The sequence below is a fragment of the Notechis scutatus genome, chromosome 1, assembly GCF_049901735.1.
Source record: "Notechis scutatus isolate UNSWTSFEM ecotype Mainland chromosome 1, rNotScu1.2, whole genome shotgun sequence".
Classification (NCBI taxonomy): Eukaryota; Metazoa; Chordata; class Lepidosauria; order Squamata; family Elapidae; genus Notechis; species Notechis scutatus.
This window is the reverse complement of record NC_142009.1, coordinates 229,569,665-229,641,753: the sequence shown is the minus strand read 5'-3', so window position 1 is coordinate 229,641,753 and position 72,089 is coordinate 229,569,665. Positions and strand designations below refer to the sequence as shown.

At 40.8% G+C, this 72,089-nt stretch overlaps 2 protein-coding genes across 3 annotated transcripts; one reads left to right on the top strand and one right to left on the bottom strand.

Moving 5' to 3' along the window:
• The first annotated feature begins 20,668 nt into the window (after nt 1-20,668).
• On the top strand, nt 20,669-23,086 carry MPEG1 (macrophage expressed 1). Its single transcript, XM_026683771.2, has one exon. It carries the CDS (start codon nt 20,746-20,748, stop codon nt 22,921-22,923), a length of 2,178 nt encoding a protein of 725 aa, XP_026539556.2. The 5' UTR covers nt 20,669-20,745; the 3' UTR covers nt 22,924-23,086.
• Nucleotides 23,087-27,079: 3,993 nt separating this feature from the next.
• DTX4 (deltex E3 ubiquitin ligase 4) lies at nt 27,080-71,602 on the bottom strand. 2 transcript variants are annotated; one of them, XM_026683772.2, is made up of 9 exons: nt 70,624-71,602; nt 46,168-46,912; nt 40,552-40,613; nt 39,350-39,511; nt 35,434-35,495; nt 33,883-34,035; nt 31,288-31,449; nt 30,782-30,871; nt 27,080-30,046 (listed from the first exon to the last, which is right to left on the bottom strand). In XM_026683772.2, the coding sequence occupies exons 1-9, from the start codon at nt 70,931-70,933 to the stop codon at nt 29,813-29,815; spliced, it is 1,980 nt and encodes a 659-aa protein (XP_026539557.2). In that variant the 5' UTR covers nt 70,934-71,602; the 3' UTR covers nt 27,080-29,812. The 2 variants fall into 2 exon arrangements, with proteins under 2 accessions (XP_026539557.2, XP_026539558.2); XM_026683773.2 differs by lacking the exon at nt 70,624-71,602 and adding an exon at nt 50,529-50,604.
• Between the last annotated feature and the right edge of the window lie 487 nt (nt 71,603-72,089).

Genomic DNA, 72,089 nt, shown 5'->3' with positions numbered 1-72,089 from the left:
ATGAATTTTGATATGATTGGAAATAAAACTGTCCATCAAAAAGGTGAAAAAACTATTTTGATAAAAACAACAGGACATGAGAAGTCAAGTTTTACAGTGGTACTAGCATGCACAGTTGATGGCAACAAACTGAAACCTATGATTATTTTTAAAAGGAAAACAATGCCAAAACTCAAGTTCCCTGCTGGTTGTTTTGTGCACGTGCATGAAAAAGGCTGGATGGATGAGGAGGGTGTGAAACTATGGCTGGATAATGTATGGAGCAGACGACCAGGTGGTCTACTTCAAAAACGTAGTCTACTTGTGTGGGATATGTTCAGGGCTCATTCAACTCCCACCACCAAGGAAAGGCTTGCGAGAATAAAAACAGATGCAGCAGTTATTCCTGCAGGATTGACATCATTGGTACAGCCCCTGGATGTGTGCCTAAACAAGCCGTTTAAAGATCGCATTCGAGAACAGTGGAATGAATGGATGGTTAGCGGCAAAAAGTCATACACAAAAGGAGGAAACATGCGTGCTCCACAGTTGGATGTTTTGTGCCAATTTGTCATAAAAGCCTGGAATGATATTGATGCACAAACAGTAATCAAGTCTTTCAAGAAGTGTGGCATATCAAATTCATTAGATGGTATGGAGGACGAGTACTTGTGGCAAGGTGAAGAGGAAGCTGAAGCTGAGGCCACATCATCTGACACGGAATTAGATCCATACGATGACTGCCTTGCAACTGTATCCCAAGATGTCATTGATGAACTTTTAATATCAGATGACGAACAGGAGTTTGAAGGCTTTTAAAGGGAAACTGTCATGCCAGCAAACTTGCTAGGGACTTGCCCGGCACTTGCTCTCTCCCTCTATTTGTTATCTTCCTTCTATCATTGACAGTTCCAGTTTGGTTAACAGCTTAGAAAACAAACAGCATGGCAGCTCCCATAGGTTTATTGTTCCATTCAGCTTTAGTGAATTAGCCTCTGGCATTTACTATTGGCTGGTATAATATAGGATGGGGAGGGGTCTTAGCCACCCTCACACTATTTATGAACATTCCTTTGGGAGCTCAGCAAGGTCTGACGAAGGGGGCGTGTCCCCAGAAACATGTTACCTATCCCGTGGTTTTGCTGATCCAGTGTTTATACTCTTGATGTGCCTGTCATACTCCTATGTTTGTGAGTATCATTTTATCTCTGATTTATGGATCTATTAAAAAGGTTTTACACGAGGAGGTGGCGCCCGCTGTTTTTCTTCTTGTCTTCTACAGTGTGTTGCCAGAGTCCCTCTGGGTTGTGGGCTGCCTGCCTGTGTTCCTGAGAAGCATCTACCCGTCCATAGGGTCCACTGGGAGTGTTGCTTGCGCTGAGGAGGAGAGGAGTGTGTTGTCTTTAGTGAATTACGTTTAATAAACTTGCACTGTTTTATGTTTACTGTACATGTTTGATAACATACAGCCTTGTGACAGTTTTCCTGCATGTCATAAGCATTTGAATATAAATTAACATGTTGAAATCAAATCTGATGTTCTTTTACCTTTTATTTGGTGTGTGGAAGGTGTGCGGAAGAGGGGGTAGTCTTATACAGCGAGTATATAACAAACTCTATATTTTGAGTGGAAATGTTGGGGGGTCGTCTTATACGCCCAGTCGTCTTATACGCCGGCAAATACGGTATGCTTCTATGTTTTGTGTTTTGTGTGTTTATGTTTGATTGAGAATTAATAAAACCTTGGAGGAATGTTAGAAGAGAATAATTGTAAACAAGTCAGATGAAAATATAAGTATAATGAATAAAAACATATAAAATAGACAAATATAGAAAAGAAATATAATTGAACAAAAGTAAAGGGAGAAATAACGAGAAATTTGAAAAAGATATGTATGTGTTTATATGGAAATGTGATAATTTAGAACTATGCTGTATAAAACAAATGTTTTATTTGCCTTGTTAAAATTTACAAGTAGCTTTCAGAAAAGAGGTTTTATGTTCTTATGTTTTATGTTTTACAAGTTACAAGTAGCTTTCAGAAAAGAGGTTTTATGTTCTTATGTTTTATGTTTTGTTTGTCTTTAAAAACTAATAAAATTTGTTTTAAAAAAAAGTTAACCAAATAAGCCGTACGCATTGTTTATGGCTTAACAATGTTAACCCGGTGTGCCTTTCTCAAACAGAACCTGAGCTGGAAATGTAGATTAAAATTTATTTATTTGCGTACAGAAGTAAGGAGAGGTATCTCACCCAGAGAAGAGGAGCAATCTAGAAAGGCAAGGCATCATTTTATATACAATTCAAATGTATTGGGTCTGGGATGAGTTCTTTCATAGTTAATGCTGTTTGACACATCTCTGACACAGCACACATGCATACCAACTCTAATATGTAGCAAGTAATGTTCCACAGCATCCCACAATATTCTTAGCATTATTCACATATTCAGGAGGTATGTTTCATAATGAGGTATAAAGAGTTTGCAAGAAACTAAAGTTCAAATCAACATCCTTGACAATTCAACATGTTGAGCCAACTTTTATCAAACTCTACATTCCTTTGAAGAGCTTGCTTTGTTACTTCAAAGATGTATTATGGTAATCTAGTAATATTAATCAGAAAACTTCCTAATTACTAAAGACATTAATCAAAGATGCCCTTCTCTGCTGTTGCCATCAAGTGGAATCCCAACCCACAAACTTTTAAATGTACATTTCATGGCTTCAATTACACAATCACATCTACCATTTTGATTTTTGGAAGCCCTGCCTCCCACTTCATTTGCCTCCCAGTTCCCATTAAAATATAGTCTGAAATCAGGCAAAACCTTCCTTCGCTGGACTTTTCCTTTAATTAAATTTGTTTTAGTTTGCTTTTCCCTTTGCCTTGCTTTTTAAAAAGCAAATGCAAATTTGTTGTCTTTCTGGATTCTGAAGAATATTTGCATTAAAAAGATCTGAAAGCTTTTGGATGCAATAGACAAAAACTATTAGTCACTTTATGCAAGGATAAATTCCCATTCTCTTAAACATGCATAACATTTGCAAAATGCATTGTGGAAAATTCCATCTGGATTTAACAGAGATTCATAGTAATTGACGCCTTTCCCTCATTAGCCTGTTAAATTGAGGGTTACTGTACATGTAAGATTTGATTTCCTGATGTTATTGATGTGCTAGGCAAGAATTCTCGGGTGCAACCTTATGAATGCTATTTATCTGTTAGTTAGAAAATAATGTTTTGCAACAGAGGTGGAGGAATCTGTATTAAAGCCAAATTATCAAAAAGAAAATTTATGCTACATAGACATATCTAAATCTCTTACTTTGGAGTCCTCTGACTGAGAGCTGCAGGGCTTTTCTGATAGTTCTCCTGCACAGCTCACTTTAAGGGCTCGGGTTTCTAGTTTTGAGAAATCTTGTCTCTAACCTTAGCCTCCAAGAACAAATCAGCTTCACAGTTATGGAGGAGAAGAAAACCCAAGGTCCTTCATGGTTTTTATTCTCCCGAAGCACAGAAAAATGAATGATTGGGAATAAATAAGTAATTGAACTTCAGAGTAACTTCAAAGGCAAGGAGAGTTAAAAGGTAGTCTGCACAAATCAATAATCTTAGAACTTTATATAAAAAGACATTAGTCACCAGCCACAGATCATCTGCTGTGAGAAAGGAACTCAGGCACTCTTCCTGATTTTTAATGGAACTATAGTATAGGCATGTAAATCTGTCATGGCTCCATCAGATCCCGGAGGAGGAGGAGGAGTTGGAGTTGGAACAGGGATCATCTCACAGAGATGATCCCTGGGATGTTTGGAGAGGCCAGGGGCTGAGGACAATGCTGTCCCAGGCCCCTCGGGCATTGGGGGAAGGGGGATCGACCTGGTGGGGGAACTACCTGCCCTCACAAACACAGGGGAGGATTGGCTGCAGACAGGCGGTGATGCTGAGAGACAGCAGATCCCCTCTGATGAGGAACAGCTGCCTCCCCCATTCGATTCCCAGGGCACAGAGAGTAGAGTGGAGGCAAGCTCAAAGGAGGTCTACAAGGCTGCTTGGGAGAAGGTTCCCCTGTCCCTGCTCATGAGAAACACCTGGCTAGGTTGACTTAAGCAAAGGCCAAGGGAGGTTGTCTTTGTTGGGAACAATTGTTTTGCTTTGGCATGCACTTCCCTGGCCTTGGAAAAACTCTGCCTTGTTATTGTGTTTCTGCCTGTGGATTTTGACCCTCGCTTGTAGACTCTTGACCTTGCTCTGTGGACCTGGAAGCTTGTACATGACTTACTGACAGACCTTGCTGTGTGGACTTGCACCTTGTTTTTGGATTTCTTCTCTGCCTTTGCAGTTTGGATCTGGTGATTATTGGCTTTGTTTGTGGAACTCTGGGTGGCTGTCTTCAGAGAAGCTTGGGGTGGAGCTTTACCAGACATTGCTGGGCCATTTATTGTGGGAATTAGCAGAACAATAAAGGTCTCTATCGAAGCCTGCTTCTGCCTAGGCAACCTGGGTCATAACAAGACCTTTCATTGGCTGGGCTGCTACTGGGCTGCTTACAGGGCTTAGAGATTGGAGGCAATATGTTGCAATGATTTGCTGTTCCTGGAAAAGGTCATTCAGTGGTTAAGATATGTGCATTGATAACACCTAACTTTACACTGTATCCTTACTCCAGGCTGTGATAGAGATGCAACTGATGCCTCATCTAGGAGGCTGTCATGAGTCTGGATGGAATAGAAGAAGCTGAAGTAAAATGGCAGTGCCATTGTCCATCACTGTTGACACCAGTCTTGTCTCTTGACAGAAGGGCACATATTGAAAGTCACAATATTTCAGTATTATCTAAAGTGTCAAGAGTCATTTTTCTTGTAAGAAAACATGAACCTAACAAATAAATGAACGTATCATTATCACAGAAGGAACACATTACACGGATGTTCCACAATGCCTCCCCCCCCTTTTTTTTTTTGCAGAAAGGAGATTTTCACTTCCGTTGTAACATTTACTGACAGCTCAACAAAATGCAGATGTGTAGTTTCCTGAAAGAATCCTGGCTATGCAAATCTCTTTCAAACTAGTCAGAGGAACATGGAAATCGTGCCACATGATTGTGTTTGGAGGAAGTTACTGTGAGCTACAGAACGCTTGCAGGACTCCTGTGTGAATTTGATACTAGAATTTGCATTTTTCCCCCTTCCATAAAGGGGTCCCTGAAAAAAGAGTAAAGGAGTATCTGGCGAAATTCTCTCTTCTCTACGGCAATTAAGGTAGCCACGTCTTGGGAGTAAGATGTTGCCTGCCATATGGACAAAACATTCCATTGCAAAACACTTTCAATCGTATTTTTATGGCTTCGCAGCAAGCCGGAGTATATCTAGATACTTCCTAATGTTGCCAACAAATGCATTCCTGGTAGGTCTTCCAGGACCACTTTTCTAGGCTGATAGTTGGCGCTACCAGTCTGGCGGATGGCATTGCAATTCCCAGATGGCCTGACCGATGCAACTTTCCTGTTTTTTATGGTTTGAGCATGGCAATGTATGTGTTTTGGGAGATCAGTATTACCAATGGCTGTCAAAAATAAATGTTTCACACGACTTATGGGGTAGCCTTCCTCCCCCATTGTACTGAAGAGCTGGCTTTCATTATTTTCATGCCCTCGGAAGTTGTGGGAGCACCATCACTTGAGACTTTCAAGAAGAGATTGGACTGCCGTTTGTCAGAAATGGTGTAGGGTCTCCCGCTTGGGTGGGGGGGTTCAACTAGATGACCTACAAGGTCCCTTCTAACTCTGATTATCTGTTATCTGCTCATCTCTTCTTCCAGAGTTGAAAATTGCAGCATGTTTCTTTAAAAAAAAAATACTCCAACCAAAAGAATGCCTCTTATAGCTAGAACATTGAAAGTCCATGTCATGTTTTTCCTCTCTGAGAGCAGGATCAGAAATGCTTCAGCTTGGGGGCCAAATGCCCAATGCTGCCTAGATTCTAAAGTTTTCTAAAAGAAGCAGCAGAAGGTGTGAAAAGGTAGGTGGATTGGCCTGTTCGATGAAGACCTGCTGCTAGGAGGTTCCCAGGTTGGTAGCAACTGCAAGCTGAATGGATGGGTGGGGTTAAGCCAGTAAGGCAAGCTGACCAGGTATCCACGGAGACAGGTAGGTCGGCGCCAAAGCAGGCATGAGAAGGAGCAGTAAAGCCCCAAAGCTATTTCTTGGAGGCTTCAATGTGAGAACTAAAAACGACAGGTTATTTTTGTTAAGGGAATATTGATCTCTCCATCTTCCAGGAGATCAATATTCCCAGGGCAATACATAAATAAATAAAATTAATATTGACCCTGAGCTGCCAGAAGAGAAAACAAAACAAAATTGTAAAATACTGCACCTGTTTGGCTTGAGCACAAGGAGACTGGCCCTCAGAGGGCCACTGCCAAGCTCCATGGCATCCAGCATAATTAAGAGGGTAAGGATCATGCAGAGGTCAACAAAGATTTTTAGGAGCAAAGGGCAGAATCTTGGCAACTGCAAGAACCCCCAGCTCATGTTTCACAGAATTAACTAAGGTGGAGTTTCTTTAAATGTTTTGAATCAGTATTTCCTAGACTTTATGCAAATTTCAACCCAGCTGCCATTTATGATATGGAGCAAGGGTGTCCAGCTTTGCCAAATTGATTTGTGGACTTCAGTTCCAAGAATTCCCCAGTCATCATGAATTCAGCATTTTCCTCTCAGCAGAATTCTGGGAGTTGAAGTCCACAGGTTTTAAAGTTGCTAAGGTTGGACACCCCTGATCTAAACAATTCAAGAACTCTTCTCTAACCTTATAGTTCTTTATGATGAACATTCTTCATATTTGCCATATTTCCCTACAATCTCTTGCAGGGGGAAAAGATTCCTGGAGATACTACTACTCCTGCCCTGCCCCATTCCTCCCTTGATACAATCAGGATAGTAATTGGTTTTCAGCTTCCTTTTCATGAAGTGATGCAGGGAGTGGGGGAGGCGGACATGTTTGTTGAGCAAGGGAAGGAGAGGGGGAAACCTATCAGTCACTGCTCTGAAACTATCCTGCACTAAACTATACAATTATTAGCAATCCTGACCAACCTTTTTAATAAGGTGCAGTAAAGGTAGGCCATGGGGCAGTGCTCTTTCTATTTAAATATATTCCTCTTGGCTCATGAATCAGAGAAAAGCACATTCATGTGGCTGTAAGGAAGAGGGCGTGCATAAGCGCACCAACGTGCCTACCGTCCCTGTCCTATTGTTTCTCTTATTCTTTTATTTTTCTTATATGTACCCATTTCATGTATTCACAACTATGTATACACTTATACTTATTATCTTGTAAACAATTGGCAAATCAAATAAATAAATAAATAAATAAATAAAGAGCCCATAGGCTAGTTACTACGTATAACTGCAAGCTATATCCTAATAGCCTTTACACATGCCGAGAACCTAAGGATTATCTCCTAAACAGATAAAACTGGGTAGTTTACAACACACTTTGCAGAGTAACCAACAGAGTAAGCCTGTTTTGTTGTCTGAAGGATAGGGAACACACACACACACACATACACACAAGCTATTGCGTTAGTAATCATGGTATGCTGTGCAACACCAGGTGGCGCATCAGGTCTGAGCTACAAAATAGCTCACCCCTGAAAATATCGTTGCAGCAGAACAATTTGGCTTTGGCTACAGATAGCTTATTCTGTAGAGAAGAATTCAATTTTTGAAGGGCCATCAGATCGAAGTGCATTTGAAAATGAAGAATTATAAGATGGAAGAAAAAGAGCCACGAAGTTAGCCATCACATCATGGAACAGAGAAGCAGAAGTGGATAAGCAAAAAACATTTTCCCCCTTAGGGCCCTCAGAGAAAAAGACTTAGTTAAGCTATGGAAATTGAGTGTGATTTATTCACTGTTGCATTGTCAGAGAAAACCCAAACTCACCGATTTCTTGAACTGATGATTGCCTTCTCCCAAAATAACCACATTTATTGAGAAAATCTAAAGGTCACTGCAGTGTATTTTAAAAATTGTGCGTGCATACCCATGTACACCCAACAACTGGAAGTGTTGGGGGGTTTTTTTGCTGACTTTTCCTCTTGCCTCCACTTTGTATGAATGGCCTTTTAACTTATCCAGGCGATATTTTAAGAAATAATCACTTAGTAAAAATGGAAGTGGGTTTTTTTTTGCTGACTTTTCCTCTTGCCTCCACTTTGTATGAATGGCCTTTTAACTTATCCAGGCGATATTTTAAGAAATAATCACTTAGTAATCCATCTTTAGTGTTATGTGCACTATTTAGAAACATTTCTTACTGTTCCTGATGAAATGGCTGGTTTTAGAGCTATAAATTAGTTCTGATCCTAATGACCAGAGGTCCCTTTCTGAGATGCTTTCTGAAATAACTTATTCATTTAATTTGTTCCACATTTATGCATATTAACATATTTTCTGTAAGATAGAAGAAATAATTGACTATAGGTTTTAAATGGCTGATCTTTCTAAATCTCAGGTAAGGCATTCTCACTCTAAGGTGAAGTCTTTTTTCAAGAACTTTGTTTTCCTCACACAGCAATTCTTAACTGGTTGCATTCTGGGTGTTTTCTGAGCTTGGTTGTTTTTCTGAAGACTAAATAGAATGGTTTTAACATCCCATTTGTTTCCTTGCAGCGTCCCATCCAAATATTAGCCAGGTCTGACTCTGGATAGTTTTTGAGATCTGCTAATCTCAAGATTTGCTAGGTGTTGCCCCAAATTAGGCATGGTGAGATGTATATAGAAAAGTTGCAGTAATGAAATATAACTTAATCCATGCAATTTAGTACTATATTTTATCCTCTTTTCTGATGATTCTAACAATAGTAGATAATACTAGTAGCTAAAATCTGGGGTCAACCCATAAAACTGAACATGGGAGGATAGATCAAAACTAAGAAGTCACAGTACACATTAAGGATGACATTTCTTCCCATGGAATATGGTAAGCAAGTGGGATGGCCATTCATTGAGGAAATCACTGTGATGAACCAATAGCATTTCTTAAATATTTTTGAAGGAACCAAAGCAGGCCAGTTTCCAGATTTTTGTCTTGAATCACAGGCACCAAATTAAACCAGCTCTGATCAGAGTTAAGTTTGAACCTTGAATATGGGCCACAGATATATTCAAGCACTGATGCTGGAAAAGGAATAATTGGATCAATGTCAGAGGTGAACAGAGATTTAAACCAAGATCTCTCGCTCTAGTTTTTAAGATCAATGTACCACATCTGCAATAGCCAAGGTCCTGGCCTCCAGATACAGTGGACTTCAAGTCCCATAATCTCTAAATCCTATAATTCTGAGAACGGCCAATGTCATCTGAGCACTAAAGAAAGTGGCCTGATAATTCTGAAGAAAACAGTTGGGAAAAGCTAACTTGAGGATCAAAACTTCTTTTCTTTGAATTGCCAAATTGGAAAAAGGATTGTTTTCAGTTGAAACACACTGCCACTTCCAGGCAGGAATTTGCTCAGTTAGAAACTGAGGGGTGGGAGGACCAGAGACAGAAGAGGGAAGAGGGAGCGTTGCAACCAAACAATGCTACCACCTGAATGACATGGGAACAATGCCTGGAAGTCCATGGCAAGGTAGCAGAACTCATCTGTAGCTATATCCTTATTGTGATTCCCCTTTTTGTGGCAGGTCAGGAGGTAACCCCCATTAGCCCCCACTTCTCTAAACCTTTAAAGTCCTCAGCTGTTTCTTTTCACAAGCCCAACACCTGTTTCCTGTAGCTGAAGGATCCTCTCTCTACTGCAGAATGGCTTGGGGTAATGACCCAAGCAGCTGTAGCCCTCCTGGGCAGAGGATGATATTTTGCAGGGGAAATGGATGTTCTTGTTTTCCTCTCTGTTTTAGAAACTGCCCAGCATCAAATGCATCAGAGATAGTTTGCTTAGAGAAAAAGTCACCAGAGAGCTCACCAGAAGTAGCTTTAGGTCCATGCAGGAAGCACGTTAAACCTGTCACCCCTTCAAGATAGTCCAGGCAAGAACCAGAAACCATAAGCGCCAACACCACCATCATTGTAAGATTGCAGAATCTTTGCAAGTCTGAAATCCTTCCTCTCCTCCCTTCCTCTTGCTCTTCAGAAAACCAGGGATGGTACCTTTCTGAAATCCCAACTTTGCTTTTCAAAAGGCAACTGGGCTTTTTTGTTTTTCCCTTGAAAATGTTTTGCTTCTCATCCAAGAAGCTTCTTCAGTTCTGGACTGAAAAACTGGACTGAGAAGCAAAAAGACAAAAAAAACAAAACAAAACAAGAAAGTCCAGCTGCCTTTTGGAAAAGCACTTTTGGAACGACCAAGATTTGGATGATTGAGAATCTCCATAGACATCCTTTCTAAGATGCTTTGTCTATCCCATCTCTCCTTTGGATTCAGATCTTTTTTTATCAGACTGCTGTCTGGACTGTGGCTCTCACTCCTATCTCCCAAGGCTGTTCCCACCACCAATTACCAAACCTTCTGCCAATTAGATGATGGCCTAAAAGGGATTTCCAAACTCCAGCTTGGGTGGGGTGGTCCTTTCTTTAGAAACTGGTCTTTAGGACTAAGTTCAAATTCATTTCTAAGTTGTACAGGGTGAAAAATAGGGTGTTGCTTTGTTGGAAGAAATATCCTTCTGGGTTCAGTTCCAAGTGGAGAAAAAGACACTGGATTCATGGAGGTTGCTTGGAAAGATGGTTTATTGATAGACAGGATTACATGCCTTCGAGCTCTTGGGTGAAGAAAAAGGGAAGGAATGCTGAGAGTCCCTTGGTTTTATGCCCTCTGTTGGGATTTGAGCTTGTATTCTGATTGATTGTCAGACTCCCATGCAGCCATGCAGGGGCAACTTTGTAGGCTGTCCTGAGTCCCAGGCTTGGTTGAGTCTTGCTGGATGATGATGTAAAGAAAGGGCTTTGGGAAATTTCTATAGCTCTACCTGGAGATCTTTGTTATGTAAAATAGGCTGGCCTGGGCCAGAGTAATGGCCCATTAACAAAATTGTGCATGTACTGTCCAAATTCTGCTAATGTAGCTTTACAATAAGTTAGAATTAGTTCATTTTGTGTTTCCTACCTGATCTATTTGGGAAGCTGGCAATATCACTGCTACCATAGAATGGCAGCAACGCTGATACAGATTAATTTAGGTTTATCCATTTATAAAAAGCTTGTTTATAAACATGGCCTTTCCCCACATGAGAAAGCTGACGAAGGATGAGGCTAAGGAAATCTAAAGACAAAAGACTCTCATAGAGGCTCTGGTGTCCCAAATTCAACCACTAGGAATTCAGTGTTAGAAAACATGCCAATCAGCCAAGAGTTATATGCAATTTTCTAGTAACTCTTGAGGTCACAACACAGGGCCAGTGAGAGAGCAATGGAAGATAGAGTTTAACTGGTTCATTTGTGTGATTCATTGTTTTCCTCAACTTGAAAACTTCCAGATTAGACTCAAATGAAAAGTCCCAGAATTTCAAGCCTGCATAACTAAGGGATGGGTTCTTTGGATGATGCCCAAAGAGGTTTAGCCAGTCCTGCCCCCTCCAAGTAATTGTTGTGTCAGATGTTTAGAACAACAGCATGACCTCTAATCCTAAGGAAACGCTAGAGAACATGAGAGTTTTTAAATAATTTAAGTCAGTGTTTCTCAACCTTGGCTACTTTAAGATCTGTGGACTTCAACTCCCAGGATTCCCTAGCCATCAGGGTTGACTGGGGAATTCTGGGAGTTGAAGTCCACCCATCTTAAAGTGGCCAACATTGAGAAACACTGATCTAAGTGCTAGATTGGGTGTAACTGAGAACAGAATCTCTTGCCTAGTTGTAACTTCTGGGGAGGAGGAAATAAGTGGTTTTTTTCAGGTTACATTAAGAAGGTGTAAAAATATGAATAAGCCTTTCCTAAAGTGGAAAATGTGGCTCATGAAAAGCATTATGAATATTTTATCAGATTTCCAACCATTTTTGTAAATATAACATCTGTGGCATGCACATATTCTTTCACGCTGCTATGGAAGTTAGGTCTTAATCTTTTAAGTTCCCTTTGAAGTTTCTTAAGAGGATTAAATCATATTTAATAAAGGATATTCTATTTTCTGCCTTGCTTCCAATATAAAGGTGTTACTCTTTTAATTTCCAGTTGCTAATTAGAACTTACCTGGTGCCTGTTTTTATCTTGGGAACTATAGGAAACAAACTATAAATTGCAGACTTCATTACAACAGTGGCTTACTTTTTTCATCCCTCATCCATTTTCTTCTTTTTCATTGATCGGCTTGGCTCAATATCTGTGTCTGTACTTGGGTGAGAGAATGTATTGATCAATCAGCAAGATATTCATTTTAACACTGACTTGTTGATATATGCTATTTGTCAATATTTCAATCTGTGTTCAACAAGACTGTGCTCAAAGGGACTTTTGAGCAATTTGGTCAGTTTGTTTAAGACAGATTTTTTTTCTTTCATTACCTTTTAATATTATATCATTGTTGATACTCTTAAATGTAGATGTTTGCATGTGGTTCTACTGGAGACAATAAAATATTTTTAAAATACCAAAATAATAGAGAAAATAGACCAAAATAGTTTTTGTTTAACTTAGTAAACTACATACATAAAGTCTCATGGCTGAAACTCAGAACTGGAAGTGGAATACAAACTCAACACAGCTTCCTGAAAGGGATTTGGATGAAGTCTACTGCAGCAAAAATAAGAAATTTCATGACACTTTAAAATTGAATCAAAACATTGGACTACAAAAAGCCTACAAAAGCCTATACTACAAAGGATTGTTTTAAATATTGATCCTGAGAATCCTTCCATGCAAATTGTTTAAAGACACCACTGGACTTCAGTGTCACCCCAACCTTCTGCAGAGTTTGAGAACTAAATTGAGTAACTACACAATCAACTGTGATAGGTTAAAAACTATACTAAAAACAAAGATTGAAATGGATTTTTCAAAGGATTCTGCACTTCCATTCCTCAACATGGGAAACTGTTACCTCAGTCTTCCTGGATCCTCAGAACAGGTCAGGGAGAGGTTACTGTGAATATTTCTTACTTCTCCTTCAGAAAAAAACAACAGGGAGGGGGTGAAATTAACTAGGTTTTGTCAGTTTCCTCCATCTTTTCAACATCTCTTTTAGCAGATGGGGAAGGCAATTTTCCTCCTTTTTTGAGGGGAGGACAGGGTGAGGGAATTTGTGTTACTGTAGGACCTGCAGCAAGACAGGTAGATCAAGTTATTTTTGTTCTCAAATATTTGCAGTACACAAAAATGAAGGTCAGAAGTGGAGATCACAAATCACCATTAGATTCTACAAGATTACTACACCCTCTATTAGAAAGGTAATTTGGTGTAGAAATTAAGGCCAGGAGACTGGGAAATTGAGTCTCACTTTTGCCAAAAAACTAGCTATATGATGTTGGAGCAGTCAGTCCTCCTCTCTCTCAGTGCTAGGAAGAAGGCAAACCGCTTCTGAAATCTTGCCAAGAAAACTGTAGCATCTAAAGAGATGCATCAGGAGTCAGAATTGATTTGAAGGCACAAAATACACACAAATAAATCCACCATCTCTCTGTTGGAAAACAAATTGGGGAGAATTGTCTGTTGAAGCTAAGCATCTCTTGAACCCAAGAATTTACTGATTCATACAGAGCAATGCCCTCTTCCACTCAGGAGACCTGGTCTTTCCTCTCCAAAAACATCTCAGGATTGTTAGTCAGGGCTTATTTAATCACATAAGACTGGTGTGTATTTGTCTCCAAAGAGACAGATGCAGACAAGAGGCCACTCCTGCCATGTTGCTGTATTTGAGTTATCAAATATCATAACTACTCTTTGTTTCTAGCAATTGTCAAATCCAGGCATTATTAGATCTCAAGTGCACTATTCCAAGATCTGTTAAAGTACTAAGAGTTTGTGGTTAGAAAATTATGATGGACAGGTGCTGTAAATTAGCTATCCATAATACGCATTACAGATTATTAAGAGTCCATATGGGAGGATTCTGGAGGGCCTAGTCCAAGCAGCCACCAGAAGTCAACAGTGATTAGAAGGCGCCAAAAAGAAGGGGAGAAAGACTCATTGATACTGGTGATGTCATGACTAACTTGTTCTACTGATTTTAATGAAACCTACATGTTTTTCTTTCTTTTCTATTTTCTTTTTCTTTCTTTCTTACACTTTTAGTTTTCGCTGTGGCTTCTTTTTCCTACTTTATATTAATTTGTATTAGTTTTTATCTTCCCTTTAAAACAAGATTTAATAAAAAATATACATGTAATTAAAACTGTTCATGTATAAATAAATATATATAAATAAAAATCAATACATAAATATATCATAAGTCATATACGATATACATAAATATACATAAATGATTTTATACACACATACATGCACACAACAAATAAATTTATATCTATAAAATCTATATCTATAAAATCTATATCTATAAAATCTATAAAATTTAATCTGGAAGTAATGCTTATGCTTTCAAAGTGTTTCCTCATCTGAAATGTAAATGCACTGTTAGAAAAAAAAAAATATACAGTTCTTCAGTTCAGTATACCTAATATTTTAGTGGAAGGATATGGAAAAAAAAACCCAACCAAGATTTTAGCGGGTGACACATTTTTTTCTTATTTGCTTCCACTCTCCCTTACAGGAATTTAAAATAAAACTTAAATAGTGACAGAGAATCTGTTGGTTTTAAATCCCATTTCACTGCTTTTGCTATGATTTTGCTTTGATTTAAACACATTGCATGAAAGACCAGCCTTCTGGATAGGACGGGGACTTTCTGAGTCATCAAAAAAAGTATGTACTCAAACTTCAGATTCCATATTAAGATACATTATTAATATACAGGATCAAAGTGAACAAACAATCCCATAGATGTCATGAAAAGAAATCAAAGAGTTACCTTAGATTACAGGAACCAAAATTTAGGGACTTTTTCCACTTGTAGCTAATTGTGGCAAAAACAAGCCCTGACAAAATATTGTTCTGCTGTGATCATGTTACTTCTATCTGTTCCCAACACATGAATGCGGTTTAAGTTAAGTTAACTTAAAACTTAGCTGTATTGGTGTTTTCCTTCTTTATTTGAATATCATTCAAAGACAGCTGCATACTGTGTAAAATCTATACATTTTGTCGCCCATCACTTTGGAAGAGATTCAAATGAATTGACACAGACAGAGGCAATACATTTCTTGGAATAAGTAGTCATGTTCCTTCACTCTTGGTGACAGCAGTAATAAAATAAGGCCATTTGACGTAGTGGTTAAGGCACCAGGCTAGAAAGCAAGAAACCACGAGTTCAAGTCCTGCCTTAGCCATGAAAGCCAGCTGGGTGACTTTGGGCCAGGAATTCTCTCTCAGTTCAACTCACATCAAAGAGTTGTTGTTGTGGGAAAAATAGGAGGAAGAGTGTGTGTTGATATGTGACTTGAGTTATTTGTAAAAATAATAAAGATGGGATATAAATTACCAAATAAATAAAAACATCTACTTTCAAAAAAATAAATTCCTATGTATACTCTTGTTGCCAACCCAATAGACATTTCCAGTATATACTGGAATTTTCCACCTAACGATTCATTTCTATTAAAAATTGTAATGGAGATTTATGAAAATAAGCCCAAGACTAGACCTCCTTCAGGACAAAAATAAACATTTGCTTCTCCAGGAGATGTCATTACCATAAAAACATAGAAGTTCTACTAAGGAACAGAACATTTTGTTTTGTTTGAGAATTCCCTTTGATAAATGAACTGAAATAACAATGTTATTTTTCTCATTAATGAACTAAAGAAACAAAGGGGACGTTAAATACAAATGATGTTTATCAGGACACATCAGAATTTAACTTTCATTTGAAGAATATCTTTTAAAAAGCAAGAGCTGCTGCTGTTTAAAGGGCATATACAGCAGACTGACTAGATTATCCTTCTCCAGTTCAAAGGGCGCAAATGGACTAGGCTGCACTCCCAGCGACCGAGCATTTATTGCTGATTGGGATGTTCTACACATCAGGCTGCTATGTCGGGAAAATCTGAGTCATGTTATTTCCAGTTGCTAAAAAACTTAGGAATGCAGATCAAAAGTTAAATGAGGATGGTGCTCTGTTCTGTTATCAGAAGACTTTTATTGTGTCTGGCAAACCCTCTGCATCTCCACTAAAGTTCATAAAACATCCCTGCTTAGTTCGGCAAGGTAAATGGGTTTATATGCTTCCCCAAGGTTCCTAGGTTCTATTTCACAAAATCCAAATTTTGCCATTTGTCTTGTGTGTCTGTGTTAATTATGCTTGACCTGTGTTTCTAACTCTTTAAGTCGCCAGCTGTGAGGACTGACCTGCCACTCAGAATTTCCTTTTAGAATCTTTCTCAGCTGAATCTGTTCTGAAAAAAAGAAGTTAGGAACAAGGAAGTCACAAAAGACACCTGAGAAAAACAAAAGCATTGTTCTTTGTGAAATTAATGTGACAAGTTCGGTGAGTAATGCTGAAAGCCTGTGACAACTTTTTCTTTTCTAAGAATCTGAGCAGATGTCATGTTTAACCATCCCACCCCACACCCTAAATGCCCCATCCAATTAGGGATTAAGTGGCAACACAAAGACCATTTATGGAACAGTTCATTCTCCCACCCCACCTATTTCCTCCCACTGAACACTCCATCCACTGTACATATTTCGGCTATGAACTGAAATTCACTTAGCCAGGATGCTTGTAATTTCATTTCTGCCTTCACTTCCACCTTTGTACACAGCTTCCTCTGTGCACTCAGATCATGTGCAAACACAGATGGAGAACTGAAATCCGGAGATAATTTATGACATTAAGCCAAAGTATTTTTCACTCTCTCATAAGTGACTTGATATATTTTGTGGGTGGAAAGCAGGTGACTGCATAAGGATTATTAAAAACTGTGGGGTCCTTGGTGGTTTTCTTGCAGACATTTCATTACCAAATTAGGTAACATCATCAGTGCTAGAAGGGAATAGCATTTGCTCTTTTTTCCTTCTCTTTTTAAAGTCTTAATATTAAAAAGATTAATATTAAAATATTAAAAATATTAGTGACTATAGGACACTATATAAAGCTGTGAGTAGCACTTTATTTTAAATGGGAAAACAAAATGGGCTTTGTTAGGCCTCCCATTGCCTCAGACTTCAGGTCATGGAAAGAGTCAGTCCATAAGTGACCGCATAGCCATGTTTCTCACATTGATTGTTCTAATGCAGGAATCTAACCTAGGACCTACTATTGGAGATCCACAAATTCAGAGCCATTGCAAACTTGGATTAAAATAAAATTACTTTATCTTCACTAACTTTTTTGTGTGAATTTCACTAACTGATTTAATGGTTTTACAAAGAACTACTTTTAGAAGAGCTACCAAATGTCTACCTATAATTAAAGCAAAGTTTCAATATGAGATATATATATCATATTGAAACTTTGTTCTAATTATATATATATTTCTGTGCATTTAAAGGCATGCTTCTGAGAAGGGGTTTATGCAGTGATGGAATTCAATTTTTTTTACTACCGGTTCTGTGGGCGTAGCTTGGTGGGCGTGGCAGGGGAAGGATGCCTTAAAATCTCCAGTCAGAGGTGGTATTTGCCAGTTCTCCGAACTATTCAAAATTTCCACTACCGGTTCTCCAGAACTGGTCAGAACCTACTGAATACCACCTCTGGGTCTATGGCACAAAGAGATTAAGAACCTTTGCTGCACTGTATATGCCTGTGAATCTGTTTGCTGCAAGCACAGATTACATCACACAAGGATAATATAGTAACAAAGGGTTGATGTCAATACCCTTAAATCTATGGGCTCCAAGCGCCATCGATTTAAGACTGCATTAAAAATTGGGCCGTTATGTAAAGCAACCCTGGCCCTTGAAAATCTATGTGGTAAGGAAGAAGAACATTCAGCCTCTCAAAATTCTTGTTAATGCTGAGATAGAAGTCACCAAAAGTTCAGGGGAGGAGATGCCTTTTTAAAAAAAATCAAAACAGGATCTGGCAATCTCATTATGTTACAATTCATTGTTTGCCAAGCCATTTAATTCAAGTTTCCCTTGTGCACAGGATTCTCTCCATCTCACTCAAAGCACATGATTCTCCTCCCTCATTCCATCCCATTTTGCTGCCAGCACACATTGGGAGGAAGATGCTCAGATAGATGTTGTTTATGATCCAAGAGTCTGATGACCTGAGATGTGTTTGTTTCCAGCTGATTGTGGATTTTCTCTTCTATCTGAGTTTACATCTATCAAAATAGCATTTTCTCTAACTGAACAGGGAGTGGAATAGAAAGTTCTTTCGTGCTGGGACTGCCAATAGTTTGCAAGCAATCAAAGCGAAGCAAACATTTGGGCTAGCATCCGCGTGTGTCTTACTTCTTCTTCTAGATCAGGGGTGTCAAACTCAAGGCCTGCGGGCTGGATCCAGACCATGGGGTGCTTAAATCCGGCCCATGGGGCCGGGCTGGAAATATCAAGGGACCAGCCCGCAGTGCCTCTGGCAGCTAAAACGGGCTGCGTGCAGGGCCTCAGTGCCTTGTTTTCACCCACCATGGCCTCCTGCAGCACTCTGCTGGCCGAAACCAGGACAACAACCAGGCCAAAATCAGGCTGAAAAACGGGCCCCAAACAGGCAGAATACAGGCCAAAAACAGGATGAAAAAGCGTCCCGAAAATGGCTCGAAAATGGGCCACAAGGCGTTTTAGGAGGCCATGGAGGGCAAAAACAAGGTGCGGGGGGGGCATTTTGGCTGGCAGAGTGCTGTAGGAGGCATCTGTCCTGCCACCATGCCAACCCTCCACTGGCCTACAGAGGAGAACTACAATGCTGATCTGGCCCTCAAAGAAATCCAATTTGACAAACCTGTTGTAGATGTATATCACCAGCTTACTAATACAGGACAAATATCCTAGTACTTATAGTACTTATAGCCTTACTGATCATTGTAGTAGAGAGTGGGAGTAATCAGCCATCTTGATCTAGATTAAGACATCTCCAGCCCTTGTTTCAAATATATAAATTTGGCAGGATGTAAGTGAAGCTAAGATGCCAAACTAAAGTTTCTTGCTATGGCATCTTTTCCAAATTCCATGATATTTCCTTGATTTTCCTAACTTTTGGAGTTGAACAGTCTGTAAAGATTAACAACACACCATTCTTTATGAAGAGGAAACCAGCGGTTACCACCAGGGGTGGGTTTCTACCGGTTGTGTCCACCTCTGTAGAACCGGTAGCTCTGAAGAGCAGCAGACATAGAACCGGTTCTATGTCTGATGATGTTTTTGCCCACCCGCACACCTGGGCTCTTACCTGATCTTTATTTCCTGATTTTTCAACTTCAGCTGCCGAATGAGGCACAGCTGCAGTTAAAAAAGCAGGAAAAGAGGGCTGTTTCAAAGGCTGCTTCTCTGAACCCAGCGTGCTGATGATGATTTACAGGCGTGCGGATCCCAGAGTGCAGGGAAGCTCGTAAATCCCAAACCGGTAGTTAACCCTGTCGTATCCCACCCCTGGTTATCACTCAAGTTCTCAAAAATATGTTTATGCCAGAAGAACAAATTATTCACTCACTTAATGAGTGATCTGAGTTACTTTGTGACACAAGGTGGAAGTCATATACAATAGAATCTTGTCCACAATCTATCCTTACTGACTTCATAGTTCCTTTGAAAAATCTATCTGCTTAGTTTCTAATTTTTTTCAGTCGTCAGTTAATTTCTTATCATAATTTGTGAATTTTTAAAAAAGTATTGTGCACCAAGAAATGTATGCAAATCTATGCAAATGTTTTTGCAATCAATTTAATCTATGTAGCATTTTTATATGCTATTTTCACTAGCGTGCTTGTAGGACTGGAGAATTGCACTGTAAATCCTGACTAGTAAAAATGGAAATATAATTGTGCTTTGGTAAAAGGCACAATTCAAGAGTTTTATTCAGATGTGAAGTAATTAGTTTTCTCTATCCTATGGCCTTTTGATTGTTGTATTAACAGTTTGTATTATCATGCCTTTGTGACAATAAGAAATGGCAACTATGCATCCTTTTGTGGTGGAAGGAAGGAGGCGGGAAAGACATGGTCTCTTTCTCAATTCCCCACAATCCTATGTTCTCTCATTACTATGACTTCCTCTATCCTGGATTTCAAATCCTGCTGTTAGTATTGCCATGTGCTGGGAATAGAAATAATGGAATGGCCATGAATTTGGATTTCAGTTCTCATGTGGTTAGAGGTTGTGAAAATAAGTTACTTAGCATATGGGATATAGGGCCAAGAAATGAGAAACAAAACAGCTTGCATTGGAAATCTGTTAAAAGAACTCTTGTTCAGAAAGCTTCAGGAAATGTAAAATATTAAGTTTCAGAGGTATTGAGGCTACCTGGTATCAAATAGAATTCGCTTGTGTTTTTTTTAATATCTATGTTAGTAATAGTTTATCTAACGATTTGACAAGGATACCTAAACTTCCATTTGCTGCCTTTTTTTTCATTAGGGAAGTGAAGGTATTATCAGCTGCCTGTGAGCTGGGTAGAGGGAATTAATTCCAAAGAGGCATCATCTGTTTCATGTTTCAATTCCTAATCTTAGCATAAGAAGGAAGTCCCTGCTAGGGTAGCCACAGCCGAAAAGGCAGATTAAACCATTCAAATGATTAGTCCTCTCCACTGCTGCACCCATGAGTCTTTCTACGGCAATCTCTCTCTCCTTGATGTTCATAACATGGACATGCTGTGCACGAGAACCACCAGAGTGGCATCCTCCTGCTACTGGGTTTCAGAAGTGCCAAGAAGCCTTGAACCGTCCTGTGTTGGGAGTTCTTCCTGGAGGCGGCTGGGATAACCTGAGGAACTTGGATATGGGTAGAGTGGTGAACCTCAATTACTCTTTGTGTAAAATTACAAAAGATGGGGCTTACATCATCCCCAATGACTTCTTCACCGTTGCTCTTAAACAAAGCTTGCTGGAGATGAACTCGGAGATCACTGAGTCTTGGATGGATTATCAATGTACCACTGCTGTTTCCATCAATGCAGGGCTGTCTTTTTCCCATATCAATGGCAGGTTCTCCAGTGATTTCCGCAGGGCGAAAACTCACCAAGTGAGAGATAAGTCTGTGTCCACAAAAGTTCAGATCAGGAATTTGATGTACTCTGTAAAAATGGACCTGACCACAAAGTTAGATGAAGGCTTCCATCAACAGCTTGTCACCATTGCTAACCAGCTGGAGAAAAACAAGACTCAAATGGCTAACTACTTGGCAGAAATCTTAGTGTTGAACTATGGCACTCATGTTCTCACTGGAGTAGATGTTGGAGCCAGCCTTGTTCAGGAAGACTTTATCAAAGCTACCTTTGTGAAAGATGGTCAATCCATGAGAAGTGCTATCACTGCTGCAGCTGGTATCTCTTTCCACAACATCATCAACTTTAATGTGGGTGTTTCAGTGGGCACAGAAGACAATTTAACCAAACAATACCAAGGCAACCGTACTAGCTCTAGAGTGGAGAGCTTTGGGGGTTTGCCTTTTTACCCTGGGATTACCCTGAAAACCTGGCAAGAAAGCATCACCAATCAGCTGGTGGCTCTTGACCGTTCAGGCTTGCCTTTACCATTCTTCATCACCCCAGATAATTTGCCAGGACTTCCCAGCCCTATTCTGAAGAAATTGTCCAAGACCATAGAATCTGCCATTGACCGCTATTATACATTCAACACTTATCCCGGCTGCATAAATCCAGCTTCACCCAATTTCAACTTCTATGCCAATGTGGATGATGGCACCTGTGAAGGGACGGCAACCAATTTTACCTTTGGAGGAGTCTACCAAGTGTGTGCTCGACTAGAAGGCCCTGATGCTGATGTGCTCTGCCAAGCCCTCGAGCAGAAGAACCCCCTCACTGGAGACTTCTCCTGTCCTGTGGGTTACACCTCCATCAAACTGCAATCTCAACAACATGAGGAAGGATTCAGCCACTTAGATTGCCATCAAGACTGCTTTCTTTGGAAACTTTTCTGCAAGTGGATTTGCAACGACATTTTCACTCTCTCCAAAGTGCAGTTTAGCTCCCACTGGTGTGCAGCGAGAGGCCCGGTCTCTGAAACCTCCACATTTCTCTTTGGAGGACTCTTCAGTGCCAAGAGTACCAATCCTGTCACTAATGCTCAGTCCTGTCCATCCAGGTACTACCCGCTGAAGCTTTTTGACCAGCTCAAAGTTTGTGTGAGTAGTGATGAGAGGGGAAGGCGACATTCGGTGCCATTTGGGGGGTTCTTTAGTTGCCAAATTGGAAACCCACTGTCCGGATTGCTTAATGGGACAGAAAATGACTCATACCTCAAAAGGTGTCCGGCAGGATTCAGCCAGCACCTGGCTCTGATCAGCGATGGGTGTCAAGTGGAATATTGTGTCCAAGCTGGCCGTTTTACAGATAAGCCTTTACCTCAAGCCCGGCTGCCCCCCTTCACTCGCAAGCCAGCCATCAGCTTCCTTGCTACCGATATCATCCTTGTTACAAGCAGCAATAGGGATCAGACCTGGGTCAAGGATCCACAGACTCAGCAATGGAAGTTGGCCAACTTGGAGGAGGTGCTCCACTACCTGAAGAGTGGTGGGGATGCTGGTAGGGGTCTGTCAAAGGGAAAAGCAGCAGGGATCGCCATTGCAGCCACTGCTGGCTTGGCCACTTTAATCGGACTAGTTGTCCATGTATGTAAGAGGTACAAGAAAAGGGAGTTTAGCAAGACAGAGGGAGAGAAGACATGTCTGATGTCGAATAATCCTGTTTATGGCCTCCTGCCTGAAATGGAGGAGGAGGATACACTCCAGCCAGAGCAGGAAAAACAACCAGTTTAGTGGCTTATTAACTTCATGCCTTTTACCTATAAGTACCAAAATTCTGGTATGGCCATTAGTCATACTGACTGGATCCAAGGTTTGAGATTTCTGTATCCCAACAAGCTTTGCTGTGTGCTTTGACTCATCTCTTTATTACAAGCAATTTATAACCCTAAACAAATGTCTACTGTCTTTCTCTCTACTCAGGAGTTAGATGCAAAATCAGGGACAAAAAATATGTGCTTTCCATTTGATTAGGAATATTGGCAGTTGCCCTACCTGGGCCAGATCACTGGTCTCTCTGGATGGCTGCTTTGACATCAAGTGGCAACAGCAGCTCTGGAATTTAAGAGCGATGGTCCCATGCAGATTGGCTCAAGGGCACCCGTCACCCAAAATAATTCCACATGTGTCCTACTGTTGCATGTAGTTAGCTTGGATGTTACAGGTTAAAAAATGTGTGGATTAGGGGGATTACTTTGGGCACACAGAAGAAAGTAGTCATTGAATGCTGTTTAAAAAGCTGGAGAAAGATTGTAACATCACTATGAGCAATCTAATTCACGCTGAAAGTTTGATAAATGTATTTGGTTAAAGCTATTTTGACAACCTTTGAGAATATGTGCAAATCCCAGGTTGGCAACATGAAGACGCTATAAATAAGACTTGTAAATAAGCATTTGTGTCATCTTTTTTGTTCTGTGTCTTTTGTGTCTTATACTGCCACACCATGCCCAAATCAGTAATGTAAGAATAAATCAGAAATGATCCTGCTGGCATGGTATGTGGATTGACCTTCTTTCTTGTGACAGGTCATTAAAAAGCACAGAAGTTGCAATGGCATCCAAGGTGCACTTCTTCAGGAAGTCACTGCAATCAGAAATGTGGAGGGGCAAGCACTGCCTGACAGATGTAAGCTTTTGCTATCTCCCAGCATCTGCTCTTTTGGGTTTATCACCTGTGGGACAACCTTCTTCAACGAGGATGCCCTCTGGATATGCAGAGTTCAACTCCCAGAATGTTTCACCTTGCCATGGTCATTGCTGAGAATTATAGGAGCTGAAGTCCACTGTTTGGAGAGCTTCACAATTTAGGGAAACTGCTGTAGAACATGGCCTATGAGATATAAATGTGGAAAGCTTATGCAAATCTGTTTTAGCCTTCAGGTGTGACAAGATCTATTATCTCACTATAGCCAATTGCAAAAACTGGAAAACCTTTCATTTTAAATCAAGAGGAGTATCCCTTCTGTCTTCAAAAGAACATGGGGAAGCTATTGTTTAGCCTGTGTTTAAAGTCCTTAATAACATTTAGACTTGTATACCACTTCATAGTGCTTTTCAGCACTCTCTAAGCAGAGTCAGAATATTGCCTCCAATAATCTGGGTCCTCGTTTTACTGATCTCAGAGGATAGAAGGTTGAGTCAAGCTTGAGCCGGTCAGGATCAAACTCCTGGCAGTAGACATAGTTAGTCTGTAATTCTGCATTCTAACCACTGCGCCACCATGGCTCCTTAATAATTAGTGGTTAGTGAGCCATTTTGAAAACAGCAATGTTTGGCATTAGTAAGATGCAACACACTCAAGCCAAACTGTTATTTAGTCTTACTTTCAGATTTAGTGACAATCTACATTTTTATTTTGCCTTTAGATTATTAGTCAAGTGGGGAAAGAGCTCTACAGCAATTTATAGGAAGTAACTGTTTCTAGAATCCAATGGCTACTCACAGATGATTGATGAATGTCTAGGTTGAACTCAGCTCTGGGTGACTTTGTAACATACTTCTTTCTTTTGGTAATAATGCTGGGAAGGTTTGTCACTGTTTTCTACTAAGGTGCCTTTTACAATCTCTAGACTAGCATTTACCCTTGGGATTTCTTAATAGTCTCCCATCCCAATATTTCTCAAGCCAGATCTTGTTTTGTTTTTTAAGTTGAGACAAGGTTAACAAGATCTTAGTTGGGTTGATCTCATCATTATTACTGATGGTAAAGATCTTTACCTTACACAATCATCTTCTTTCTTCTTGCATCCCACCACTGACTAAAATCCACTTGTTGTAACCCACATTTCTCTGTGCTTAGCAATTCTAGACTTTGGAACAATTTCTGCTAATTTTCTTGTCCTTCTCTCCTGCGTTTATTTTAGTTCTGGCAACATGAGAACATTGGAAAAGTTGACTGCCATGCTCTCTTGTAGTTTAAAAGTACCTGGATAGTGCGACTTAGCTAAAATATACTTGCTATATTTTCCCCATCCCCTAATTGTAAACTTAAAATGGATAATATGAGGATTTAACAAAATTATACTCTAGATTTTTACAAGCAGTACTGTAGAGCCAAGTTAAGTAATAATAAAGGTAAGTCGCAATTTCTCTTTTCAAGAGATAGGTATAGTTTGCCTAGAATGTCAGGCATGGTTGGCATTTCTCTTCTTTTTGGTGAACAGGGACATTCTGAAATATTGTTGGATGGATGGATGGATGGATGGATGGATGGATGGAAGAAGGAAATGGGGAGAAGACACAAGAACAGAATTCAAAGCAACTTCACATGTTAGATCTTATTCAGTGATATAAAGTGTGGATGAAGAACAGTAGAGAGGGCTTTTATCTTCCAACAAGACAGGTTTCTTTCTCTTTTCCTCCTCCCTCCCATGAGCTCACCCCACAAGTAAAATACAAGTCTGGTGCATTAGCACCATTTATTCCCTTGAGAATAGGACCTCTGTGCTCAGTTCTTTATATGAATGTATATCCTCGTGGGAAGGGTGTTAGAAAAAGGAAATTTTCCACAATGTTTCAGTGAGTTACTCCCCCTATTCCTGGAAGGAAAGTCCAGCCTTTGGACATGGGCTTTTGTGGTGCCCTTGTTGGGCTTCTACACAATAACCTATTTTTACCTGCACTTGAGATACTTTCATTCTTGATTCTTTTTCCCCTTAAATCACAGTGCTTGTCCTCCTGTTATATGAATTGTCCCCCTTATTTGCCTGAAAATCACAGCAGGCCACTTAGAAAATCACATGTATTTGGTTTATTTGATCCAACAAAGAAATCTGCATGAATAATAATGCATTAAAATATAGTCTAAATTGCAAAAATATATAAATTGTGCTCTTTGTAAAAACACAAATTGAACAGCAATACACTTTAGGAAACAGCATTTTGTATAAAGGAGCCTTAGGGAGCAGTCAAAGAACCACATCAACCTTCTGAAAGCTTGTTTCTATTTTATTTCATTGTCCTGGTTATAGCTTAATGTTCTGAGCAGTAAGGAATCCCTCTTAAAGGAGACAGAAGATGCAAAAAGATTGCACTCAAGTTATATATAAAAAAACTAAAACATGCAAAGGTAGAAATTCAGTGAGAAAACATTTTGACAGCTAAAATAATATCTAGTGCTTTTGCATAAGAATATCTTTGGATTCAGAAAACCAGTGCCATATTTTGAAATGTGATAATTAAAGCTAATGTAGTAAGAACAGCAACTGTGTGGCTGCCTGGCATATTGTGTTCTCGTCAAGGAAACAAATAGAACAGAATATAATTCCAAGTTGTATGAAATGCCTTAAAAGTTATTGAAAAAGCAAAAAAGAAACCAAAAAAAATCAAAATTCTTTCAATCTGGTGCCTGAGTTGGATTTTGTTTCTATCTGACCCAGTTCTGACCAACATTTGATTCTGTAATCACTGCACAAGAGGCAACACTCTGCAAGCCCAGATTTTTCCAGCATTACGACTTTAGCTTGAGGAGAAAGAGACGCTTTGATTTCTGCTAATTGTGCAGTCACGGAAACCCTCAGGAAAGCTTTATACAGTCCTTGACAATTAGCCTCTCTATAAATATGTTCCAAGTTTATTTATAACTCAGTTGGTTTTTGTTTTTCCGCATTCACATCATTTTCTTACATTGAAGAGGGACATTTTGATTTGTCTCCCAATGATTATATACTACTACATAATTTAGGACTACTCCGTTGTAGTGAACAAATTCTGTTCATTTCTGTTGAACTGATTCTCCAACATTTATTGTGATTGAAAAAATACTCCCCTCAGCCCTCTCCCCTTACCGGTTCTCCAGGTAAGTAAACTGTACACGATCACTTTTGAAACAAAAATATATAAGCAACAGACAGAAGCACAGACTTAGAAAAGACAAACACAACACATGATTCAAACTGGCAGTGGAATTTTCCTTTTATTGTTACACCCCAAGGGTGCCATCCTCAAGCAAGGCAACGAACTAAGAGACGGGCAAAACGCACCGTTCACAAACAACAAACAATATACAATATGGCTCCCATATCCCACCCTCCCGCTCCCTATCCCACTACCAGCGCCCACACAATCTGCTTTCGGACCCAAAATTCAGAAACCAAAAACTATCATTCCTGATAAGACTCTTTCATCAAGTTGCTTATACTCTACAATGCAATTTAAAGAAAATCTGGAGAGTTGAAAGAAGAAACCAATCCGCCCAAACAATACAAAAGAAAAAAGCAAATTGACCCCCTTCCATTGGGAGATGCTGATGGCAAGAAAATGATCTTCCCAGCCCTTTCCCTTATCTTGGAGATTAAGTTGCATATGAGGGAATGCCATGGTTATAGAGGAAATATGGTACAAGGGAGAGGTGGCATTAAGAAAACCTTGAAAGGGAAATTTGTTATTCTTGTCTACTACGACAAGATGTTTGAAACCGCAAACCCAGCTGGGAAATGCTCTATTCATTTATTCACTGCAAAAGGGATTTCAGTTTTACGATGGACACTTCAGAACCATTGATAGCCCTTTTTTACTATTACTATGGTGAAGATTTAAGAATTTAATGTTAGGAGAAGAGAACTAGGAAAAGAGCAAGCAGGATATTGTTTTAACTTCTATATTAGGGTATCCAAAAAGAAGAGACTGATACATAGTTTAACTTTTCTAAAGAAATCAAGCCTATGAGCATGTTTCCATCTTCTTGGAAAGAAATACCAATAAAAATGAGAACTTTGGGAGCTCCTGAATATTTACACGCTGCAGTCTTAGCCTTGTGTGACCTCTGTGCTCTTCCTCTTACGTGTGTGTGTGTGTGTGTGTGTGTGTGTATCTACTGTTACCCATGTGGATAAGCATATGGTCAGCTCCACAAAAATGCTCATTTCTTTTATGCTCTCACCTGAACCTACTTCACTTGTTGAGATCTTTATAGTGCCTCAAGACTAATGGAAATGAAAGAGGTGAGGATAACAGATAACAGATAATTAGAGTTGGAAGGGACCTTGTAGGTCATCTAGTCCAACCCCCCGCCTAAGCAGGAGACCCTACACCATTTCTGACAAATGGCAGTCCAATCTCTTCTTGAAAGTCTCAAGTGATGAGTGAGGAATATGCAAATCAAATATACGTAGGTGTACAACATAGATCTATTGATAATTGTATTCATATCCTGTCTGCCCCAATCACCAGACTCATGGTTTTAATCCTGGCCTAGCCCTTTCAAAATGGTGTGTGTATGTGTGTGGGGAAATCTTATTTTAATACCATGGCAATCAATGGCAGTTCTTAGCCTCCAGGTCTAACTTTAAGTACCATTGTGTTACACATTCTACCCTCAAAGTCTCTTTCTCATTCATTACAAATACATACATACGTACACCCACACACAATATATGTGACAAATCCCCCAAACAAGAGGTAAATAAATTCAAATCGGTTTCCGGGGACTCCCCCATACAGAAAGTTCAAAGAACCCACCATGAACTGTGGGGACGAAGACAGGAAGTGTCTTTCCCTCACCGTCCCCCTGATCCCTGTTGATTCTAACCCCCAACAGAAACAGATTAGACGTAGAGCAGCCTCCCCAATGATGCAATTCATAAACAAAACTGGGACACACCGCTCAGCATTGATCTGGCAAGTCAGTTGATGTGATCTAACCCAGAGGGCTAGTCTGCACTTCAACCAAAGCCCAACTTGATCCGGCACACCCCCAGCTACAAGAGCAAAAACAGGGCTTGGCTTTGGAGACAGGCACGTCCAAAGAGATTTATGGCCCCTATTTCACATTCAGTTCAAATACGAGCCGCAATTAATTCATTCTGCTCTCATCCACCCTAAGTGGGCCGCAGAGATTTGGCATGCATTGACCCAGTTTGGAATGCATTCAAGAGAACAAATTTCCAATCTACTTCCCTAAGGAGCAATAAGCAGGCCTCCTGCTCAACTACCTTGGGTGGGAACTACAGATGCAGCCTCTCAAAAAAAGGAAGCTGGCAGGGAGTGAAGTACCAGACCGGTAGACAGCGTATATCATGACTCACATTGAGCCCATGACACAAAAGCAGCAGGGACATGACAACATGGAACCAGGCACCTAGCTGGGTAAGAAAGAAAGGGGGGAGGGAACGACAACGAGAGGGCTGGTTTCAATCTTCTGTACCTCTGAAACAAAGCCATATTTTTTGACTTGCACATGATTCTGCCATTCCAAGCTGCCTGTTGCCCACAGCCATCCCTTATTGTTCATGGACAGAAGATGGGACTGCATCCCAGAGAGGGCCCAAGCCCAGTTTTTGAGATACAAAGCTAAAGTAGCTATGAGTACTGAGGTTAATATAACCTCAGGCCTCAACAGGACACTCCTCCTCATGCTGAAGAGGAACACACAAACCTTCCCAGGTTTGTTTGCTTTTTATACATCAGGTGCTGTGGGCCACATATGAAAATGGGCTGGGAGTTCCTCATTTAAGCAAGCCCACAGCTGCCTAACCACAGCTGAGCCTTTTAAGAGGCCTACGGTAGGAGGATGAGAGGACAGAGCAGGCACAATGGAAGAGGGAGGAGCTTGTTCCATGCACACGCTGCTATACTTGTCACTCCTCCCTTGGACAAAGTCCTTCCCCTTTCCTCTTACACTTTCAGTCCTTCTCCTGCATCACACTCTCCTCTGTTATTCCCTGAGCTGTCAGCTCAGTAAGTACATTGTCTAGATAGTTGGGATCAGGGTAGCCGTGGCCTGTGAGATTGGACCCAAATTCCGTCTTGTGGTGAATCTCATTCCAGATGACTGTATCTGATTCCCCAGTGGTGCTTGAAGTGCCTATGGCAAAGATCAACCTCCGATCCCAGGCCACCAACAGCAGTTTCAGCACCTGCCAGAGGAAATGGAAGAATATTAGAAGGGTATCCAAATGAGAAGGGGCTTACATCACCCAAGCAAAATCACTCGCAATTTTTTTTCTACTGATATTCTTGCAAACAACTGGATTCTGGCGGGAATCTACCCAATGGATATGGATAAATTCCACAAGCACTTCTGTACAACTGAAATAACATTACAAGCACTAATAGAGGCTCCAAAGCCTTCCCTGCTTCAAACTTTCTTCCAGTGTTTCCCTCTTCCCAAAGGGGAATACTCCTGGTTACATCAAGCACATTGGAAGGAGCATTCAATAGGGAAGATGTTGGATTAAGATGTTGGATTGAGAAGACCATGACATTTACTGACTGGCTTTGAATTATTTACTCAACTACAAGCAAACTCTCCCTAGGCAAATTGGATCCTCTTCTCCAATGCTAAGATAGAATTACTCTCAATTGTGGGTGGGAGGGGGATATATGTGTGCATATATGTGTTCCATCACCCTCAACTACTCCGTTGGTTAGAAACAAATACAACACAATCCTTCTTTTCTTTCTAGGCCTCTATTTCCTTCATAGAATCCAAAACAACATAAGCTACTATTGTGTAAGTTGTTCAGAAGAAACTCTCTAAGGTCTGTCAACGACACATTCGTGCCCTAGACAGAATACACTGTTTTTGGTAACTAGACCTTTGTTCCAGAGACACATTTTTATATTTATTATAGTATTAAGATGTCTCCTACCGTTCTGCCTCTTTCACTGTCTGGGAGGTAGCAGTGTCGAGGGAAACCCCGGGCAGTGAAACTCTTTCCAGGACTTGGATGCTCTGGTCCCTAGAAAGAACAGGAAATAATAATTATTTTTCTAGGTAAAAGACAGTGCACATCCAACAGAGTCAACGATCACACAAATTAACTAAAACCTCTTTTTTTTATATGCCTCAAGAAAATTCAGCTTCAGCAGATGGTATTGCCTCATTGAGACTGTAAGGGCTGAGAACTAAGTTGGCTTGGACTACATGGACTGGAGACATCTTGAAAGAAGCTGGTGGCTAAAGGTTTCTATTTTGTTTCCCAGAAAAACTGAAAGATATGACCATGAAGTCACCAGGAATAGTTTGAAACCTTTTTACAGAAGGTTTACAGGAGCAGGATAAAAAAAAAATACAGTTAAAATCTAAATACCACATTGCCCACTATGGTCTTAGTTGCAATTGCAATCCTTTTAAGACCCCTGCCTAGAAACTCACCTGTATTCCTGGTGGAATGTTGTAGATTATTCGGATAGTTTTACAGTCAAGGTGTCCTGGCAGTGAATGGGGGATGAGGTGATATTCCATTTTTCCAGGAGGCTGGGTGCCAGTCTTCACCCCATATATGGTTTTGCAGGTTGGACACTGCAAGCTCCCATCCTAAAAGCAAAGAACATAAATAATAACACCAGCACAGAATTTTAAAAAACATCAAAATGACACTAAGTAATTATACCACCAACACTGTAAAATAACAAGTGGTAAAGGAATAGTGGAAAGATAAGCTCTCACTGTCCAGAATGCTTCATAACTTCATACATCCTCAAATAAAAAAAAACCCACCTAAAAGTAGATTAAGGAAGATTGAAGACAAGGTCTCTTCTATCTCTATTTGCATATTTAGACCCTCCAGGCATTTTATTCAAACTACATGTGTTAAATTCTTCCAACCATAGTTTGCAGTTTTAAGCACAGAGCCAAGTTATCTTTTAAAATGTAATATGAGAATATTATTAGTCCTTGTTTCAATAAGCAGCATGAGAATTGAATTTTTAAAAAGGAGAGAAAATATGTTCCTTCAATAATTAAATCCACCCTCACAGGTCCAAAAATGTTTTGAACTCAGCGGACAAGAAAAAGCCTCTTTCTTAGCCCAGGGAACAGTAGTGAAGCTGCTATAAAGTCTTGAAAATACTATTAAATGGAGACTCAGAGATGGGTGTCTTTCTGTCTATGGATCCCAAATGGGAGCTGGTGAATTCTGAAGTTTCAATTTAATTCTGAGTCAGGAAAAACCAGATTCTTCAATTACGGTAAATTATCAGAATTTGCCTTTGATTTGAGTAAATTATTGACTAGACTCACTACAATAGATCTCAGCAGCAAACAAGCAAAGGCCATAATTGGATTCTTTTTCTAGTTTGTTCCTCTTAAAATAAGATAACCTTTATTGTCCCTTTTTTGTGTAAACATACTAGCGCACATTAAAAAAATGAAACTCTCATGCCCTCTCTCAAAAGAAATACACACACACACACACATACATACGCAATACATATACACACTCACCCTTACATGCACATACATATATATATATGCTCTATATCTATCTATCTATCTATCTATCTATCTATCTATCTATCTATCTATCTATCTATCATCTATCTATCCATCCATCCACATATATATATATACACACACGCATATGTATATATACATGCACATACATATATATTTATCAAAAATAAAATGCAGTTTTAATTTTAATGTTTAAATCAAGAATAAAATAAGCCCAAGTCCATGGTTTGCAGGATACATTAAACTACAGCCAAAACAAAGTAAGTTTAGTGTGATATGTGATCCAACTCCCATGTACATGTGCTCAAAAATTGATTGAAAGCACATCTGTTAATGTGGGGTTTGTTTGTTTTGTTTTCTTAGTTAAAAGTTGATTTTGTCTGTTTAAAATCATATTCCTGTACAATGTAATTATATTAAATAATCAAGAAAGATTTGGCAATGTAGTTCAATGGGCATAACCCTCACCCCCCAGGATAACAGGGCATAAAAATGCCAGGCTTGTAAATGGAGTATTTAGTACTTTATTGTAGAGAAGGAATGTAGATCAAGGGTGGAAGCTTAAGGCACCAGCCTTAAGATCTAGATTTATGTGATTATTTTATTGTTAAAATAGAGTTGGGGAGGGGGGGTTCCTCTCTAGACAACTGTAAGTAATTGTGTCTGATAATGTATATTTTTCTATACAGTCCTTTGCAAATCTGTATTTGGTGTCTTGGTCTGATTGGCTGGGACACAGTGGTCAATGTTTTGGAGTATTTTAATTTAAAAAAAAAATCGATTTCTACTGCTTTGGTTCATTTTTTTCATGGATCACTTTTTTCCATGACAGAATGCAGTTAAAATGGTGGCTTTTTCTTAAAATGGTAAGTCAGGCAGTCTTCAACTGCTAAGAGACATCCTGCCTAAACACTGGCATATAACCAGAGACTGAGAATCTTGTTCTCTCAAACAATGCATTAATAATGAGATTTTTAGATTGATGTACCATCACAGAATCATAACTCAATAACTGGCAAATCAAAATACTGTTTATTAGATGGTGATCATTAGAAATCATCCATGGGATTGCTAAGCAAGGGGAAATACTGCCACTTGTGTGATCCCAATTCAGAGAACCAATTCTTATTACACTTGTTGTTTTCCAGGATTAAAATACAGTAAGAATCAACAACACAATTAAAGATGAGCAGCACGAAGACTTTTCCTACAGCATGTGCAACATTTCTTAGAGGAAGCCAAATAAACTATGGTATGTATTTCCCCTTCAGCTTATGAATTTAACAAATTGGATTTGTTGAAGCTCCAAATTGTCCCTTGTGTCTTCCCCCACTTTAAATGCAGAACAAAACACCACGATTGGCATGGAGTCACAGTATCCTCCAGAGGCCTTTATTTTTTTTAAATATGAAGACTGCTAGCTATTCAGCCTTGAATAAGTTTCTTGGTTTTCCCAGTCTTTCCCCAAAGAACAGCAATACACCACAACTCTGCCCTCCTATCCCAGGAACACACCTTATTGCCATTGTTATACATGGCCACAAGGCAGTGGAGGTGATACATGTGACCACATTTGAACAGTTTGCCCACCAATTCTGGCTTGACGACTGGCTGAGGTCCTTTATAGCCTGAGGGAACAGAGAGGCGTTCCATGCAGATGGTACAGTCCTAAAGAGAAGCAGGAAATTGTTAGGTGAGAAAGCATCAGAATCCTTGGTCTGCAGCTGTGTTTCTCAACCTCGATAACTTGAAGAATGTGTGGACTATGCAACTCCCAGAATTCTCCACTCATCTTCAAGCTGCCAAGGTTGGGAAATACTGGATTAAGTTTAGATTAAGTTACACAGGTGTGAGTCTTATTGATCTCCTTGGAAATAGATACATGTCGTGCCGCTGTTGGAGTCTGACTCGGAGGGAGACATGGAACAGCTGATAGGGAGTGGGAGTGTGGCTCCGGTGGCTGTGGAGGAAACTGAGGAAGAGCACAGGCTGGATGGGCATTCAGAGGAAGACCCAGGCCCATCCCCTCTTCATCCTAGGGCATGCAGGGAGGAGCGGATAAGGGAGAACCGTGAGTGGCGTGGTCTATAGGGGAGGAAGGGGCCCTGATCCCCTTCATGGGCTGCAGCTGGGGAGGACTGGTTAAAAGGACAAACTGCGCATGGCAAAGTTGCTGGAAGCAAAGCGTGCATTCTTATCAGAGCTTATCTGTGTTTTGGCTTCCTCCGAACTGTGGTTGCTGCATTATCTGATAGAAATCTGCAGTTAATCATCCTTGCCTGCCGTAGTAATTCCTTCAGAGTGATGTGTTGGGTTTTTTATTTCAAATTAACTTTACTTTGGGTGCGGACTGCATTTACTCCCTCTGTAAACTGTTTTCTTTAAGAGTTTGATATCCAGCAGATGATAATTGGACACTGAGGCCAAGTTGGAGGCATTAAAGGGACTTTCTTCTATTTTTGTGACTTGGTTATTTTTATGTCACACCCCAAGTCATCACAATACATCTAAAAGAAGTTCATCTGCCACTGCCATCCCCAACATTAAAATGAGAGGAAGCTACATGTGGAAGTGAGGATATTGAATTGACCATCTAAGTCAGCATTATCTGCCTCATCTGCAGTGGTTCTACTCCTCTCCGTCTCACCAAAATTCCTCAAGACACTTTGGCCTTCCCTGCATCTTCACTGTAAACCAAGGGCAAAACGGGAAGGGTGTGTGTGTGTGTTGTATTTTGTTAACCAAACTTAATGGCAGTGTTATGTGTGAACACAGTTAATGATGGGTTCACATCACATACTAAACAAAGACCAAATTCATTGCACTTAAGTTAGTGCAATATAAGTTTAGCCACTTTGGTATTCTGGGGAGACATCCACCAAAGAGATAAGCTACTCAGCAATATATAGTTAACCAGCATACTGCACCACTAATAGTTACAGTTTAATTTTTCCCCCTGAAATCTGCATACTAAGCATATTGCTCTGCATCAATAACTATTTTGCTACACTTGGCTTCCCTACACTTGCAGAAATAGATGCCCTATATAGAGAGAACCAGACATACCTCATCTGGAGGATGGCGTACCTTCTGCAGGTATTTTTTCAAAACTTCCTCTGTAGTTTTACCTAGACATCAAAACAAGAGGAGCAAACTGACTTATCTCTTTCCTGATAGCCATCAAGAAAATGGAAGACAGGGCAGGAAATGGAAAGCAGGGAGGAAGGTGCTTTGTTACAAGTTTTAAAAGAATTACAAAAGAGAGAGAGACAGAGACAGAGCCGGAGACAGAGAAGGAGGGAGGGAGGGAGCAAGTGCCATTCCGCAGCTTTGTGGAGCTTGGTTTTCTCCCCAAGCCTTTGGTTTTACATACAGGTAGGCCTTGACTTACGATCACATTAATCCAAAATTTCTGCTGTTAAACGAGTTAAGTGATTTTTGGCCCATTTTATGACTTTTCTTGTCACAGTTGTTAACTGAATCACTGCAGTTAAGTTAATAACATGGTCATTAAGCGGTTTTGGCTTCCCCAATGACTTTGCTTCTCAGAAAGTGGCAGAAGACACTGGGACACTGCAGCAGTCGTAAATACTAGCCAGTTCCCAAGCGACCAAATTTTGATCACATGATCCATGTGGATGCTGTAACAGTCATAAGTGTGAAACATGATCACAAGTCACTTTTTTCAGTGCCGTTGTCACTTCGAACGGTCACTAAATGAATGATTGTAAGTTGAAGACTATCTGTACTGCATCAATTCAGGTGTTACTAAGTCAGATAGTTTGTGAAACATGGCCACAGTCTGCCTAGACATTCAATCAACTAGTATTTCTGAGTGGCAAACCAAAATCAGAAGCTATGGCAGTGTTGTGTGTGAACACAGTTAATGGTGGGTTCATATCACATACTAAACAAAGACCAAATTCATTGCACTTAAGCTTAGCGCAATATAAATTTAGCCACTTTGGTATTCTGGGGAAACATCCACCAAAGAGATAAGCTACACAGCTGTATGTTGAAGTACTGCATGTTGCACACCACCTTATTCTAACTATGATACCAGGCAATCTTCTTCTTATTACCTTTATTGTCAGAGTACAACAGTACACATGTTGTACTCTGTTCTTCCGTGTCAAAAGCACTTCGGTGCACTACACCCATTTGGAGGCTCCTTTCGTGTCCCATGAAGTTGCTCGCTGAAGGAGCACCCATTTATCTACTTGTGGTCACCCACTTTCAGCTGGAGCTGGAGCATGTGATGGGAACTCATCCTGCCCTGCAATGGGTCTTGAACACAAGCCTGCTGATTGTCAGCCCAGTTTCCTAACCTTGTGAGCCTCCATGCTCCTATACTATGCAATGTCCTCATTAATGTATGTTAACTGAAGCTGCGTCCCTATGTAAACCTGCATGATACATAGAGGCAGGCTAAGTAGAAAGAAAATAAAAACAGTGATAAAACTTTTGCTGTGGGCTTCTTAACCTTAAGCTTCCCAGTATTCTAACCTAGCTACAGCTCTTTTGCTATTAGCAGCCATAGCGGCAGGGTACAGAAAGAATGTGCTTGTTTTAATCTTAAATAGGCTAACAATCAGGTCTACACCTCTAAAAAATTAAGAAACAAGAAGAAGAATGGAGGTTAAATCATCATACCAACTTGCTCAAACTCCACAGTGAGTCAAAAATTACACCCCACCCATGTATGGGAGAGCCAGTTTGTCTCTCCTTCTGATGTTGCAATATTCTTGAATGTGCCTCCAGATGAAAGGTGGCTGCAAACCAAAGTCAGGCTAAGCAGTTTCAATCCTGACTCCTTTACATGATGGCCCTCATCCTTCTAGCCTCCCTGCTGTTTTCAGGAGTATAATTCTATGAAGGAATGTATAATACCCATAACCTTTGTGTGCAGCTGCACGGATGAGTGACTAAACTCTGCACTGAGGAGATAGCAAAACTTAAAGAAGAATCTCTACTCGGTGCCCTGGGGAAAACGTGCCTTTGTCTTCAATAGATAAACAAAGACAACAGATTCATCTGACAAAAAAACCTAAACCTTATCCTATCTTAAGAACAGGAAATATCTTGGGGCAGAGAACAGACAATGGAATCTTGTAGAACAGGGACATGTTATGTTTTTGCTCACTTTTCGATTTTTTCCCCCCTGGATATGAGGGGCAACTCACAGATGGCACTGCATCACTTAATTAGTCAAGGCACAATTTCTCACTTTTTACATTATTCTCTAGCATCGGTGAAGAATTCTAACCCAACCAAGGTTATTTTGCAGGAGTGAACAACTTAAAAGTTTCAAGAGTTGCCTCAAACCTCTCTCTGGCCTTCAAAGCACTCTCCAACCACAGCAGCTGAATACTGCTCTGCTATTTGAGGCAAAAATAATGTTCATGGGATGAAGCAGAAGCCCAAAATAGCCTTAGCAGTTAAAAACCAAAGAAAAACCCCAAAATTTGGGAAAAGGACCAGAAAAATGTGGTTTCAACTATATGTGCCACATCTCTCCACTTGCTTTATATCAGTCTACCCCTCCCCCCATCCTAAGCTCTTCTCCTACAAAGTATTATATGGACAACAGCTACTGAAAGGTTGCCCTCACCCTAGCTTTACAATATTAATTGTACAACATTACCCCTCTAAAAGGTGAGACACTGTACCATTGGCTTCATTATTTTGCTATCAAATGTGATCTGTGATCAAAGGTGGAACTTGAGGTTGCGCAATATCTACACATTACCCACCTCTAATGACCCTTATCCCTGATGTTCGCAATTCTCTAGATACTTGATGAGACAACCGTACTCTGTATGTGCTCCCTTTGAGAAAGGTGGAAGGAAAGCAAAGAACAGAATGGCCAGCAGCAAAGTGGTGAGAATCAATTACAGCAGTGATGGGTGCAGTGTTGGAAGATCTGAAGGGCCGAGATGGCTACAGATTGTCCTGAAGAAGGCCTGGCTATGTCATTGCGCAGGGTGGATAAGGAAGGCGCTCACTCAACTGACAGCAGAGTTGCAGTGCACAACTTAAGCATTAGCTCTTTATTGTGAAAGGAGCATGGTGAGTGCATCTGCCCTTGTGGCCTTTTAACAAGGCTGGTCGGCAAACTTGTGCGCTCACTCTAATGACAGTGATTCTGTGTTCTTTACACAGACACACAAGGGACCACAGGCTTCTAACACCTCTTTTACCCCATTGTCACCTGGAAGTAAGGCTTACTATTTGTCAAGCAGATGTGGCGCACCTTGGAGAAAGGTCAATTTAAAAAGGAAAAGCCGCATACCAGAGAGAGTGTGCAATACATCATGCTCACTACGGCTGGCTGGGAAAGCATGAGCCAGAGGAGTACAAATCATCTGCTGTGTTAGGTAATGCAGAAGAGCATTTTGGAAGAACACTGGTTGGATATCTGCCACTGTCCAACCATCACCGGATACAGAAACCCATGTGGATGGGATCGCAAAATGGAAGCGGGGAGGGGGGCAGCGCAGGAGAACAAAACGTGTTGGAACAATGCCTGAGTGATAGTTACAAGAAACCAGAAGAGAAGAGAAGGAGGAAAGGTCCATAGACCGAGCCCTCCAAAGACAGGAATATACCATCACCCTCCAGAAGCAGCCAGCCAAAAACAATAGAGAATCAGAACACCTGATCTCCCTCAGCCAAAAGCCATAAGCAGCCAGGGACACACACCGGGGCAGAAAAGGAAGGTGCAGGTGTTGACCCAGCAAGCTTAACCTGTTTTGTTGTTGTTGTTCTTTTTCCCCCCCAAGGTAAAGCTGGCGCCTCAAACTACTGTATCTTTCAGCTTCTAACTTCAAGTCAGCACAAAATCTGGTTTGGTATGATGTCTGAATAAGTTACAATGCACATTCTTTCTCTTTATGAGTTTGTATATTTTGGACACCTGCCCCTTCCAGTTATTCTAATGAGGTGAGGCAATAGGAAGAAAGAGAGAAGCTCAGGTTCTTACCTTTCTTGGTCTGCTTTTTGGTAGTCTTACGGCAGGTATTGGAGATGCCAGGGATGGATTTAATGTCACTCTTGCTGACTGGAGGCGGGTGCAGAACCAGTTTTGGAGGTCGAGTCAGACAGACAGGGAGCCCTGCAGCACTCATAAGTATCCCTGTGATTCCTGGCAGGAGAAAGGAGGGTCCAAGCATTTGTAAACAGCCTCTTCCTTTGCTTTATTTCTGTCTTACACTTATGGGTTAGCTAGAATCTTGTTTCATCCATGAGGCTATTTTACCCATTTATCGCAGGGTGGCTCTTTGCCAGTTCCAATTTTTATAATGCTTTAAACTAAAGGAAACCAGAGAGATTAAACAATCTCATGACAATGTCATATCCTCTTCAAATGTTGGCTAAAATGCCATGCTGGCCTCAGGGTTTGGGAAGCTAACTTATTTGGAAGGCATTAACTTTGAGGTTTTTTTTAAAATCCAAACTTCTAAAACATGCATAACCATTATCAATATTTATTAACATTCACAACAATGATACGTTTGAGCCTAAGCACATAGTTAAAATGAGTATGTTTTTCTCTTTTAAAGTTGCACTCCCTCCCTATGGCAGGTGTACACTAGTTTTCCCAAAACTTCTACCTTTTAGATGTGCTGCGCTGTATGTCTCTATCTATCCCCAAGCAACAAGGGCACTGAACATCCCATCTTGTAGATCATCACCATCACCTTCCTTTTTCTGTTCCTCACCACAACTCGCATCTTCATTCATGCACTTGCTCCATATCCCTCTTCCACTTCTTGAAGGAATAGAAAGAATTGGTTCCTTTCCCCACTTCCATCAGTGTATCTTGGAAAAACCCTGCAGAAGTCAGGGTTTCAAAATATCTTCCCACTTAAGGACCCCTTAGTTAGGTCAATCAAGAGCTATATGTATTTTATTTTTTCTATATGTACACTGAGAGCATATGCACCAAAGACAAATTCCTTGTGTGTCCAATTACACTTGGCCAAGAAAGAATTCTATTCTGTTCTGTTCTGTTCTGTGCTCTGCTCTGCTCTGCTCTGCTCTGCTCTGCTCTGCTCTGCTCTGCTCTGCTCTGCTCTATTCTATTCTATTCTATTCTATTCTATTCTATTCTATTCTATTCTATTCTATTCTATTCTATTCTTAATGGTAGCTCTGGTTCCATAGGATTTTTGGTCCCCTTACCTGCTAGAGCAGGATTGACTGGGCTTGAGCCATTGAGGTTTTTAACAGGAACTGTAGGGACTCTATGAGAGAATAAAACACAAGTTATTAGAGATGGCTAGAAAATGAATCTGCATTTCCGTAAAAGCTGGAGACTCTGAGAATTAAGCACACATGGAAAGAGACTGTGAACAGGTGTCAAAGCAAACCTTGGATTCTCTGAAGGATGGAGGTGGAACACTATGAGAACAAAGAGGAATCCACTGTACCTTCTGTACACGCTACACAGAGGGTGGAGAGAAGTTTCCACCTATTCATTGATCCCTGGATGTTTTCTTTAATATCCTAAAAGGTACCAGGGCCTAGACAATCTAGCCTGGCAGGTTACATCTCTGCCTTTGGTTGCTAGCAGCCTAAGGCACAAACATTGTCCCTAGAGCCTAGTTGAGCTAGGAGACCCAGTCTGAGAAAGGCAAGCAAGGCAAATGGATCTTGAAAGGAGGGTAGGTAACAGTCAATAGCCTGTTAATAGGCAATAGGAAAATCAGTGATAAGCACATTACTCCTTAAAGATGGTTAGATGTATAGTGATCACCTTATTCCAGTCATGATCATCAGTCTACCCAAAGGAATTACAGGATGAGTTTTAGGGACTGTCTGGCCATGGGAACAATAGGAAACAATTTTTTTTTAAAATAAAATAATTTCAGGATATTTTCTTCCTCCTATTCTTAATCTCAGAGCTGAATTTCTCTAAGATCTATAACTTCTGCCTGAAGTTAGGATGATATTATGTTACTAAGACATCCAGGTGCCCACCCAGAAATTTATACCAATTTGCCCGTGAAGAGCTTTTTCATGCATTTCATAGACTCATTCACTACTCTGGTGCGACTCTCCAATGCCCAAATTCTGCCCATGCACTGATAATCAGATTGGCATTGACCGAATCTGTGAACACTGGAATTGGCTGTCATCAGGCATGAACATGGCCACCAAATCTGATGGTTTTAAAAGGGAACTAGACAAATGCATGAAAGACTGAGCTCTCAACTGCAATTCACTGTGATGGCAATCTGAACCACAAATGGCATACATCAAACCTCGGCTTCTAGAGAATGACAGGAAAGCTGTTGCTCTCCTATTCATTCTTGTTAGTTTCCTGAATCAAAATTGTTGGTCAGTGTTGGACTCAAAATGCTTGAGCTGATCCACCAAGATTTTTACCTAATGTTGAATATACTCTGAGAATGCGAGGAGTAGCGGACAACCATGTTGACATGTACAAATGGATACAGATGGAAGTATGCATAGAATGGCTTTCAAAAAAAAGTTTTGTGTTTTGAACATGAACAAGATTCATGGTGGAAAAAAATTATGTAACATAAAATAGGACCACATTATGAAAAATACAGGTAGTCCTTGACTTACAGCTGTTCATTTATTCACCGTTCAAAGTTACAACAGCACTGAAAAATGTGACTTAAGGCCATTTTTTCACACAACCTTTGTAGCAGCCCCATGTTCATCTGATCAAATTCAGATGCTTGGCAACTGGTTCATATTTATGACTGTTGCTGTATCCCAGGAGTCACGGGATCCCCTTTTGTGACCTTCTGACAAGCAAAGTCAATGGGAAAGCCAGATTCACTTAACCTCCATGTTACTAACTTATCAACTGCAGTGGTTCCCTTAACAACTGTGGCGAGAAAGGTTGCAAAACGGGGCACAACTCACTTAACAAATGTCTTACTTAACAACAGAAATGTTAGGCTCAATTGTGGTTTTAATATCATAGTTCCACAAAACCTTTAGAAAAGGTTTCTTCGTCTTTGTATCATGCAGATAAATTTCTACAAACTTCTACAATTTGGTCAATGTGTTTTGGGAAAAAAACATTCTTAGATCGTGTCCACAACCTTTGGGGATCCTGTTTGCTCACAGCACCACATAAACGTTCCTGCAAAATCAAACTTTACTCTCATGGCACATAATTTAACTATAAATTATGTGCATCAATAATCTGGACTAAGTCTGCCGGCTTTGCAAGACCAGCAGAAACCAACCCAATCCATAGAAGCCTGCATGACACTGGATTGCTCCAAGGTTCCTCTGACAAAACTTGACATCTGCTTTGGAACACAAGAAAGTGTCACATTCCAGACACAAGTTCCTGCTTTCAAAAGTGAACAATCTTGAATTTACTCCTGAGACAGAAGTGCAGCAATTATCAAGGCCTCTGGAATAGGCATAGATGGGAGATATATGAGACAGAAAGGGCTGAGATATAGACAAAGTGGGGCACCTTTTAAACTGGACAATGGTTGCTGTAGTTACAGATCAAGGAGCTAGCTGGAGACAGAGAATCCTCTAATCTGAAGAGAGAGGCATGTCCCGCCCTCCCCATTCGCCTGCCTTCTCCTCATTCAGCTCTTGAAACCTTGGTTGTGTCTCCCAGTTATTCACAGGGCCTTTTGTTCTGGGGAAGCATCGCCTTGGCCCCTTCTCCCTTCCTCTCTTCCATGGGAAAGTCTTTGAAAGGGTCATGGGCAGAGGGGGGGAGCAACCAGCAACAGACGGCTGATGGCAAAATCATACAAAAGAGAAGGAACACGCTAATTAGATGTCCAAGAAAGAGTGTTTTGGTCAAGGGAGGCCTAGCAGGAGGAGGATGCTGAGGATGGGGTAACTTCCAGATTGGGCAGCAGCCTGAAAAAAAAATTGTATGGGCCTTTTGATAGGAGCCCACTCCAGAGCTGAAGAGTAAAGAAGAAGAAGAATGTTTCACTTCCTCATTAACATTCAAAAGGGGCTTTTAGGCTTCCCCGTTTTATGGTTCAAAGGGTCTGTGGGATTTGATGAACAGAGGAAGGGGCACTGATGGGGAGCGTCAGTCAATGTCAGTCCCAGGTTTTCCTTAGGAATTTTCTATCCTGCTGGTATTTGGGCCGAGATATATTTACAAATAGCTGACTTCTATTTAACCGTCAAGTTTGTTGTTTCTTCAGAGCTTCTCAGTATATCCTACTTTTGTAATAAGTTGTGTCTCACACAACATACAGCTAGGGTTTCTTCAGTAAGCAAAAATCAGAAGCCACTTTTGTTTCTATTCCCAAAGCACCTGACATATCATTCTTCAAAATTCTGCAATGTAGTCTTCAAGCAGAATCCCTCCATGGGCTCCTCTTCATAAACCCTGACAAAACTGAACCACACTTTATAATCTACGCAGTATGTTTCCTATGTTCAGATATTTAACTTGACTCAGAATCTGTCTGCATTACCTCCCTCAACACTCTCTCCAAATTTATTGCATTACATACCGTGTTTCTCCAACAATACGGCCTCCACCAATAGGAAGGCCCAGCATGATTTCTACGCATGAGGTGAAATTAAGCCCCGCCCCCCAAATTTAGGCCTATTCAAACCATGCTTTTCCCCGCCATTTCTCACATCATTTGTTAGAACTACACGAGGTGAAGAGAAATGGGCGGGGGAAGAGCGGGGGGAATGGGGAGAAAACTTGCCTTTAGGAGTGCCCTGCAGGTAGCCTAGGCTAGAATACCCCGATAGCCGATAGAAGCTCCCTGAAGGCGGAGTCCCCAGCCGCTTCAGGGCGTGGCGTGGCTACCCATGTCCCCTCGCCTTTAGGGCAATCTCTTTCGGGTGATGGAAGCTCCCCAAATGCAGTCACCAGCTACTTCAATCGGCCGGTAGAAGCGGCCTCGCAGCGAGGGGAGTGTGTGTGTGTGCCACGCCTCGCCCCGAAGTGGCTGGGGACTCTGCCTTCAAGGGAGCTTCGATCGGCCGGTAGAAGCGGCCTCGGGGCGAGCGCACACACACACTCCCCTTGCTGTGAGGCTGCTTCTATCGGCAGATGAAAGCTCCCTTGAAGGCAGAGTCCCCATCCACTTCAGGGCAAGGCGTGGCTGCCCATGTCCCCTCACCTTTAGGCCGTCTCTTTCAGGCAATGGAAACTCCCCAAATGCAGTCACCAGCCACTTCGATCGGCCGGTAGAAGCGGCCTCGGGGCGCACACGCACACACACACACACACACACACTCCTCACCAGGAGGCTGCTTCTATCAGCAGACGAAAGCTCCCTTGAAGGCAGAGTCCCCAGCTGCTTCAGGGCGTGGTGTGGCTACCCGTGTGCCCTCACCTTTAGGGCAGTCTCTTTCGGGCGATGGAAGCTTCCCAAGTGCAGTCACCAGCCACTTGATCGGCGGTAGAAGTGGCCTCGGGCGAGCGCACACACACACACACTCCTTCGCCGCGAGGCCGCTTCTATCAGCAGACGAAAGCTCCCTTGAAGGCAGAGTCCCCAGCCGCTCGGGCGAGGCGTGGCACACACACACACCCACTGCTGCGAGGCCGCTTCACCGCCGATCAAAGTGGCTGGTGACTGCATTTGGGAGTTTCCATTGCCCGAAAGAGACTGCCTAAAGACGAGGAGACACGGGCAGCCACGCCGCCCAAGCGGCTGGGGAGTCTGCCTTCAAGGGAGCGTCTGCCGATAGAAGCAGCCTCGCAGCGAGAGGAGTGTGTGTGTGTGTGCGTCGCCCGAGGCCGCTTCACCGCCGATCAAGTGGCTGGTGACTGCATTGGGGAGCTTCCATCACCCGAAAGAGACTGCCTAAAGGTGAGGGGACACGGGCAGCCACACCACGCCCTGAAGCAGCTGGGGACTCTGCCTTCTAGGAGCTTTCATCGGCCGATAGAAGCAGCCTCGCGGCGAGGTACGTGCGTATGGGCCCCTCTAGGTGAGGGAGGAAATTAAGTCACCCCCAAAAAGACGGCCTACCCGTTTTTTCAGGGGTCAAAAAAAAATAAGGCCCGGACTTATTTTGTGAGAAACATGGTATTACCTGCATACTTCTATAGCCACTCTAATCTATTAAATCAAGGGAGCATTGAATTGGGAAAGGTCCATCTGCAATATTCCAGGAACAGAGGTGACCTACTCATGGTCTAAATATGGATAATGGAAAAACAATATTGGGCACACACTGCATGCCTCCATGTGAGTAGGAAGAGGGATGCCAACATGTAGTATTAGGAGTGGTAAACAAGCACTTAAAGCAGTTGCGTTTCAAAAAAATTTTACCATTGGTTCGGTGGGCGTAGCTTTGTGGGTGTGCTTTGCACGCATGCGCACACTTTTTGTGTGCACGCATGCCAAACACACACTTTGTGCAGAGACTTCCCAACTCACCTCCTGCAATCCTGCACTCTCCCTGTCGCTTCTGCTTGCCACGCAAAGCAGCTGCGCTTCAAAAGCAGGACATAAAGATTAGTATGGGAGCCTGGCCCAACAGCAGAACATTGGAGAGAAACGGTTCGGTCTCTGCTGCTCATCGCCACTACCGGCTCGGTTACCACCACTGAGTTAAAGGCAGTTTGGTGCAATGGTTAAGACACCAGCTGGAGCATGAGTCTGTGAGTTCTAATGGTGCCTTAAGCACGAAGCTAACTGAATGATCTTGGGCTAGTCGTTCTTTCTCAGCCCTAGGAAGCAGACAATGGCAAACCACTTGCAAAAGTCTTGCTAGGAAAACTGCAGGGAAAAGTCTGGGCTGTTGCCAGGAATCAACACTGACTTGAAGGCCTAAGTAATAACAAAAAAGAGCGCTTACCCTGAGGCGATGAGCACACGGGACTGTGCGATGGCCAGGCGCTGCAGATTGGTTCGGTTCAATGTATTAAGGCTGGTGTGTGTCACTTTGCCGTTGGCATTAGGAGGACTGGCAGGGGAGTTGCTTGTGGTGAGGGCAGGTGTGCTAACTGCCTGCCTTCGGCTCACTTGGGACGCGAGGGTCTTCAGAGAGCTACGCATGGTGGCTGTTCCATCTTGTGGTTTGTGAACCGATGCCGCCGTGGGGATTTTGGCGCTGCCAGAAAGGGAGACCGCTTTACGTGGCAGTGGAGGCTGAGGCTGCTGGCTAGCTGCCGCTCCCATTCCTCCATTGCTCCCAGCTGCCACTGTTGCCTTTATGCTCATGACAAGAAGGCATTGTGGACAAGTACAAGCAGGAGCAGGAGGCACATTGGCTGCACCAGGGCTTGCCGGCCACGACTGAGATTTGGGCAAGGTGCCTGTGACCAGTGGGTAGACCATGTCAAGGCGGCGACGGACCCGGCGCTTGCGTTGGGTCTGGCGGTTGATCTGCCCCATCGTGCTGAAGTCAATGATGTAGCAGAACCCAATGGAAGTGAGATCAATCCAAGGGTGCTGCTTCTCATAGGCATGTTGGATGGTAATGCCCACCTCCATGTCGTAGGGGGTCCAGGTGCCGTTGTCGTTCTCCCACTCCCATACCACACCCTTGCCTGGGGCTGAGGAGGGGTCATAATAGCTGCGCCGCACTGGGCGGATGGTCCCTGCAAAGGAAGAAATGGGAAAGTAATGTTTAAAAAAAAGGCAACATTACTTCAAGCATCCTAGAAAATCACGCATAGGAAAGAAGCACCTCAGAGTTTTAGCCAACTAAGAGGGAAAAAATGTGGCACAGTAATAAACATCATGTGCTTTCACATTTATCCCCTAAAGAGGCAACTAAACCAAATGCAATGTTTAAGCTCTGTTTAATCTGCTTCTCACATGACCGCCCAAATGCTATTATTTCCAAGTTTACAAGTTCATCATAGATGTGGAGTTATGCTGAAGATCCGTGCATAAACAGGGAAGGGAACAACAGAATTTCCTGACAAATGAGTTTTGAGGACAAATATCAACACAACTGAACTAGTTTACTGACTCAATTTCCTTTCTGTGCACTCTTTGGCTATGCAAAGGGATAGCCTTTTTTCTCCTCCCTTCCTTTGACCTCCATGATCTGGCTGACCATAAGACCACATAACTATGATTGAAACATTTGAAATTGTGTGGCTCCCATAATACTGAAAACACATGCTATCTGGATACAAGTTAGCTAAGAATATAAGTTACCACTTATTATTATTTGGATCTTCCCCACAGAACATGTGGCATTAATGCTAAGATTGAGGTGTGGAAGGAAAGAGAGATTTGACGAAAGGTCTCTCTCTCCCTGAAATCCTTCCTACAGAAGTGAGGGGATGTTGCAGGATCCAATCTGAGTCGGTCACCAGGAACAGAGGTTTAGTCTTCCGAGCTTTCGGACTCGTGCTGGAGCCCAACCTCAGGGAACTTCTCTCTCACCAGAATGTAAGAGAATGCCTCTATTGGGGTCACAGAACCCAGATTGAATGCATGCTGTCTCCACACTTTTACTTCGCCATATATGTGTCATACACAAGTCTCTCTGAGTGGTAATCTTATAGACAACGATCTCTCATCCCTTGATTGGCAATCTCTATTCACTGGATGCAATACTGTTGAAGACCATTACAACATATTTTTACTTGAAGTCAAAAGAGTCATCAAACTATATGTACCAACAACAACTCCCAAAACAAAACAAAAAAGCAGATTACCCATAACAATAAGGAAACTTCAATCCAAAAAGAGATCACTCTGGCGGAAAAACAAATCTGGTCACGTTGCCAATTTCAAAAGCCGATACAAAAATTTATGCCACCAGATAAAGACCGAATGCACCAATTATCACATTAAACAAGAGGAAAACCTTCTAAGCACCAATTCCACCCGTGCTTTTTACAATTTTGTAAACAACAAACTAAAAGACTCAAGGTCCATCCCACCCTTGATAGGACCTGATGGTAAAGACTGCAACGACAACACCATTAAAGCCAACATCTTTAACACATTCTTTGGCTCAGCAATTTGTAAACAGCAATGGATCATGCCCAGTATTTCCTAGCTGTACCACAGATAACAACAATGATCTAATACATATCGATTTTACAGAAGACAATGTTGAAAAAGCACTACGCAATCTAAAACCATCTCTATCTATTGGACCGGATGGAATATGTGCCTACTTCTTAAAAAAGCTATCCACTGCCATAGCCAAACCTCTAAGCATAATCTTTGAAAAATCTTTCAGGACCAGCTCCTTGCCTAACCTATGGTCACAAGCCACAGTCATCCCCATCTTCAAAAAGGGAGACCCAAGCCTAGTTGAAAATTACAGACCAATCTCCTTATGCTGCGTCACCTGTAAAGTCATGGAATCAATTATTAACCAATCCATCATCCTCCACTTAGAGACAAACAACCTACTCTCCAATAAACAATTTGGTTTCAGAAAAAAACTATCCTGTAATCTGCAACTCTTACACTGCAAAAACATATGGACGACACAACTCGATCAGGGCAAAGCAATAGACGCAATCTACATAGACTTCTGTAAAGCCTTTGATTCAGTGGTACACGACAAACTACTCCTAAAAAATAAAATCCTATGGTATCTCTGGACAACTGCATAACTGGATAGAAGCATTCCTGGCAAACAGACAACAAATGGTCAAAATTGGGAGCGTCCTATCAAATTCTGTACCTGTCAATAGTGGTGTCCCCCAAGGCAGTGTTCTAGGACCAACTCTCTTCATACTCTACATAAATGACCTCTGTGATCATATTAAGAGCAATTGCGTTCTTTTCGCTGATGATGTAAAGCTGTTCAATACCACAGACAATACTGCTACCCTACAAAAAGATCTTGACTATGTATCAGAATGGTCAAACAAATGGCAACTTCAAATCTCAACAAATAAATGCTCTGTCTTACATATTGGCAAAAAAAATCAGAAAATAAAATACAAGCTGAATAGTCAAGATCTTGTTGATGACCCAAGCTCTGTAAAGGACCTTGGAATACTCACCTCTAATGATCTAAGTGCTAGAGCCCACTGCAACTACATAGCCAAAAAGGCATTAAGAGTTGTTAACCTAATCCTACGTAGCTTTTTCTCTGGTAATATCACACTACTAACCAGAGCGTACAAAACATTTGCTAGACCAATACTCGAATACAGTTCATCAGTCTGGAACCCACATTACGTATCTGATATTAGCACAATTGAGAAAGTCCAGAAATATTTCACAAGAAGAGTTCTCCACTCCTCTACTCGTTGTAGAATACCTTATGCCATCAGACTTGAAATTCTAGAACTAGAAAACCTTGAATTATGCCGTCTTCGGTCTGATTTAAGCATGGTATATAAAATCATACATTGCAATGTCCTACCTGTCAATGAATACTTCAGCTTCAACCATAACAACACAAGAGCACACAATAGATACAAACTCAAAGTTAACCGCACCAAACTTGATTGCAGGAAATACGACTTCAGCAATAGAGTGGTCAATGTCTGGAATACTCTACCCGACTCTGTAGGTTCTTCCCCAAACCCCAAAAACTTTAACCTTAGACTGTCTACTATTGACCTCACCCCTTTCCTAAGAGGTCTGTAGGGGGCGTGCATAAGTGCACCAACATGCCTACCGTCCCTGTCCTATTGTTTCTCTTATTCTTCTTTTATTTTTCTTATATGTACCCATTTCATGTATTCACAACTATGTATACACTTATACTTATTATCTTGTAAACAATTGGCAAATCAAATAAATCAAATAAATAAATAATTGCTCCCTCTCTTCTCTGCACCACATTTTTAGGAGGAACTAAACAGATGGTTTTCATCTTCCTGTCACTTATTATTTGCTGTTTTGCTGGCCCTTGCCCCTGCGACCCTCTGCCTCTCAATCCTCATGTCCTCTGTGTCTGCTCTCAATGACTGCTCATGCTACAGAGCACTCGGGACCCTTTGAAAGTTAAAGAGGGGTGATCCATGTTCAGTTCTCAGTGTTTCAGTCTTTCAAATGAATAATCTGACCCCCTCCCCTTAGGAACTGCTGAAATAATAACAAAGCATTGGAGGAGGAGAAAAAAAAATAAACATTGGCAGAAAAATAAGGAAATTTATCTCCTGTTCCACCTATGAACCTTTTGCTAAATACAGTTTATTCCTCTTGGATAAAAATCACCTGGAGTGTCAAGTAAATAACTATTATTAGATAAATAGCATTATACTGTTAATGCGAACTACTCACAATCTCAGCATCAACCCTGGGCGGTGGTGTTTATATAACCGAGGGCCCCATCAGATGATCAGAGCCGGGATAATATAGAGATCACACCCAGTGGCAAATATTTATACAAGCCATAGGGGATAACCTCTGCACTGAAGTTCCAGGCTGGAATTAACCCTTGGTCTCCCAAAATTATTTTGCCAGTAGCAAAGACTGGCAGAAAATTGGTTGCTTGGAGAAAATGTGCACCCTTGATGTCTTCCAGACAACTGTAATGGTTTTTTAAAGCTTTATTTCAAAAACTCTAGCTTGCCATTCCTCTCTCCCTAAAGGTTGGTTCAGAAGAATAGAGAACTGCAATAGATTAATTACCATAAATAGTAGCAATGAAATCCCTGACTATTATAGTAACAGATATATCTCAGGAGGTTGCAAATTCATTTTATAGTTCAATAATTATACCCTGTAGTCCCCAGATAAGACAGAGGCAGCCTTCTGAAAATGCTAACCTATTTCATCCAGAAAACTAGCTAATGAGAATTCTAGTATTTTATCTATGCCTGTAGAGTCAGTTAATAGGTTTAAGGATAATCTGATTATTATGGTTCTGAAATCATAATCCACAGCCCTTATATGTGAGAGGTTAGGTTTCCCTTAGTGGCTGTTTTGCTTAGTAACCGAGTTGACAATCCCAACTGTGGTCACTAAACAAGAATTACCCATCTCTCTCTCTCTCTGCCTCAGATCTGTCAATGTGCCTGCCTGTCTGCCTACCTACCTACCTATCTCTATCCACCAACCTACCTATCCCTCCTCCCCTTTCAGATCTATCCATCTATCTTACACAGCTACATATGCAGGATCTTGTGACATTGAACCATGAATACGTAATAAAAATTTGCCACCCAAAAGGCAACAGTCACAGATCTGAAAGTGGTAGGGTTTGTTTTTGTTTTTTTTTTAATTACAGAAGAACCCAAATAAATTCATCAATGATACTGGAATTGCACATATACAAGAGAACGTTACTAAACAGAATTAGAATCTTTAAGCATTAGGTGAGCATTAAGAACAACACTGCAGCAAAATTCAGTGAAGAAAATGAATTATAATCTTGATATTTATAAGAGTCTGCCTAAAAAAAGTTGGAAAGAGGGGAGGGGGAGAACAGGCTCGATCTAAACACAGAAATGGAAATCGCTCTTCAAGCGGCATTGGAGAAAACCGGTAGATGCAAAACTTCAGAAGAATTTGCAGGTTGGGTTCAGAGGAAAGATTTGAATCATGGACCAATTAATGTATAAATATACCAGAATCTGCTATCAACTGCTGACCTGGTGTGATGGAAGCTGGTGTGGTTTGTGTTGAAGAAAGAAGGGGAGGAAGATAAAGCCAAGTTGCTTAATGTTCCCCCTGCTTGGCAGGAATTCTTGTTACCCCTCTAATTCCAGAATTATCAAGGATTTTTTAACCCAGTCACTGAGGAATTTAGCAAATCAAAAGAAAACAAAGTTGTAATTTTGGAGATTGTCTATCTATATTTGGGGGATCATCCATGAAGTGTCAGAGACAAAAAAGAAAACAAGGGATCTGCTTTTTCTTTTTCCTTCCTGGGTTGAAAAGAGGAGGAGGAAAATTCCTTAGCACAAAGCTAGTACAGGTAGTCCTCAACTTACAACCACAACTGAGCCCAAAATTTATGTTGTTAAGTGAGAAATTTGTTAAGTGAGTTTTTTCCATTTTATGACTTTTCTTGTTACATTTGTTAAGTGAATACCTGCAGTTCTTAAATTTGTAACACGGTTGTTAAGCGAATCTGGTTTCCACACTGACTTTGCTTGTCAGAAGGGCGCAAAATGGGATCACATGACTCCAGGATGCTGTAATCATCATAAATATGAGTCAGTTGTCAAGCATCCAAATGTAACTCACATGACCGTAGGGATGTGGCAATGGTCATAAGTGTGAAAAATGGCCATAAGTCACTTTTTTCAGTGCCGTTGTAACTTTGTATAGTCACTAAATGAACTGTTGTAAGTTGAGGACTACCTGTAATCATTTTTAGGGGGAGGGGGGAAAGAAACTTTAGCAGTACCATTGAGCAAGAGACTATTCAAGTCACATATAATACAATGTTTCAGGCTATCTCAGAAGAATTCAACAAACACAACAAGTTTTTAACAAACTACAACTGTTAGGGAATAAGACACTTGTAAATCTATCTCACGTGTAATTTGTTCCTGCATAACTGCCCTGTCTTTCCCTCCCCCTCCCCTATTTCATCCCAATTTAAATTCTAATCACTTTAGCTATTCCGTTGCATCCAGTGAAGTAATCTCCAGCTCCCGTGACATGCTTTTCCTCCTAAATTTGAGGGCACTATGGACTTTTCTTCTATATCCCTCAATGGCTATTCTACACAAATTGACATGATTTTATTTGGCAACATCAATACAGCATGACAAACTTGAATACTGGCATTACAGACTATTCCAATCAGTCAAGGTTTAGCCTATTTCTTTTAAATTCAACATCAAGAAAATAAGTACTGTGTATAAATCGTGGTTGCTTATAAATATACTATAAAGTACTGTATAATTTATCCTTCCCTTAAACAGGAAGGTTGGAGTTGACATAGAGCTTCCTTGGGGATTACTTGGACAATTTTGCATGCAATAATAGTAAAAAGAAGATGCATTAAAAGACCAAAGCTGAAATGGAGCTCCTATTTTCTACTTCAGGCTATCTTTACCAAAGTATGTAGAAACTTCCAAACACCATTCCCTTCTCTGTCAATTCTCTGCTGCATCTAACCCCATGGTATTAGAGTATCTGAAGTTCCTTCTGAAATTAAGCATGTCTCCTGGGTGGAATTCCAACAGGGAAGAGGGGTAGAATATAAAATAATATATGCATACACATATACATTAAAAACCTCCCCAAGCTGGACTACAAATTCTCCAAGAGTTCAGCTTGGGTAGAACAGAAACTAGAAGGGACGTGATTTATGAGGGAGAATCAGCAAGTGATGAATTGGTTAATCAGTCTTTCATCTCATCCATAAATTCATCTTCCAAATTGGGCTGCTCTATGTAATTTAAACAAACACAGGTTAGGAACACACATTTATTAGAATAACACATCAGTTGTTTCCACATTTACCCTGAGAAGCAAAAACTGGCTCTCCCTGCTCTCATCATGGGACTGGAAATATTTTGACAACCACGTTTGATTGGCAGCTGTTTTGCTGTCTCATCTTCTCAATCCCGATCCAAGGAAGAAAAACTAAGCCAACAGTGATGTAGCTAACAGCTGCCAAGATATTGCTTATTTTGACAATCATTTAACCTGGGATAGTCTATTGGGGTAACTCTTTGGAGTATAGTACATTTCTTGCCAAAATAACAAATACGAGAGGCTCTTGCTGCAAAGAACAAGAGCAAAAGAGCAAGGTTAAACAAAATTCTTTCTGAAGCTAGTTTTACCTTCATGAGGTGCTAAGAAATGCCAAAGAAAAGGCATTTCTTCAATGTCTTAAATAAACCAAGCAGGGCAGGGGAAGGTTTGTTTGTTTTTTTGTAAATTTTATTTGAGTTTTCACAAAGAGAAAAAAAAATACAAATAAAACATCTTTTTTGAAAGCAGCATAATCCCGGGTTACATTTCTTCGTACAGACACAAATTCAGGTTCATGCTCATTTTTATATTCTATTCCATCTTATTACTATTTTACATTTTCTGCATAGCTTCTCCCCTCTTTTAATTTTCTCAATTTTATTTTAATTATCTCATCTCATCTCAATTCAAATCATTGTATTTATATTTTTTGTCTGTCCTGTTTCAATTATTATCTTTTCTCATTAAACAAAATTTCTCCTGTAGTTACTGATTGGAGTATGACGCCTTTATATCTTTTCCCTAAAGTTGTAACATTCAATATAATATATAACTTCAATTCGGATTCTGCTTGGTACATTCTTAAAATACACACTGTATTCTTAAAAAAAGAAAAAAAAATTATAAATGTATATAATTAAAACAACATTCCATTCCAATTCAATTCTATCATTAATATTAATATTCATTAAAGTCTTAACATCTTTAACATTACTTTTCAATTAAATATCATACTTCTATGGGAACAATTATAAGCTTTCCATAGTTAATCCCCGCCCCTCTTCACTTATATTTTATAAAACATTAACTAATTAAAATGTTCCCGTTCCTTCCTAATTCAATTTTCTCATTTATTTTATTTCACTTATTTTATTCACAAACATTTCACTAAATTACACTATTTTATCCCTCATTTTAATCATATGTTGTTTCCAATTTTCTATAGTTATTTCTATTACTAATATAACAATACAATCTTATGTACCTTTACAGAATCCCTTTTTCAGTTAGATTTTCACCCATTATCTCTAAATAGGTCCTGTTTCTCTATATCTTGCTCCGATCCTTTATAACTTCTTTTTCTTTCCTTCTTCCCTCTCTTCTTCTCTCTCCCCTTTTTACCCCCTTGTCTCTCTACCTCTATTTCTCTCTTCTGTATTCCCCTTTTCTGTTGTTTTCCAGTATTATACTTATTTTTCAAATTATTTTTCTTTTCTTTGGTTGTTTTTTTAAGTCTTAAATTCTCCATTCTCTTTCCCCCCTTTCCTTTTTCTCCCCCACATAGAATTACTTGTTCATTAAAGATGGCTTCTTCTTTGTCAGGGGAAGTTTTAAGATCACCATAAGTCCTCAATTATATGCAATTATTGCAACTGATCTCTTTGTTGTTGTAACAGTGCTTCCTTTGCCTCAGTTCACTCAGTTTCAATGTTCTAAGATCTCTGAAGAAAAGCAAACAGGCAGAAGGAGAGAATTCTAATGGTCTCATGTTTATACCGTATAATGATTTACTTTATAAAGAGTATAATCCACCTTATTCCTAAGAGATCAGGTTTCTGGAAGGTCTTTAAACCTGTAGTTAAAAAGATGGTTTATTTACATGACAAAACAAGGGATTGTGGAGCTCCACCAATATAAGTGATGTATTCTGGTGGCAATGTTAAGACATTAATTAAATGACAAGTCTTGCTTCACCAAATGCCCATCAGACTAGATACTTTCTTTCTCATCCAGCTCTTTTTTTAGCACCAAAGTCAAGCTGGAAAGGACTGCCTGGATATGGGAAATTGGAAAGGGGGAGTGGGAGTGATGTTCCACTGTGCAATTACAAAAACTGTTTTGTGTTTGACACCAGCCCCTCCTTCAACATAAATTTAATAACCTCCTCCTGCATTCTACTTCTCATCCCAGTGAACACAGATATGGGTATCTCACATTCTCTTTCTGCAAGGTTCAACAGAAGCTAAACCTGACTATTTGACCATCACCCCTCAACGTCCCAAACTATTCTTCAATATTTTGAAGACTGCCCATGATGGCGAGTCTATGGCACGCCTGCCGGAAGTGGCACACAGAGCCACTTCTGCCGGCACATGAGCAGAAGAGCCCCACTGTGCACGCGCATGTGCTGCCCGCCCACCAGCTGATTGTTGGGTATCTGTCATGCATATGCAAGAGGCGGGGGCTTTTCACAAAAGACACATGCACATGCGCAGAGATGCGTGTGGCACATGGGGGGGTCGCACAGGCATGCACAGAGGTGCACAGGGTATTGCTTGCACAGAGATGCGCAGCGAGTGGTGTGGGGGGGGGGAGGCGCATTGCCTTCTGGGTGCTGGTGCGCTATTTTCGGCACGGGAGATGAAAAAGGTTAGCCACCACTGATTTATGTGGAAGTACAAATGATGTATACTCAGAGTTTCTCAAGAAATAAGGCATTCCCTTATTTGGGCAAACAAAATTAAATGTAAAATTTTCAGACAATATGTACTTGCATGTGTAAAGGACAGTAAGAGACAAAACTGAAATGTAATTTCAGGGGGTGTGATGAGGTGAAGACAGTTTATGAATCTTGACTTTTAATTTCTGGTCTTCATAATTTAAGTGGTAGTTAAAACTGTGGTACTGACCAAGGACACAAGCGATTGTGCAGAAGTCTCATTAACTTTGATACAAGACATATGTAACTGACAGCTGTTGATAACTGAGATTATGTGAAGAATGCAAACTATTGGCATCTTTTAGATGTATATTCAATTCAGTTAACTTTGTTTATAACTGCAGTTCCAGAAAAATAAATATTCTGATCAGGGGCATTCTCTGCAAAAGAAATATTCTAAACAGAGAATGGCTATTTACTGAAGCACATTTTCACTAGAAAATATGATAGGCGATTCTTGCTTATATAGTTAGAATGAACAGTAAGTTGGCAAATTCCCCAGAAAAGAGTTATTCAGAGAAGAGCACCAGGAAATAATTGGCTTGTGTACATTATGACCTATGTTTACCAATGCCTTAACTGGAACCAAGAAGAGGGGGAAATAAATCAATTAAAAGGTCAACATCTCTGCTGTAAAACATTTAACCGCTGACTACTTAGCATTGAAAAATGTTATGCCTAAATTATATTTTCCCCCTTCTTGGTTGTTAAAGTAGTATTGATTTTCACTGCAAAAAGATTCACACACATACTCACAAATATTCCATGAAGACTGATCCACAGGCTTCATGCTTCAAGCTAGCAACTACACTGATGAGCTGGATAACAAGGACACTATTGCAACAACACACTCACTTCTTCTTTCTTGTTCCTGCAGAACCTGTTCCTGCAAAACCAACACCCCTGGTTCCCCTTACGTAAAAGACTGTACCTCCATAGCTTCAAGTACACAAACAAGCAAAAATGATGACTGCCTTTGTCCATTCAAGTATATGCGAAGGTCACTTTAGCTAAAACCAGGTTGACAGCATTAAAAGAGAAGTGTGGAGTAGGGCAGTGTCAGACTATGCTAACCAACAGATGTGCCTGCTTCATCAGACTTAGAAACACAATGTCATATACTTGTAATCTCTGCAATGAAGGAAGGAATTGACGTCCTAAATACTCCTAGTGGACTAGCAACAGAGAGAAAATGATCCGACCTGTAAAATCATCATGTACTGGGCAATCTAGAAAACTGGGTTTCTAAATTGAAAGAAAGGTGTCTCTTATTTAAGTGATTCTTGCTATATAGCTGGGAAATTGTGACAGATTTGTAGCCTTAAAGCTACAAATCCACCTATATTGTAATATTAGGAAGTACTGTACTGAGTGGAAAACACTGTGCCTAGCAACTTGTGTTCTAAATTGGATGCAATTTAACCAGCCACAAAAGACATCTTAGTTTACCCTGATTATTTTGCAGCTTTGTGTATTCATGTACATTTTCTCTGAGCTAATACGTGTATGCATATCTCAAGGCAGGGTGATTTAGACAGCTGTTCATGACTTCAGCTTATTAAATTACTCAGATCCAAAGCTTTGATCAGACATGAATGCCTCTTGACTTCTCAAGCAGTCAGTATCTAGCTGTTTAAAGGTTGGTGGGAAGGGGACTGACATCCCCAGTCTTAAATTACCTGCCTTCCAAGATGATAATACGAGGCTAAAAAGGATACAGAATGAATTTCACAGCAAAACATATTTAAAACCAATTCTTACAATGAGAAGAATTTAATTAAAATGTCAAGCAATATCAACATTTGACATTTCCAAACTTAGCCATAAGCAACACAAATACTAAATGATTATCAGAGGTGTAACTTCACAGAAAAGTAGATCTGTTGATCAATGTTAATTTGAGTCCTATTTTGTTAAAAACAGAAAGATAGGTTTCAGAAATTACATTGATGCTAAGATTAATGGAACCCCACTAATACCAGGAACAATTGCCTGTTGCAGATAACTGAAGAGCATGAATTAGCAGTGATCAAAAAATAGGGAAAGGCTAAATCTGGAAATTTAATTTATTTATTTAGATCTGAATTACGTGAAATGTTTTATATCATAGCAATGTGCAAAACACAACTCAAAAGAACAAGGCTCTTGTGATTAGTCCTTATTCTATGAAAAAAATCTTGAAAAATATACTGTTAAGAAGGCTGAAATACAAAGTAATATATGGATCTATAGATTTAATTTTGTCCAATCCAACATTTCTTCATAACAACACTTAAGAGGTAAGTTGGGCTGAAGAGAATGACTGGCCCGAAGTCACCCAGCCAGCTTCTGTGACCAAAGATCAACAGAACTCCAGGGCTCCCATTTCTGTCTAGCTCCTTAACTATTACTGCAAATTGGCTCTCAATGTAGGCAATCAGTTTTCTACTAATTAACACTTGGATATTTCTAACTCTACCCCATTTCTAATCTCTGGGGGGGAAAACTTTCTTTCATTAGGTTTAACTAAATAAAATCCCATCAAAAATGTTCCTGGGAAATTAGGTAGGAAGGCTGATTTTTAAGAAACAGGCATTACAATGGGAAAACCTACTGCAAGCCAAGCCACTATACAGACCCTATAATTGATTATAATCCATCACAAGGATGAAACCAGCAGAATTGGGGATGGAAGAAAAGGGCGTAGGACTCTCTGCATCTCCCCCCGTCCGTCCGGCTTCATCCATCAGCTGTGGGAAAATCCTCCCTCCCTGCCTAACTCTGAGACAGGCCATCAACCATTCAAGAAGGAAAAAGAAAAGGGACAATAGCTATTGAGACCCTGCCAGGGTCATGGCCTCTTTACCGTCAGAACTCCTTAATGACCCCAAACAACAACATTCATAGCAACTGGGGAGAGAGAGGAGGGAAGTTGCCCAGAACAATAGTTCATTCAACAAGGCAACTTGGATGTAAGGAGTCTTCAGCCCATCTTCCCCAAGGTGGCCTCACAGCATTCTAGCTTTAAAAGGCCCCAGGAGATCCTTTCTGTTAAGATTTGCTGATATCCTCAGGAACTGGACTTCATCCCGATTAGGATCTAGCCCAGGGGTGTCCAACCTTGGCAACTTTGGCAACTGGCTGAGGAATTCTGGGAGTTGAAGTCCACAAGTCTTAAAGTTGCCAAGGTTGGACACCCCTGATCTAGCCTATGCTATATTCACATACACCCATTAGAAGTGGAGTAATTATGTATGTGAATTATGTAGGCATTACAATGGGAAAACCTACTGTTTCATGCCTGTTATCACTGAAAGGGGTTTAAGGAAGGAGGGGGGAAACTTCAATTAAGGGTACATTTCTCACAGAATTTAGTTTAGGCAAATGTCATCAGACTGCCTTGAGTTTATCAAGGCAAGAAACAAGGCTTCATAGAAGGGAATGGGGAGAAGGGAGAAGGTTGTCTCTGCATGCTGTATTCATATGAGTCAGTAATACGTGGAAGTTTTGTTTTTTCACTCAGTATCTACCCTGTAAGCACAAATTACAGGAAATCATGCATTTCTGGACCTTTTCAGCATATGAAGTTGATAAGATAGATCTAAGATGTAGAATAAAAGGATTGATTTGGATAGTTGACTAAAAGACCACAACTATTTTAGAGTAATACATTAGCTTTGTCTATCTCTAAACAAGGTCATGGTTCTCTTTAAATTTGATTTTGTTCATTTTTTGACTGCTTTCTTTAGTGACTCTCATTTCTCTATCAGCGTCCTATTTTTTAAAAAAGTATGTTTATTTTTATGACTTGCGTTTTCTCATTTAACATGAATCAGTTGTTCCCTTCTTTGGATATTTCAGTATTTTCTCAAAAGAGCAAAAATGGAGGAAGTAAGGCTGGGTTCATAAAGCTAAGTTACAGCTCTGAAAAGAATCAGATGTAATAGGATTGGTTACAACTTCTGTGTGACAGCTTGTTCTTTTATGAGAAGCTACCACCGATGTAGAGATATTGCATATGAAGAAGAAGGAAAAAGAAGAGCAGCATTACATCACAGCTGGATTGGAAAGTATGCACAGAAGATTGTTTCTAGTAGTCTCCGCTTGATACCTACTGATGTAAAAGTCAATTCTTACTGGAAAAAAAATAAACTGGAAGGCCTTTATGGAATATATATGCACCACAAGACCCACATGTGCAATTGTTTTAATGGTTTTATTCAAAGCCTCTTATTGCCTCCTTTATCATGGCCAACTATTCAATGACCATATTTTTGTATCTGAGGGCAGAATTCCATTTTGTGTTTTTAATTCCAGATCTGGAAAGCAAGCAAAGATGTTACAGAGAACTAGATATATTCTTTACTGCAGAGTATTAAATATTAATCAAATTGTCTAGCTTGAAATTTTAAATAAACCAGCTTTAAGTTTTATATCAACCCCCCCAAAAACCAAACAAAAAGTCCATCATGATCTTATTTGACAGTCCATAACCGCTGGACTATAATGCATTGATGAGTATTATACTGAAGCACATACATTTTGATTGAAAGTCCAACTCGGTCCTGAAACAGACTAGATATCTTAGACTGATCAATCTCGGACTAAATGCCTAAGCTTAATATGAGAACGAAACAGATGAACCTCCTTAGTGCTGACTTAAATTCTGGAGAGGAAGGTGAGAAAATATACTTGTCATATACAGTATGTAAGAAACTGTTTGGATTCGGTATGCATGTATGACACATCCAGTCTATCCAGTACAGTTGGAGCCATTAAAATGCATGCATTCGTAGAGAAAATTTGGCTCAAGTTAATTCATCCATCAACATGGCTTACAAGGCTCAAAAAGTTGCACAATCAAGTGAGTCTGTGCAGGAATGTTCACAAAAAACAAAACATGTGATTTAATAGTTCACTGGCCTCTTAGATCTGTTTTTGAAAATAGCAGTAATAATAATAATAATAATAATAATAATAATAGTAATAATAATAATAATAATAGTAATAATAATAATAGTAATAGTAATAATAATATGTCCAAAATGAGATGGTGAAGATCTTGTGGGATTTTCAAATATAGACAGATCGCCATTCGGAACACAACATGTCAAATATTACAGTTGTCGAGGGTCGAAGCCTTGATATTGCTTATTGATATCGCTGTACCAGGAGACGCCAGAGTTGAAGAAAAAGAACTGGGGGAAAATCAGGCTAAATGTGTAAAAATATCACGACCTGGCCATCGAAACTACGCACGGTTATGGGTGAAACATGTAACAGTGATACCCATCGTGATACCCACTTGGTACCATGTCCAGGAATTTTACAAAACACATTAAGAAACTGCAGCTTCCTGTAGTAACACCAGCGGAACTGCAAAAAACCGCACTACTCGGAACATTGTATATTTTAAGAAGATACTTGGTTGATACCTAGGACACAGGCAGCAACCCGTATCAACCATTAGTGTCAGTCAATTTTATTTGTGATACATTTTTAAATGTTCAGTTGATTGAGTTTCATGTTTAATGAACAAAAGAGATAATGATAATAATAAGTTCACCACTGTTGTGAGCACAAACTATAGAGCACTTTGAGAAAGCTTTGGGGGAGTAGGTAAAACTCTAGACCCAACAGATGAAAATTCTTTCCTCTTTCATTTCTCCAAGCAAATAAATGACCCTCCTAACTCTGGGGACCCCTAAGCTTGATGGCAACATGTTGGTGTTGGTATTCTTTTCAGCCTTTTATTTTGCAAGAGCAAACCAAACATTAATCTCTGCCTGCCTCAGAGCTGACAAAGGGTTTAATAGACAGAGCTGCAGCCAGTCCCACTTTCTTTTTTGACCCAGTGGCTCTATTGCCAAGATGGGACAACATCAGACTTCAAAATAAGTTTGATTTGGTCTCAGCAAATTCAGCCGAGAAGATGGACCCATTGCTGATCACTGTGGCAACCACTGGATAAGAACAGAATATATGGACAAAGTTTGTATATGGGAAATGGGTTTAAGAAAGGGGTCTACATCAAGTAGACCTATAATATCATCACACAGACAAGGATTCGATGTCCATTCTAATTATTTTGTCAGGGGAAGAAAAGCCCCCCTGCTCAGTGCATTCTTTAGAGTTTTTTCCCCAAGGGAGGAATCCAGCAAAAGTCTTCCTACCATGAAATGAGGAATATTTGGAATGCTAGCTGGTGTGTGTAACATACATCTATTAAAAATGCAGCTATCAACAACCAAAGTCTGGACAAAGGATGAACTATTTATGTTAGTAATTGCGGACCATCAAATTCTCTCTTCAACAGAGAGAGCAAAAGAAGAGCAGGTTAGTGTCACAAAACTTATTTCTGCTAAGAAAACAGCGATTAGGTTTATATGCCTTTTTACCCAATCCCTCCCCAAGCCACTCCCCTGAAACTTATATAATATGATCCAATTAAACAGATCAGCAGTAGCACTACCCAAAACCCCAAAATATTTCAAATGCACAGAGTAACCACAAGACTTGGATGGCCTCAAGCATCCAATAGCTTTTAAAAAGTAGGTAAGTTAGTTAAGTTTTTTTTAAAAAAAGTCTTACCTGACTTCATATTAAGATCATATTAAGAACAAAATAATACGTACCAGGAAAAAGAAATGACTACTTGTAAATGTCTTACCCTATAGGTCTGTGATGGTGAACCTATGGCATGCATGCCGCAAGTGGAACGCAGATCTATTTGTAATGGCATGTGAGCCACAGCAAACTTACCGACTTACCTCACTGCGCATGCGCACGCCTCACAGCTGATTTTTCAGCTGGCTTGAGGCCTTTTTTGGTCTCCCAGAGGCTTGGAAAAAGCCTCTGCAAGGCTTTTCAGGTTGAATAGGCCCATTTCGTCACTTTCTGTAATACCGGAAGTGACAAAATGGACATATTATTCATCCTGAAAAGCCTTGCAGAGGCTTTTTTCAAGCCTCTGGGAGACCGAAAAAGGCCTCAAACCAGCCGAAAAATCAGCTGTGAGGCGCAGTGCAGGTAAGGGGGTGGCATGGGGGGTTCCACGCACATGTGCAGGGGGTGTGGGGGACGCATTGCATTCTGGGTGCTAGTACGCAAGTGCGTGCGCGCTAACGCACATGCAATTTTTGGCACAGGAGCCCAAAAAGGTTAGCCACCACTGCTATAGGTATACAGTAGTACTAATGAAGCTCTTGTATAATGCCTTCAGAATTGTTCATATGAATTTTCTTATTAATCTTTCTGGTTTTTTAAAAGTAGACCAGCGTCGTACCCCCATAGTATGAGGAAAGCAGACTAATGTACTTAAATTTACATTACAGGTAGTCCTCAACTTACAACAGTTTGTTTAGTGACTATTCAAAGTTACAATAGCACTGAAAAGTGACTTATTGTTTCTCACATTTATGACCGTTGCAGCATCCCCCATAGTCACATGATCAAAATTCAGACATTTGGCAGCTGGTTCATATTTATGACGGTTGCAATGTCCTGGGATCATGTGACCGCCTTTTGTGACCTTCTGATAAGCAAAGTCAATGGAGAAGCCAGATTTGCTTACAACCTTGTTACTGACTTAACAACTGCAGTGATTCACTCAACAACAAGGTTGTAAAATGGGGCAAAACTCACTGAACAAATGTGTCACTTAGCCATAGAAAATTTGGGTTCAGTTGTGATCATAAGTTGAGAACTACCTATATAAGGACTTCAAAATTAATTCAGATTAACATTTCCACAACTGATACCATCAAGGACAGGGGTCTTCAAACTTGACAGCTTTAAGACTTTGGACTTCAACTCCCAAAGTTTCTCCTCCAGTCATGTTAGCTCAGGAATTCTGGGAGTTGAAGTCCACAAGCCTTAAACTTGCCAAGTTTGAAGACCCTTGATCAAGGAGCACTAAAGACACCAAAGCAAATTAAGAAAGAAAACCCGCCTAAAATTATAAAAGAAATAAATGGGTTGATAGATGCTAAATGTTTCCCATAAAAATGGCACAGAAGATAGCGATCCTCTTCTCTTTGGGAAAGAATTTTGTCTGAACGTTAATCTAGATGGTCTTTGGTGGGCAGAAACGGAAGTGTCTAAAACTATTCCATTTCTGCTGAGTTCTAAATCAGTAATAGCCACCCAATTTCTTAATCAACCAGAGAACAAACCCTTCATTAACCCCATTATACCACTGCAACACCAGAGTCAGAATCTGAGTGGGGAATATGTAAACATTTATATTCCAGACAGCAATGGCGCCACAAAACTTACCAAACACACCAACAGCTGCTAAGTCTGCTGGGCGTGTATAATGCTTTAACTCAAGGGTGGCAACCAGAGCCTACGCAAGTTCTTCCCATGCTCATTTCTACAGCCTCTCGAACCCTCACACCCAGAGTGGGACTACTGAAATTCAACAGTAAAATTATTTGCGGTAGACTGATTTTTCATATATTTTTTTCAAAACGCAGTCCAGGACTGACACTGGTGTGCAAAATTCCACCCCCAAATTCACTCTTGTCCACTCAAGTGCCTTCACTGTGAAATTGCCTATGCCTAAAAGATCACATGTTTATACTTTAACTGCATACCAAACATGACTTTTGCGTAAAAACAACTAAAATGTGTCATTACACGAATGGTTGTGCAAGCTGCTCCCAAAATTTGGGGTAGCAAGGGAATCATGAAAAATAAAAGCCTTCTTGACAGTAGAAGGAGTGGAACTAAAGGAACAAAGTGAAGACAACTTGACAAAGAAGCTGGAATCCAAGAATCCAGGAAATGTTTATTTTTCCCTCTGCCAATTCTTCCTATGCTAGAAGTGACAGTACAGAAAGAAGCTGTTTAGGTGGGAATGTACCTCCTCAAGTCCACTATGTTCAGGCAGAGAGACCTGTCTCTGAGTGACAGCAGGATTTGCGGCAAATAAATGGAGATTAAAACCTTCAGGACCACTGGCACGCCTTGTTTCAATAGATGGGTTCTGTAAGATCGGAGCCTTACTTGTGTTTAGAAAGACTGCAAAAAGCGTTTCCTTTTAGACTAGAGTACGTTTTCTCCTCGGGACTGATATATGTTGTTTAAACCAACTAATCAATGTTGGGTGGAGTCATATTGCCCTTTGTGTTGGTTTTATTGAAGCTGTAGTAGAGAATTATAATAAATTAAAAATATACCTGTGGTTAGGTCGATCTGCTTAAAATATCCAAATACTATATGATTTTTTTGAGCAAAGCCACTAATAAATAATTCATCTGGCTCTTCTACAATCTCCTTCTTTAACCTCAATATTGATCATCCATATCTAATGTATTTATTGTAAATATTTTTGTATTAAATGTATACAATTGTCTTACTGCATTAATTTTATAATAAAATAATATTACTTTATTAATATTTTTCATGGTTTTTTTTGTCGATCTCTTTTGTTTTATTTTTTTGGGAAGGGGAGTAACAAAACCTTTTTATTCTGTTAGTGTCCTGGCTTTTACTATTCAATATCTTTTTTTACACTACAAAAGACCCTGAAGGATCAGTTGAGTGTTTCTTTTCCAAAATCAAGAAGACTTTCTAAGTCAAGGGTCTTCAAACTTGGCAAGTTTCAGATTTGTGGACTTCAACTCCCAGAATTCCTCAGCTAACATAACTGGAGGAAGAATTCTGGGAGTTGAAGTCCACAAGTCTTAAATTCTAAATCAATCTATAGATATGCTCACACCGAATTCCACGAATCAATTCTAAACCCAGAATCTCTTTCTACAGCTTTTGTACCAAATCATGATGTGATGGTAGAAAATTATTAGTTAGAGAAAAACAACTTATCTTTGGCTTCAATGGACCAGGACTTAATTTTGTAAGGCATTATTAGCCCCTCACCCCAAAATGCAACAGCACTCAAAGGTAATAGGTCTCTAACAATATTTCACATTTGGATGCAAACTGAACAGGAAAGCAGGATATTTAGTGTTCCGGCTTCAGGACTGCAGGTAGTTGGCCTAGAACATCTTTGGCTGATCAGCATGGATGCTTTTAGTTCTTTGATTTAATCCTTTGGTAATATTCTATAATCTTAGATAATGGCATTGGTCCTACCTCTTCTGCACTACAGATGGATGCAAGGAATTTATTCAAGGCTGTGCAATTTTACTGTATTTCTTTAATGCACCATTAACTTTAACTCATCTAGAGATCTATTTGTATCATTAGTTGCTTAAAAGACTTCTGTGGCTCACCCTAATTGTTCCTTGGTCCTTGAACCAATTTAGTTTTGCATTCCCCACTTCACTGCCTCCAACTAAATTTGCCAAGACATGAGCTTAGTCAAAATGAACTTTTGAAAGTCAGCGAGGAGGTTGTTAGTCTCTCACAATGTGACTGAACACAAGAGCTGCACTTGTAGAGATGATAATGAATCACTTTCAGAATTTATATTAATTCACTTTTGTTACAACATTCCAGGCATGGAGTGTATTAGACTGGGAGATATGTGACTAACAGGAATATAAGCACCAATTTTGGGATAGTCTATCAAGCTACCGGGACATATAGTGGAAAAATCTGAAAGAGGGATAAAAGGGACCATTTATGACAGGGGTCTCCAATCTTGGCAACTTTAAGCCTGGCGGATTCCCCAGAGAGTTGAAGTCCTCCAGGCTTAAAGTTGCCAAGATTGGAGACCCCTAATGTATAACAACTAGTGCATAAGTGCACAAACGTGCCTACCATCCCTGTCCTATTGTCCCCAATTATTAGTTCCTATTTCTTGTAAATAAACATGTTTATTCTTGTTTGTTATATTGTAAGCTTTTGACAAATAAATAAATAAATAGTTGACTCAGTCCTTTCAGCAGTTCCAAGGACATTCCACCCCCATTTGCACTCTGATTCAGGTAAGCCTGAGGGCACAGATAAAACCCCAAGAGGCTCAATGGCTCTCAGAAAGAGTGTTAAGGACCAGAGGATTGCAAAGAAATATGATCCTTCCATTCACTTCCATCCTGCCAGAACTAATTCTTCCATCCACCATGCTGTCAGAATTGATGTAGCTTCTTAGATGAGAAGTGAAACATCTTCCTCAAGAAGAAAACAGCTGCCTTTTCAAAAAGCACCTTTGAGACAACTATGACCTGGATGACTGAGAATCTCCACAGATACCTCACACCCAACTTTCCTTGAGCGTGTGAAGCTGTCACATACAGCTGTAACTGAACTGGAATTGGGGTCTTCCAACCTATCTTTACAGCAGTTGAAGATTCAGTCTGTAGCCTGGTTCTTATATCCAAGTGCAAAAAATCTCAAGTCAGCATATCTGGGCAACTGCTAGGGATTGTTCCAACTCATAGTCTAATCATATGAGGTAGAGAAGAAATATATGGAGAAATATATCATCTTCAGAAAAGGAAATCTGGCTTGTTTGGCTAAAGGACTGGACTGGACACTAGGAAGAATACATCTCACAACAAACAATTTACAATATTGTGAATGAATGGAACTGATAAGAGCTAACTCCCTCCCATGGCAGTATAAGTGAGAGAAAAAGAAGTAAAGTTATTTAATTTAGAATCTTGTCCTAATAATCAAAGGGCAGGAGAGACTATTGTGCAACCAGTCAGTTTTCTGTATTCAACTAATCAATGATGCCAGGACTGATCACAAATGTACAGAGCAGTTGGAAAAAGTTAACCGATCAGAACTTGATTTCATAGCCTATTTGAATCTACCTGTAGACACAGCACAAATCTTGCTTATCCTCCAAGTACAGGCAAAATGCTGTAGTTAATAGCCACATTGCTGTGTTTCATAAAGGTTATAATGATTGTAATAGCATTTGACCCAGTATCAGCGTCTCTCTTTACTGTTGCCAAAAAGTAAGGTGCAAATAATGGAATGAAGCAAGCCCTGGTTGATAAGGACTTAGGCTGCAATCAATCTGACAGTCTTTAAAGATGTCTTCTGCAGCCCAGGGCTTTCAATTCCCACCATTCCCAGCCAGCCTGAATATGAATAAATCCATACACATGCACTCTCTCTCACACATCTTTGACTCCCATTATATGGAAACAAAATCTGCTCTTGGTGACATTTAAAAGAATCATTTACTGTAAAATAAAAGGCACTACTAAATGTACTCATACTTCTCAGGGACTGATCAAATGGTGCACTTCAGTTTTAAGGGCCAGACTGAGAGATGTTGTGTCCAGACCAAACCTCTGAGAAACTATTATTTACATTTTATGTATTCCTTTTAATGCTATCTCATAAAGCACTAATTAATATTTCCAGCTTTTGCACAGAAATGTGCATCAAAAAGTATTTTTGGTGCACTTTGACTCCCCAAAATCTTAGCTCCATGAAAATTTCTTTCCCATTTTTCCTTTCATCAGCTTTGTCTGACTCTTATCAGGTTTCTGTCTCCTCCCTTTCTGTCCTCCTGTTTGCATGCTAAGCTTTCCTGCAGCTCTTCTCTTTCATCCGCTCACTCAGGGCCAGCCTCTTCCACATGCAGCAGGCTGCACCATATACTGTAGCAGGAGGCTTCTTCTAATGCACAGGGATGGTGTGATTCCACCTGCCATTCCCTCCCAGCTTCTCTCCTGATCCAATAGCTACTTCCCTTCTTCACATGTGCTCACTAGCAGGAGCAAGCGGGATTCCCAGCTAAAGAGGCTGATGGTTTTCCCAGGGTGTTTCCTCGCTGTCAGCAAAGACAGCTGCACACCTACGCCTGGTTTCTCTACCTGTCAGATTGCAACAGCTTCACTGGCAGGATCTCAGGAGCAAGTTGCCAAGAGGCATTCAGGTCTTGGCAAACAGCTTAGTCCAGACACTAAAAGACAGGGGAGGAGCGGAGGGGGGGAGGAGGAAGAAGCACCACCCATACCTCCATCACTCTCCAGACCTTCAGCTACAGCTCCTGGCATGGTTTTCACAATATCAAACAAATAGTTGTTCCCGGGTTTTTAGCTTGGTATTTTGTTTTGGTTTTCCCAGCTGACAGCCCATTTTTCTTCTACTTGATGGTTTCCCATGATGACATCGGGACATGGGTCTAGTTATGAATCAACAATAATTAGGGGGGGGAGGGGAACTACCTGTAACTCAAACTAACCCACAAAAACAAGTCCCCTCCCCTTCCAGCTTCTCCAAAGGGAGAAGTAAGATTAGGACCTTCAAATGATACCCAGTCAGGATAGTATCATCTGGATCTGTTCTTCTAGAAGCAGTTTTTAATCATCTTTTATTGTTAACCTCTCTAGGTAAACTATTTGTTGCTCCTGCCTCTCAACCAGAGGATTAGTTTCAGCAGTAGGTGTCTGTAAAATTTACTCCAGATCAGCTAATTAAAAAGGAATCACAAACCTTTTCATTCGCATTTATGCAACTTTCCTCCAAATGTGACCAAGTTTGACCGGCTGCTTGAATTTTTACAAAATCACACATTACATAATGCTTCCTGTTATTTATGAAATGTTTTTTTTCCAAGCTCCCCTCCTGGCATATGTAGTATACACGCAGCTGTATTTTGTCTCAAGGCACAAGAGACACACACACACACAGCCCAATTCTATCCAGATTTATTCAGTAGTAAGTTCCAAAGAAGCATTGGTTGCAGCCACTCTTCTTTCCACACCAGCCTTTGACGTTTCATATTTGTGTGTTTTGCTCTTTGCAAATGAAGTAATGAGTAAATGGTTGCTCACACACCTTCACAAGCCATTAGAGAACACCCGGCATTTTCACTGCAGAACAGGTTTTTCTTAACTTATGCAGGCTACCACTATTAAGCAGAGGCAGGGTTTGCCTAATTGGAAAGGCAAATTCAGAAAAGCTGCCTTTTCCTCCCAATGAAGCCCATCTAATTAAGCCCCCTCTCTTTTTTTGGCAATGGCAGGAGGATTTGGAGGCTTGTAGTACAGTATATCGGCTGCACCTTATTCCACCTCCAAATCCTTTTCTAGAATTGGCAAATTTCAATATTCCCATAAATCTCCCTCTGTCCTGTCTCATCTCGCTTCCCCCGCTGCCTAACAAGAGTTATCCCAAATGCCAACCTTTAATATCATGGGGCTGTGCAACCGCAATGAAACTTAATCCCAGCGGACTTCTTATACGTCTCGTTTAAAACAAAAACACACACACACACACACTAAAAAAATCTCCAAATGAAAATACGCCCCTCCTTTGGTCGCCGATCAGAAGGGACCCGGCAAGGGAGAGGTGGCTCCGGATAGGAAAGGACAAAATCGCAGCGAGGGGATCGAGGTGGCGCCGGGGAAGATGCGGGGTGAAACTCACCCGTGTCTTGGCGGAACTGGTGCATGGACTGGAGGTCGATGATATACGGCGACAGCCTATTGTCCACCTGGCCCAGAACGACGCTGCCCCCAACTCTCGGCCCGGCTCTGATCACTGCTTCGATGTGGTGGCTCACGGCCGCACTGTAGGGTCTCCATCGACCGTGCTCGTTCAGCCATTCCCAAACCACCACGGCGGAAGCCAGCAGCATGATTCCTTTGCCTTCGCTCTTTAGCGGTCGGTCTCTTCCCGGAGAATCTCCGAAACCCAGGCACCACCTCCGGCAGCCTCCTCGTCCGATAGATCTCATCTGCCCCCCCCCTCCACCCCTTTAAACTCTGCAACGTCACGCCTACGGGCTGACCGGCTGCTCGCTCCTTGGACCCGTTCCAATTTGTCTTTTTCTTTTTTGACTTGTTTCTTTTTTTTTCTCCGCCGCTTTTGTTCGGCTTAGTATTTTGGAGCTTGTCGGGTTAAAAACAAAAACAAAAAAAGAATAAGAGAGAGACTCGAGTCTTTTGGGTCCTGTTTCATGGAAAGAAGACTTTAAAAGCCTTGCAAAGCTTTCCTATTCCCAAGCAAATTCAGCAGTCTTGCTTCATCGCCTGGGAAATGCGTTGCATTTAAAAAAAAATTTTTTTTTACCAAGAAAACCCTTCCAGTCAAGCAAGCTGGAAAAACAGGTTCCGTTCATCTGCTCCGCAAAGTGTCTCGGAAGAGAAAATGTGTCTACTGGTACGGCAGAAGGCGACTCAAAGTTACACCAGTTGCATCTTCTCCTACTCTGCTTTTCCCTCCCCTTCTCTGCGTTTGCGCGAGGGAGGGGTTCTTTCGGACAAACCCTGCCAGGAATTTCATGCTCCGATGTCTGGGGTCTCCCCCCATCCCCGACCCCCTCCCGCTTCCCTGGGGAGCAGATGCAGCAATCGTTCCGGCTCCACCTCCCTGTTGCTTTTATGCCCTCTTCTTTCTATATACCGATCCCGGGGTGAGTGGGGCTTTCTCGACACAGCGGGGGGACGCAAATCTCCCCCCCCGCGCATTGCCCCTTGCCCTCAACCGGGAAACAATAACCCGTTGCAGCGCAGCGCCAGCGCCAGGTTCCCTGCCTCTCGCAACCTGGCCCGCCGCCGTTACAACTTCCCTGCCTTTGCAAGGATTGTGGGAAGAGGAGCCGCAGCACCAGGAGCCCCAAGAACCGCGACGTCTTTGCTCTCCCTTCCACCATTACCTCATCCTCGGCCCTCCGCCCCTAAACCCTCCCCTCTGCTCAGCCTCCAGCGCCCTCTGCTGACGCGGATAAAGCAAACAGCTGGTGCGGGCGGGACTGGACCACCACATCCCCAAGGCGGGGGTGCCCGATCGATGGCCACACCGCGGGGTGGGACGAGGAGAAGGCGACAACACCACAGGACACGTTCGCTGGCCAAAAGAAGCCAGCCCTCCGTATTGGGATCAGCCTGGCC

Bases quoted from the DNA above. Each gene is read 5' to 3' on its own strand.
- MPEG1 (XM_026683771.2), top strand. From the start codon at position 20,746: ATGAGTCTTTCTACGGCAATCTCTCTCTCCTTGATGTTCATAACATGG.
- DTX4 (XM_026683772.2), bottom strand. From the start codon at position 70,933: ATGAGATCTATCGGACGAGGAGGCTGCCGGAGGTGGTGCCTGGGTTTC. The intron at 34,036-35,433 runs GTATGTCTGGTT...GCTTCTCTTTAG, and splicing joins TACGCCATCCTCCAGATGAG to GACTGTACCATCTGCATGGA. The intron at 31,450-33,882 runs GTGTGTTCCTGG...CTTTGCTTTTAG, and splicing joins TGTATAACAATGGCAATAAG to GATGGGAGCTTGCAGTGTCC.